This window comes from Cupressus sempervirens, chromosome 7 (genome assembly GCF_028749045.1).
Source record: "Cupressus sempervirens isolate cs-2001-9-10 chromosome 7, ASM2874904v1, whole genome shotgun sequence".
Classification (NCBI taxonomy): Eukaryota; Viridiplantae; Streptophyta; class Pinopsida; order Cupressales; family Cupressaceae; genus Cupressus; species Cupressus sempervirens.
The window spans coordinates 56,139,981-56,212,069 of NC_143124.1; the positions used below are offsets into that span (position 1 = coordinate 56,139,981).

Consider the following 72,089-nt stretch of genomic DNA (forward strand, 5'->3'; position numbering starts at 1 on the left):
TAAACCATTGTTATGGCTGACATATGATGAATCTCGAAGGATCTAAGTGATAAGATTGAATCTTTTGTATTTCCTATGCAATCTGCATGCAGCCAATAAGAAAAATGGAGAAGGCATGCAACCAATAATAAAAGTGCAAGGAATGAGTGGGAAATAAAGATTCAATATGGATCGTGGATCCATACCTAACATTAAGTCTTTGAAAGTCTTTATAAGGAAGATGAAATCTCATTGTGAATATGGAAAAAGAAGTGTATGGGGAAACTATAGTGAAATTCAAAGTGAAGAGTGAAAAGACTTAGAGGAAGAGAGAAACAATTAGATATTCAGTTGATCAGAACAAAGCAAGGGATACAAATAGATATCAAATCTCAAAGAATCAAGATCAGACAGAGAAGATCAAGTGCTTGAATTCAGCAATCAAGGATTGTAAGCTATCAGGTTTATTATACCTAATACTCTCTAGCAATTGTATTAGAAAGGAAATCCTATGTTGATAGGTTAGCTTAATAGATGGGTTGTAGATCCTTTGAAGATGTGATTAAATCCTTTAACATGGTGACACTTAATGAAAAATGTTTGTAAATCCTTTAACCAAGACACTATTGATACAGTGTAAAGCCTTTAACAGGGTAGGCCTTTCCCAAGGAAGACCATCAGAAGTGGTCAAAACAATTATTGCTACAGTGATTTTGTGGGTGTCATCCCCACCCCAGTTTTACCTTCTTATTACTGGAGCATTTCTAGGTTACCAAAATCTAGTGTCATATGTTTTTGATGCATGTGTCTACTTCATGTTTATTTCATATGTTTACATGCATGCAATTTACTTTCATTTAAAAGTAAATCCTAATACTCTCTAGCAATTGTATTAGAAAGGAAATCCTATGTTGATAGGTTAGCTTAATAGATGGGTTGTAGATCCTTTGAAGATGTGATTAAATCCTTTAACATGGTGACACTTAATGAAAAATGTTTGTAAATCCTTTAACCAAGACACTATTGATACAGTGTAAAGCCTTTAATAGGGTAGGCCTTTCCCAAGGAAGACCATCAGAAGTGGTCAAAACAATTATTGCTACAGTGATTTTGTGGGTGTCATCCCCACCCCAGTTTTACCTTCTTATTACTGGAGCATTTCTAGGTTACCAAAATCTAGTGTCATATGTTTTTGATGCATGTGTCTACTTCATGTTTATTTCATATGTTTACATGCATCCAATTTACTTTCAGTTAAAAGTTTTAATGGATAAAGTGTAATACTTCTGATTCACCACCCCCCCCCCCCCCCCCCCCACCCTCTCATAAGAATTCTTCCCATTTGAATATTCCAACAATTGGTATTAGAGCCTAGGTTCTCACAAGGAGAAGCCTAACAACTTGGAGAAAAAGATTAGAAGATGGAGGTCTTCAAACTTGGGAAGATAATAGGAAATCAAGTGATTAATGTTCAACTCGCTCTACACATATTGGAGGAAGCCAAAGAAGAATTACAAAAATCCTTGAAAAGAAAGAAGGATATAGCCATAGCTGAAAATGATATAAACTACAGGGAGATTGATACCACAAAAGTGTTTGCCAATGGTGATACTAAAGAGTTTGATGCAGCAATAGCAGAACTAATGGAAATGAATAGATCTTAAGTAGAAGAAATCAGAACCTTGAAGATTGAACAAGAATCACAAGCCATAATGCTTTGTGAAGTGACTAAACAAAAGAAAAGGGATATTGAAGAAAAAGCCATGATAAAATATAACAAGATAAATCTTAAAAATAGATTGGAGGAAAAAACAATTGAGTTTGAAAGAATCTCAAACATGCAGCTAGAAACCTTAAGCTAGATGATGAATGCACATCATGAGCTAAATATGACGGACATTGAGATCTCTACATTGAAGATGCAAAATGACTTGAGAAGAGAAAAAGAAATTTTAGAGAGCTTCAACAAACCTAATGAAGCCATCAAGTATTTTGAGCAGTTACTAAAATCCCCAAGGTCTAGCAATGACACTCAAGGATTAGGATATACCAGCACTGAAGAAAGAGAATCAGCCAAGACTATAGAAGAAAGGAACAAAAAAGGTAAGAACACCAAACCTACCTATATTTTTTGTGGTAAGAGAGGACACACTTCTAATGTGTGTAGGAGCAATAATTCCCATTACCATGATAACCCTAATAGTGCAAGCTATTTTCATAAGTTCAAGAAGCAAGGACATCAAGCACATGAATGCAAAACTAGGACTATCAAGACACCAAGATTTGAAGGTCACTGCTACAATTGCAAGAAGTATGGAAATAGAGCCTTTGAATGTAGATCAAAGCCCATGTGGACATCAAATCAACCAATAAATACAAAAGGCAATGGAAATCACTACTATTGGGATTATAACACCAGGTATAGCTGTCATTACTATCAAGAATATGGACATGTTCTTGAAAATTGCATAAGGAAACATTTTAGAGGAAACCATAGTTGCTTGAAAATTGGTCATATCAGTAGGAATTTCCCAACAAGGTCTAAGGCACCAAGTTCTGAGTTCAACAAAGGGAAGGCAAAGGTAGGTGTTGAACACATCAGAGGAGAGATGAATAAGACATGGAAGAAGAAAAATGAGTGAAGCACATTGAGTGAAGGGATCACTTCACCCAATGGGTCAAGTGATCACACTTCATCAAACTAAGCATAAATAGTTGTATGGGACTGATATACAAATTTATATCATACATCAGTCCCAAGACAAATAAGTGCAAAGAAGAAATTGGCATAAGCAAAGATGCCAAGTCAAAATTTGAAGTTCTTGCAAATATTGTTGAGTCATCCTCAAATGCTAAGTAAAGCTCCAATGCATGTCAAGTTGCTAATAGCAACCGAGTTGATGGTTGATGCTGAGTTGAGAAATGCCCATTGAAGCTGAGTCATGTTGAAACCTTCAAGTACAGAGTTTACAACTGTACATGCACTAAGCATTTAATGCTATGTTTTGAAAGGTATAAGGTCAATTTTTGATCATTTCTCACCATTCAAATGTAGAGCAAAGATGAGAAGAGTGCAGGAGAGATCAAAGAACTACATCGAAGCCATTTGCATGGAATTCAATAGTGATTCAACATAAATTTCATTGATCAAAGGTACTTATCAAGTGCCGAGCTACGCAGTGTTAAAGTTTTTAATCTTTTAAAACCATAGATCCGTATAATACCTTCTAGTTCTAAGAACCCCAAGGGAAAAGAAGTTCATGAGGTTCAGCTGGTCAGTAATGAGGCTAAACAACCCAAATTTATGCCAATTCCAAAAGTCACCTACAAAAATGACCCTGCTGGCGCATTATCTATTATCCCATCCAAAGTAGTCATGGTGCAAGATGTAAGGAAGTGTTATAAATGAAAAATTGGTGCAATAGGTGATCTTGAAATATTCCAAGCATATGACAAGCTATGTGAGAACAAGATTGTGAAGGACGAATTCTAGATAGTTGAGAGAAAGGGTTTGACCAATGCCCTAGTTTACCCTATAGGATTAAAAACTGAATGGATATGGATTGTTTTAAGTAGAATTCTCAATGGATGTTTTTGGCTAGAAAAAGGTCCAGTAAAGATTATAAAAAGGATAGTACATAGGGTTATAGGTTTCTCAACCCTAGATTGGACTAAGACCTTGCTCAGTGATTCCAAAGAGATCATTGAAAAGAATACAAGTGCAAAATGGAATAAGAGGGGTGTGACTATTGATACTATCACTAATCCTCTTCTATATTTTTTTTTGAGAATAATATCCAAAAAATTATGTGCCATGCATAGCTGTTGATGTAGCCTACAAATTGGTAAAGAAAAATCACACATATGATGTGTCAGAACTTTTTTTGCAGCAGATAAATGAAAACCTAGGAGCAATAAGGAGATCAAAAGGTGCTCAATGCAAATTTGGTTCATTTCTTATGTGTATATTCTTTTATGTTATGGAAGAGTTTCCTTCTATAGGAAAGGTGAATTGGAATCCTAAAAAAACTACAATTACACAAATCAATGAGTTCATTGATCAGATGGGTGACAACTTTGAAGCCCATATAACAAGCTATTTTGAGGATTTCAAGAAATTCATGAAACAAAGGGTAAGAATACTAGTTTCCTTAGTGGAAAAACATATCAATAACATATGCTTCTTAGTTGATATTGATTTCGCCTATATCCAAGCAACAGTTCCAAGGGTGAGATGGCTAAGGCCATTAGATTATGAAGTAGATGTGGATGAAGCATCAACAACAATCACTACATTGCTTATAGAAGAAATAGACAAGTCTACCAAGCCTTTTGGCACAAATGATGTTGTTAAAACCAAAGTTGAAATAGAGTTGAATACTGCCTCTATAATTAAGAAGAAATATAAATTGGTGAAGAAAATAAAGAAGAAATTTGGTGAAGGAATTGAGGTGGTAGCAGAAGAAGAAGAAAAAGATGTTGATGATGATGATGAGGATGAAAAAGGGCAAGGCCCAATAAAATTGACTCAAGGCCTAGGTGAAGATAAGGAGGAAGGTGCCGAGGAAGAAGAAGCTGAGGAAGCACCAACCCAAGCTAAGCCAAAGAAAAGAAAGGAAACAGTACGACCTCCAACCTAGCCTAAAGCAAAGAAGGTTGCTAAGCCAACCCAAGCCAAGCCATAGATACCAGTCACAAGGGCTACCACAAGGGCATCTTCACAAAAGGCCAAGGAACAAATCAAAGAGAAGAAGAAGGCCATTGAATAGATTGGTGAAGTGCAGAAGAAAAGAAGCAAATATTTAGCACAACCAGATTTTGATTCGGAGGAGAGAATAGAGTCATAAGATAACAACCAATTCATAGTGGTAAGTCATCCTCCCAAATCAGCCATAGATAAAATTTGTGAAAATATTAAGAATGCAGATTTTACTGATTTGAAAAGTATTGATTTCAACAAGCTAAGTAGAGAAGAGCAAAACAAAATATAGGAATTAGTATATGCCATGATGGCTGAATTTAAGTATATACCTCTAGAGCTAGACAATACCATGCCTAGGGAATTATATGAGATAATTGAAAATAAATGGCATTATTGTCTAAAAATAGAAAAGGAGATAAGAGAATCTACCTTAGCAGAAGTGACGCCTGACCTAACAAGAGGTCAAATAACAAAGGCTAATAAGAAACATAGTGGAAAGTTCACACCAAAGTATAGAGCCTTTAGCATCCTACAAAACAAGATTGAAGATGTTGTCAGTAAGTCCACAAAAATATGGAAGGTACAATATGGTTTGACTACTGTCAAGGATGGAGAAGATGATCCTCTTGAGGGAAAAAACACTGAACAAGAAGATAAGGCAGAGCCTAGTGAAAAAGAGAAGGTAGGAGAAAAGGTTATAGAAAAAGGAGAAGAAGAGAAAAAGGAAGAAGAAAAGAAAGATGAAGAGGAGAAAGAAAAAGGTGAGGAGGAGGAGACACAAAAACAAGATGAAACAACAATGGCTAAGCAGAAGTAGCAACAAGACCAAAGTGTGCAAGACACACAATTGCCACACTATAACTGTAAAGGATGTTCCTGACACTTCTGCTCAAAACATCAATCCTTTAACTATAGAGGATCTCAAAAAGATCCTTGACCAATCCACACAATAAGAAAAATTATGTACAAATCCAATATTGGTCAGTGTGGATGAATTAAAAAAGGTAGTGGCTAACATAATTAGAGATAAGGTGAATCCACAAGAACCACCTTCCATCATCTCTATAGATACTAGTGGTCAACTTCAAATGCAAATAGTTGTTATATCAGGAATAATTGACACCATAGTGTAGAAGCAGGGTGTGGAAGGAAACAAAGATATAGAACAAACATGATAGACTGTTGCATCTTATTCTATAGCACAAACACAAGGTGCTACTCCTCACATTTTTATAATTGAATAAGGTAGCAGACAAGAGGAGAAGGAAGTAGAGAAAACCCCTAAAGAGCAGGAGGCAATACAAACATTGATAAATTTGCCTACCTCAGGGACTCCTCCAAAATAGCCAAGCAATGATGCAATGCCACTGCAAATGTCAGCACTAGGATCAAGTACTACAAAAGTTGCAAGGGTGCCTCACTATGGAGACCCTGAATTAGATGAGGAGATAGTCATACCTAGTTATGACTCAAAAACAATAAGCATTGATCAAATCAATGAGATGCAGGCAGCATTGAATAGAAGAAAGAGGAAAGAGATACTCAGGAAGGAGTATAAACAAAAGCAAGCATTACATGAGATTAAGGACATCTTTATGGATGCCTTCAACTTGCAATCACCAGATGAGACAAAGCATATAATGGAACAATTGTCAGATATTGTTGACTAGGTGACAAATGAAGACCAAGAAACTAATGTAAAACTTATGGAATGGTCTGAAAGGAAATTCCAAGGGAAAGTAAATGAGAAAATATCTAGTGAAATTGCATTTTCCTAGGCTTAATTGGCAAAGATGATTGAGAAAGTGAAAAAGGTACTTGAGAATATATTTTCATTGTACAAAAAGTTGTGTGACTTTTCATACTTCACACAGGAGACAAGCCAAAGAATAATGAGCCTGGAGAGGAATCTGAAGATTTCAAGCATGAAACTACCAAAAGATCCAGCTCAAAGTGAGGAGCACTTTAATCAAATGCTTCACTCCTAGAAGGAAGTAGTTGTGTTGATAGTAGAAGAGGCCACCATCAAGACCAAACTGATGCAGCTCCAATCTTCCATTACCCCACATTTTGAAGTACTCCATAAAGAACAAGCCTATGCTAAAACTATTCTCAAGAAATATCTTAATCTTTCTACTTTAGATGGACTTTTTCACCTTGCTGTAGAGATTGCCATCGAGCACAAGTCATTGGAAATTGCTTTGCATAATTGGGATGCAGCTCTCAAGATGATTACAGAGGTAAATAGTGCACTTTTAGGTGAAATATGGTCTTAACCCTTAGTATCCTTTGACGTTTGTGTCAAAAAGGGGGAGATAAATGAAAAGGGGGATATATAATAAGGAAGATATAAAAAAGGGGGAGATACATTGTATAACACAGGTATAAAGTACAGAAATAGGGCATAGCTAAAGAGTATCAAATATTTCAGAATTTTGGTTATAGGAATGGATGGTACAATTAGCTCAGGGGGATTTATAAGAATTTTAAGGAATACAGTTCCTTGCAAAAATTAGGAACAGGTTTTTGAGATTTTGTAAATACACTGAACAAAATGAATGATGTACTCATAAGGTTAGATAAATAATTCTTAGTTAAGTGTTTTTGACACTCAATTCAAAGGGGGAGATTGTTAGTCTGAGAATGGTTCTGACATTTGGGTGCCAACATACTTAACTACTTTCTACATTGAAGCCAAGTACACTATGTATGTCAAGCCACAACATGTGCCAAATTAGAATTCCAACAAGTGCCAAGAAATCTTTAGGTGTCGAGTGAAGATCAAGTGCCAAGTAATATATAGGTGTTGAGTCATAGATGATGCCAAGCAGCATAGAATCACTATAGGATCCGAGTAAGCTAGTTTTCTTATATGTGTCGAGCATCAAGAATTAGAAAGTGCCAAGTAACACAGAATGCACATATGAGTTTGAAAATGCACAAACTCAGATGTAAACCATTTTTATGGCTGACATATGATGAATCGTGAAGGATCTAAGTGATAAGATTGAATCTTTTCTACTTCCTATGCAATCTGGATGCAGCCAGAAAGAAAAATGGAGAAGGCATGCAACCAATAATAAAAGTGCAAGGAATGAGTGAGAAATAAAGATTCAATATGGATCATGGATCCATACCTAACCTTAATTCTTAGAAAGTTTTTATAAGGAAGACAAACTCTCATTGTGAATATGGTAAAAGAAGTGTATGGGGAAACTATAGTGAAATTCAGAGTGAAGAGTGAAAAGACTTAGAGGATAAGAGCAGCAATTAGATATTCAATTGATTAGAAAAAAGCAAGGGATATGAATAGATATTAGATCTCAGAGAATCAAGATTAGAGAGAGCAGATCAAGTGCCTGAATTCAACAATCAAGGGTTGTAAGCTATCAGGTTTATTATACCTAATACTCTCTAGCAATTATATTAGAAAGGAAATCCTATGTTGATAGGTTAGCTTAATAGCTAGGTTGTAGATCCTTTGAAGAGGTGATTAAATCCTTTAACAGGGCGACACTTAATGAAAAGTGTTTGTAAATCATTTAACCTGGTCACTATTGATACAGTGTAAGGTTCAGACTCCTTCCAATCTTGCAACAGGAGCAAAAGTTTCCCCATAATCTATGCCTTCTTCTTGAGAGTATCCTTTGCATACCAATCTAGCTTTATTTTTGGATACCTTACCATCTTCAGTCAACTTGTTTCTGAATACCCACTTGGTTCCAATTATATTTTTATCTTTAGGCCTGGGTACAAGAGTCCATGTCTTGTTCTTCTCTATCTGTTCTATTTCTTCATTCATTTCCTCAATCCAACTATCATTTGCCAATGCGTCTTTAATACTTCTCGGTTCAAAATCAGCAAGTAAACAAGTAGTTTTCAACTTACTTCTTGTCAGGGTTCCTTCGTATTTGTCTCCAATGATCTGATCTAGTGTATGATGTCTTCTAACATATTTAGCTAATACAGGTTCTTTACCTCTTGAATGAGTTTCATTGATATCTGCTTGTTCTTCAATTTCATATTTAGGATGTTCTAGCTCGATTGCTTCAGACTCAGTACACACTTTCTCGGTAGTGTCTGAATGTTGCTGTGGCTCACTTTGAACTATTTGCAACTCGGTTACTAAAGACTCAGGAGTTGAGGATTCTTGAGTGAATGGTATACTTGGTATAGCATCAGGTTCAATGTAAACAAATCTCTTGTAGTCTTTAGGTATCTTTTTACATTCTTCTTCTGATTTGTCTGCAAACTCATCAACTTTCACAAGTGCATTTTCTATGACTTTGTGAGTGGATAGATTTAAACATCTATATGCTTTGCTTTTGCAAGAATAACTCAAAAATATTCCTTCGTCACCTTTTACATCAAATTTTCCTCTTCTAGATTGTTTCAAAATATAACATTTGCTTCCAAATATTTTCAGATAACTTACATTGGGTTTGTATCCATACCATAATTCATAGGGAGTCCTGAGTGAATCCTTCTTCAACTATACTCAATTTGAGGTATGAACTGCAGTGCTGATGGCTTCCTTCCAGTATTTGATAGCAATGTTTTTTTCTATCATCAGGGTTCTTGCACAATCCATAATGGATCTATTTCTTCTTTCAGCTATTCCATTTTGTTCTGGAGTTCCTGGTGCTGAAACCTGACTTTTAATACCTCTTTCAATGCAGAAGTTATTGAATTCATGTGAAATGAATTCACCACCTCTGTCTGACCTTAAACATTTCAGCTTTTTCCCTGTTTCTTTTTCAACTCTTGCCAAATACCATTTGAATTTCTCAAATGCTTCTGATTTATTCCTTAGATACATGACAGTCATCATTCTTGAATAGTCATCAACAAAAAGAATGAAAAACTTTTCTCTAGTATAGCTTTCTATTCCAATGGGTCCACATAAATCAGTATACACAATTTCTAATATATCTTTAGACTGATATTTCTTACCTTTAAAACTAGTTTTTCCCATTTTACCAATCTGACAATTCCTTCATAGACCAACCACAGGTTTCTTGATGTTAGGAATGCCTCTTACTTTCTTGAATTGGCTTATTTTTACCAAATTATCAAAATTGACATGACACAACCTTTTATGCCATAACCAACTTTCTTCAATTTGAGCAATAAAACATGAGCATTCACCAAGTTCTAGATAGAAAAAGTTACCTTTAGTTTGAGTGCCAGATCCTATCAGTTTTCCTTGCTCATTCAACAGTCTCGCCTTTCCATGCATGAATTCTACCTTGAATCAAGTATTTAGTAACTGTGCCACACTTAGAAAATTATGTTTGAGACCTTCAACCCAGTAGGCATTATTACATATGAGTTCTTTGGATAGTCAGGTTATTCCTCTTCCTTTTATGAAACGAGGCTCATCATTACCAAACCTCACACTGCCACCATCATAGTCTTCAAATTGATCAAACTTAGTTTTATCACCAGTCATATGATGTGAGCAACCGCTGTCTATAATCCATGTATCATTCTTACTTACATGAGAGATAAGAGCCATTTTATCTTTGTCATCACTATCGGAGTTATCTTTAACAGCAATATAAACAATTTTATCCTCACTATTATTGGAATCCTTAGAATTTTCAGCCATGAAACATGATTTCTTACCTTTGTTCTTGGATGATTTAAAGTCTTTCGTGCCATTCCATTTGTGATCTTTATTTTCATCATTGTTTTTCTTGTTTGGGCACCTTGCTGCAATATGACCAATTTCATCACAAGAAAAACATATTAGAGGAACTTTACCTTTGTATTTTCCTCTGCCTCTAGAATATTTCCTGGCTAGTAGAGTCTCAATCACTTCGAGATCACTGTCTGAACTTTGGCTTGATTCATTTTCACTTTTTGACTATGATTCTATCTTCTTTTTTCTTTTCTCTTTGAGTGAGAGATTGGCTTGAAATGCTGATTCAATGTTTTTGGCGGCTGGAACATAGTTGTCAAAGTTATCTAGTTCAAATGCAATTAGTCTTCCGATTATGGCCTCAAGATTTATCTTATGATTTGCTTCACACCTTCTTTCATGTATTGCAGAGAATCTAATTGCATAAATGGGAAGCAAGGTTCTGAGAACTTTGCTTACAACTGTTTCTCCTTTGATGTCACCTCCATCTACCCTGATTGCACTTACACATGCTTTAACTCTTTCAACATACTTTGCAATGTTTTCATCCTCTCTCATCTTCATTTAATCAAATTGTCCTCTTAGACTTTCTGCTTTTGCTCTTCTCACATTATCATCCCCTCCATAGATCTCCTTTAGCTTGTTCCACATGTTAAAGGCAGTTTTGCAGTCCTTAATGTCATCAAATTCTTCATAGTTGAGAGCGGATGCTATGTCTATCATCATATTTTTGTGAGTCTTCTTTTCAGCAATATCATTAACTGACAATGTGCCAAAAGGTTCTTCATATTTTTCTTCAAGGTATTTCAGTCCAATATCACCAACAGTAGCCAGATGATGTTTTATCAACTCTTGCCATGTTGAGAAGTTATCTCTGTTAAGTTTTGGAATTTCTCTTCTATAAGACATCTTGATCTTTGGATTAGAACCTTGAAATCCTTTACTGCAAGCACCAAAAACTCTGATACCAATTGTTGGAAATGAGAATGGAGTAACTGAGAGGGGGAGGGGGTGAATCAGTTACCACAAAAACATTTCACAATTCCTTAGATGTCTAAATTCTTTATCTTAGTTACAGATTACTGAAACTTGATAATGCAACAAATACTAATAATTATTAAGAACTGATAACCAAAACAATTCAGCAATGATGAACACTAGAGACACCATATTTAACATGGAAACCTAATGTGGGAAAAACCACTAATGTAACTAGTTACTATTTTTCACTCATCTAAAGTGAGCCCTGTTAGGAGCCAACCCTGTTAAAAGTTACAAATCACATTGTTAGGTGTGACCCTGTTAGAGGATTTATCACCCTGTTAGGAGTGGCCTTGCTAGAGGTCTTTAGAACAATTCAACTGAACTGCCACCTTGTTAGAGGATTTACAATAGGGCTGTTAAACCCACTCTGTTAAGAGATTTTAAGTTCACTGTTACAATGGTTAGAAAGCAACAATGAAGTGACCTGATATAATGCGCACCTTATCTTTGCTGATTGTAGATCTCTGTTATGCTTGACTGGATCCTTACTGATCACATACAACTTTGCAGCTCCTTCAACACATCTGATCCTTCATCACACTTCTTTAACATTTGCTCATATGTTCAATATTTGCTCATTCCATATCCATACATTCGCACTCTTATGCATCCAAACTCTTACAACTTATGAATTCACAACTTGATCTTTCATATATACCTTACAGATTATCTTAGTCGACTACAAATAATTAAAATTCCAAACTAACAAATCCCTTTACTGGCCGACACTGCTTGGTTAATATTGTTTAGAAAATAATTCCTGTGTTAACTGACTGACCTCGGTTAATACAGAAAACTCCGTGACATCCCTTCAATCATCGGGAGAACTCGGTAAGTATAGATGATCGAGTGAGCTCCGTAGAAACTGTCTTTGCCAAATTCCCTTTGGACACCGAGTGAACTCGGTAAACACTGACTTTCCTTTGCTTACCTTCCCAGTTCGGTAAACACTACATTTTCTTCAGTTACCTTTCCAGCTCAGTTAACACTAACTTTTCTTCGCTTACCTTCCCAGCTCGGTAAAGACTCTGTCATAGTTTCCTTCGATCATCGAGGGAGCTCGGTAAGTACTGAACTTCTTTCATTAACCAAGTTAGCTAGGTAGGAGCTATTTTTACAGTGTAATATACAGCAATGCTCGGTAGAGTCTGTAAACTACTATGCTTACCTTCTGAGCTCGGTAGACTCTGTCTGATGACTGATATGACATTTGTGTAACATTAAAGACAACACTCAATTAACCAATTGTATCCAACAATCTCCCTCTTTGGCATTGATGGCAACACAACATGTCATAGCAGAATGGAATTTGAAAACAAGTCCTTCTCTTAGTGCAGCACTATATGTCAACATAATACTTCTCCCTCTTAGAGAGAAGCTTCTCCCTTTTTTAGTAATCTCCCTCTATGAAGGAATTGTATAACAAAAAGATATGACAGTTTTATTCTCCCTTTACAAATGCTTACAAATTTTAGAATAGGTATTACAGTTTTACTCTCCCTCTTTGACAACACATGCCAAAGACAATACAACATAGTAAAAGCTCTTTTCGTATGCCAAAAGTACTTCTCAACTGGATTACAGTGTACCTTATGTACAGATTCATATGCAATGACTTTAATACTCTGCTGCATCAACTTGATAGATTTTCATCTTGTCATAGGTTGATGCATCACTTAAAACTTTATTTTAGTGAATTTCAGATAGGGGAGTGACCCCTATCTTACCTCTGATATACAAGAATGTATCCTTAGGTAATGGATTTGTGATTATGTCAGCAATTTGTTCCTTTGTATGGACATATTCCAGTCTGATCTCCTTATCCTACACAAATTTTTTGACAAAATGATATTTTATTGCTATGTGCTTGGTCTTGGAATGCATCACTGGATTCTTGGATATGTTGATTGCACTAGTATTGTCATAGAACATAACAACTGGTTCTTTGATTTGCATCTTCATTCCTTGTAATAATTGCTTAAACCAAACAATGTTCGAACAGTTTACTGCTGCAGCAACATACTCTGCCTCTGTTGTAGATTGGGATGTACAATTCTACTTTTTGCTTGTCCAAGAAACCAATCTCTTTCCAAGAAAGAATGCTCCTCCACTTGTGCTTTTTCTTTCATCAAGATTCCCTACCCAATCAGCATCAGTAAAAACTTTCAAATCCAAATTACCTCCAAGTTTGTACCATAGTCCATAATCTTTAGTTCCTTTCAAATATCTCATTATTCTTTTGATTGCCATTAGGTGAGTGTCTCTTGGTTTTGCTGAAAATCTTGCAACAATACCAACTGCAAGAGCAATATCTGGTCTGGTATGAACTACATATTGTAACTTTCCAATCATAGATCTATACAATGTTTGGTCTACTTCTTTGGATTCATCATCTTTGGTAAGTTTCAATCTAGTACACATAGGAGTTCCAACAGGTTTCCAGTCCTCCATACCAGACTTTTTCAATATTTCCTTGATGTATTTTGATTGAGTAATGAAGATGCCATTCTTATTTTGTTGAATTTGAAGACCAACAAAGAATTTTATTTCACCGAACATAGACATTTCAAATTCCTTGTTCATTTGTTTTGAAAATTCTTTGCAAAGATCATCATTCCCTGTGAAAACAGTATCATCTACAAATATTTCTGCCAAGACAATCTTATTATCTAATCCTTCCTTTATATACAAGCTGCTATTATCATTAGTTCTTTGAAAACCAATCTGAATAAGATAGTTATACAATCTTTCATACCATGCTCTACGGGCTTGTTTCAGACCATACAGTACCTTGTGTAATTTGCAAACCATGTTCCTTTTCTCTGGATCAACAAAACCTTCAGGTTGTTCAATGTAAAACTCTTCATCCAGTATTCCATTAAGGAATGCTGACTTGACATCCATCTGATAAACTTTGAATCCTTTGTGAGCAGCATATGCAAGTAAGGTTCGGACCCCTTCCAATCTTGCAACAGGAGAAAAAGTTTCCCCATAATCTATGCCTTCTTCTTGAGAGTATCCTTTGCATACCAATCTAGCTTTGTTTCTGGATACCTTACCATCTTCAGTCAACTTGTTTTTGAATAAAGACTTGGTTCCAATTATATTTCTATCTTTTGGCCTAGGTACAAGAGTCCATGTCTTGTTCTTCTCTATCTATTCTATTTCTTCATTCATTGCCTCAATCCAACTATCATTTGCCAATGCAACTTTAATACTTCTAGGTTCAAAATCAGCAAGCAAACAAGTAGTTTTCAACTTACTTCTTGTCAGGGTTCCTTCATATTTGTCTCCAATGATCTGATCTAGTGTATGATGTCTTCTGGCATATTTAGCTAATACAGGTTCTTTACCTCTTGAATGAGTTTCATTGATATCTGCTTGTGCTTCAATTTTATATTCAGGATGTTCTAGCTCGGTTGCTTCAGACTCAGTAGACACTTGCTCGGTAGTGTCTGAATGTTGTTGTGGCTCGGTTTGAACTATTTGCAACTCGGTTACTGAAGACTCGAGAGTTGAGGATTCTTGAGTGAATGGTATACTTGGTATAGTATCAGGTTTAATGTAAACAAATCTCTTGTAGTCTTCAAGTATCTTTTTGCATTCTTCTTCTGATTTTTCTGCAAACTCATCAACTTTCACATGTGCACTTTTAATGACTTTGTGAGTGGATAGATTTAAACATCTATATGCTTTGCTTTTGCAAGAATAACCCAAAAATATTCCTTCATCACCTTTTACATCAAATTTTCCTTTTCTAGATTCTTTCAAAATATAACATTTGCTTCCAAATATTTTCAGATAACTTACATTGGGTTTTTATCCATACCATAATTCATAGGGAGTCTTGAATGAATCCTTCTTCAACTATACTCGATTTAAGGTATGAACTGCAGTGTTGATGGCTTCCTTCCAGTATTTGATAGCAATGTTTTTTTCTATCATCAGGGTCCTTGCACAATCCATAATGGATCTGTTTCTTCTTTCAGCTATTCCATTTTGTTCTTGAGTTCTTGGTGCTGAAACCTGTCTTTTAATACCTCTTTCAATGTAGAAGTTATTGAATTCATGTGAAATGAATTCACCACCTCTGTCTGACCTTAAACATTTCAGCTTTTTCTCTATTTCTTTTCAACTCTTGCCAAATACCATTTGAATTTCTCAAATGCTTCTGATTTATTCCTTAGATACATGACAGTCATCATTCTTGAATAGTCATCAACAAAAAGAATGAAAAACTTTTCTCTACTATAGCTTTCTATTCCAATGGGTCCACGTAAATCAGGATGCACAATTTCTAATATATCTTCAGACTGATATTTTTTACCTTTAAAACTAGTTTTTCCCATTTTACCAATTTGACAATTCTTGCATAGACCAACCTCGGGTTTCTTGATGTTAGGAATGCCTCTTACTTTCTTGAATTTGCTTATTTTTACCAAATTATCAAAATTGACATGACACAACCTTTTATGCCATAACCAACTTTCTTCAATTTGAGCAATAAAACATGAGCATTCACCAAGTTCTAGATAGAACAAGTTACCTTTAGTTTGAGTGCCAAATAATATCAATTTTCCTTGCTCATTCAACAGCCTCGCCTTTCCATGCATGAATTCTACCTTGAATCTAGTATTTAGTAACTGTGCCACACTTAGCAAATTATGTTTGAGACCTTCAACCTAGTAGGCATTATTACATATGAGTTCTTTGGATAGACAGATTCTTCCTCTTCCTTTTATGAAATGAGGTTCATCATTACCAAACCTCACACTACCACCATTATAGTCTTCAAATTGATCAAACTTAGTTTTATCACCAGTCATATGATGTGAGCAACCGCTATCTATAATCCATGTATCATTCTTACTTACATGAGAGATAAGAGCCATTTTATCTTTGTCATCACTATCAGAGTTATCTTTAACAGCAATATAAACAATTTCATCCTCACTATTATCGAAATCCTTAGAATTTTCAGCCATGAAACATGATTTCTTACCTTTGTTCTTGGATGATTTAAAGTCTTTCTTGCCATTCCATTTGTAATCTTTCTGTTCATCATTGTTTTGCTTGTTTGGGCACCTTGCTACAATATGACCAATTTCATCACAAGAAAAATAGATTAGAGGAACTTTACCTTTGTATTTTCCTCTACCTCTAAAATATTTCCTTGCTAGTAGAGCTTCAATCACTTCGAGATCACTGTCTGAACTTTGGCTTGATTCATTTTCACTTTCTGACTATGATTCTATCTTGTTTTTTCTTTTCTCTTTGAGTGAGAGCTTGGATTGAAATGCTGATTCAATGTTTTTGACGGCTAGAACATAGTTGTCAAATTTATCTAGTTCAAATGTAGTTAGTCTTCCGACTATAGCCTCAAGATTTATCTTATGATTTTCTTCACACCTTCTTTCCTGTATTGCAGAGACTCTAATTGCATAAACGGGAAGCAAGGTTCTGAGAACTTTGCTTACAACTGTTTCTCCTTTGATTTCACCTCCAGCTGCCATGATTGCACTTACACATGCTTTAACTCTTTCAACATACTTTGCAATGATTTCATCCTCTCTCATCTTCATTTGATCAAATTGTCCTCTTAGACTTTCTGCTTTTTCTCTTCTCACATTATCATCCCCTCCATAGATCTCCTTTAGCTTGTTCCACATGTCAAAGACAATTTTGCAGTTCTTAATGTCATCAAATTCTTCATAGCTGAGAGCGGATGCTATGTCTATCATCATATTGTTGTGAGTCTTCTTTTCAGCAATATCATTAACTAACAATGTGCCAAAAGGTTCTTCATATTTTTCTTCAAGGTATTTCAGTCCAGTATCACCAACAGTAGCCAGATGAAGTTTCATCAACTCTTGCCCTGTTGAGAAGTTATCTCTGTTAAGTTTTGGAATTTCTCTTCTGTAAGACATGTTGATCTTTGGCTTAGAACCTTTAAATCCTTTCCTGCAAGCACCAAAAACTCTAATACCAATTGTTGGAAATGAGAATGGAGTAACTGAGAGGGGGAGGGGGTGAATCAATTACCACAAAAACATTTCACAGTCCCTTAGATGTCTAAAATCTTCATCTTAGTTACAGATTACTGAAACTTAATAATGTAGCAAATACTAATAATTATTAAGAACTGATAACCAAAACAATTCAGCAATCATGAACACTAGAGACACCATATTTAACGTGGAAACCCAATATGGGAAAAACCACCAATGTAACTAGTTACTATTTTTCACTCTTCTGAAGTGAGCCCTGTTAGGAGCCAACCTTGTTAAAGGTTACAAAACACACTATTAGGTGTGACCCTGTTAGAGGATTTATCACCCTGTTAGGAGTGGCCTTGCTAGAGGTCTTTAGAACAATTCAACTGAATTGCCACCTTGTTAGAGGATTTACAATAGGGCTGTTAAACCCACTCTGTTAAGAGATTTTGAGTTCACTGTTACAATGGTTAGAAAGCAACAATGAAGTGACCTGATATAATGTGCAACTTATCTTTGTTGATTGTAAATCTCTGTTATGCTTGACTGGATCCTTACTAATCACATACAACTTTGCAGCTCCTTCAACACATCTGATCCTTCATCACACTTCTTTAACATTCTCTAATATGTTCAATATTCACTTATTCCATATCCATACATTCGCACTCTTATGCATCCAAACTCTTATATCGTACGAATTCACAACTTGATCTTTCATATATACCTTACAGATTATCTTAGTCGGCTAGAAATAATTAAAATTACAAACTAACAAATCCCTTTACTGGCCGACACTGCTTGGTTAATATTGTTCAGAAAATAATTCCTGCGTTAACCGACTGAGCTCGGTTAATACAGCGAACTCCATGACATCCCTTCAATCGCTGGGAGAACTCGGTAAGTATAGATGATCGAGTGAGCTCCATAGAAACTATCTTTGCCAAATTCCCTTTGGACACCGAGTGAACTCGCTAAACACTGACTTTCGTTTGCTTACCTTCCCAGCTCGGTAAACACTAACTTTTCTTCGGTTACCTTTCCAACTCGGTTAACACTAACTTTTCTCCACTTACCTTCCCAGCTCGATAAAAACTTTGTCACAGTTTCCTTTGATCACCGAGGGAGCTCGATAAGTACTAAACTTCCTTCGTTAACCAAGTTAGCTCGGTAGAAGCTATCTTTACAGTGTAATATACAGCAATGCTCGGTAGACTCTGTAAACTACTATGCTTACCTTATGAGCTCGGTAGACTCTGTCTGATGACTGATATGACATTTGTGTAACATCAAAGACGACAATCAATTAACCAATTGTATCCAACAATCTCCCTCTTTGGCATTGATGGCAACACAACATGTCATAGCAGAATGGAATTTGAAAACAAGTCCTTCTCTTAGTGCAGCACTATATGTCAACATAATACTTCTCCCTCTTAGATAGAAGCTTCTCCCTCTTTTAGTAATCTCCCTCTGTGCAGGAATTGTATAACAGAAAGATATGACAATTTTATTCTGCCTTTACAAATGCTTACAAATTTTAGAATAGGTATTACAGTTTTACTCTCCCTCTTTGACAACACATGCCAAAGACAATACAACACAATAAAAGCTCTTTTCGTATGCCAAAAGTACTTCTCAACTAGATTACAGTGTACCTTATGTACAGATTCATATGCAATGACTTTAATACTCTGCTGCTTCCACTTGATAGATTTTCAACTTGTCATAGGTTGATGCATCGCTTAAAACTTTATTTTAGTGAACTTCAGATAGGGGAGTGACCCCTAACTTACCTCTGAGATACAAGAATATATCCTTAGGTAATGGCTTTGTGAATATGTCAGCAATTTGTTCCTTTGTATACACATATTCCAGTCTGATCTCCTTGTCCTACACCAATTTTCTCATAAAATGATATTTTATTGCTATGTGCTTGGTCTTGGAATGCATCACTGGATTCTTGGATATGTTGATTGCACTAGTATTGTCACATAACATAACAACTAGTTCTTTGATTTCCATCTTCATTCCTTGTAATAACTGCTTAAACCAAACAATGTTGGAACAATTTATTGCTAGAGCAACATACTCTGCCTCTGTTGTAGATTGGGATGTACAATTCTTCTTTTTGCTTGTCCAAGAAACCAATCTCTTTCCAAGAAAGAATGCTTATACACTTGTTCTTTTTCTGTCATCAAGATTCTCTGCCCAATCAGCATCAGTAAAAACTTTCAAATTCAAATTACCTCCAAGTTTGTACCATAGTCCATAATCTTTAGTTCCTTTCAAATATCTCATTATTCTTTTGATTTCCATTAGGTGAGTGTCTCTTGGTTTTGCTGAAAATCTTGCAACAATACCAACTGCAAGAGCAATATCTGGTCTGGTATGAACTACATATTGTAACTTTCCAATCACAGATCTATACAATGTTTGGTCTACTTCTTTGGATTCATCATCTTTGGTAAATTTCAATCTAGTACACATAGGAGTTCCAATAGGTTTCCAGTCCTCCATACCAAACTTTTTCAATATCTCCTTGATGTATTTTGATTGAGTAATGAAGATGCCATTCTTATTTTGTTGAATTTGAAGACCAACAAAGAATTTTATTTCACCAAACATAGACATTTCAAATTCCTTATTCATTTGTTCTGAAAATTCTTTGCAAAGATCATCATTCCCTATGAAAACAGTATCATCTACAAATATTTCTACCAAGATAATCTTATTATCTAATCCTTCCTTTATATACAAGCTACTATTATCATTAGTTCTTTGAAAACCAATCTGAATAAGATAGTTATGCAATCTTTCATACCATGCTCTAGGGGCTTGTTTCAGACCATACAGTGCCTTGTGTAATTTGCAGACCATGTTCCTTTTCTCTGGATCAACATAACCTTCAAGTTGTTCAATGTAAACCTCTTCATCCAGTATTCCATTGAGGAATGCTGACTTGACATCCATCTAATAAACTTTGAATCCTTTGTGAGCAACATACGCAAGTAAGGTTCGGACTCCTTCCAATCTTGCAACAGGAGCAAAAGTTTCCCCATAATCTATGCCTTCTTCTTGAGAGTATCCTTTGCATACCTATTTAGCTTTGTTTCTGGATACCTTACCATCTTCAATCAACTTGTTTCAGAATACCCACTTGGTTCAAATTATATTTTTATCTTTTGGCTTGGGTACAAGAGTCCATGTCTTGTTCTTCTCTATCTGTTCTATTTTCTCATTCATTGCCTCAATCCAACTATCATTTGCCAATGCGTCTTTAATACTTCTAGGTTCAAAATCAGCAAGTAAACAAGTAGTTTTCAACTTACTTCTTGTCAGGGTTCCTTCATATTTGTCTCCAATGATCTGATCTAGTGTATGATGTCTTCTGGCATATTTAGCTAATACAGGTTCTTTACCTCTTGAATGAGTTTCATTGATATCTTCTTGTGCTTCAATTTTATATTCAGGATGTTCTAGCTTGGTTGCTTCAGACTCATAGACACTTGCTCGGTAGTGTCTGAATGTTGTTGTGGCTCAGTTTGAACTATTTGCAACTCGGTTACTGAAGACTCGAGAGTTGAGGATTCTTGAGTGAATGGTATACTTGGTATAGTATCAGGTTCAATGTAAACAAATCTCTTGTAGTCTTCAGGTATCTTTTTGCATTCTTCTTCTGATTTGTCTACAAACTCATCAACTTTCACATGTGCACTTTCTATGACTTTGTGAGTGGATAGACTTAAACATCTATATGCTTTGCTTTTGCAAAAATAAACCAAAAATATTCCTTCATCACCTTTTACATCAAATTTTTCTTTTCTAGATTCTTTCAAAATATAACATTTTCTTCCAAATATTTTTAGATAACTTACATTGGGTTTGTATCCATACCATAATTCATAGGGGGTCTTTAATGAATCCTTCTTTAACTGTACTCGATTTAAGGTATGAACTGCAGTGCTGATGGCTTCCTTCCACTATTTGATAGCAATGTTTTTTTCTATCATCAGGGTTCTTGCACAACCCATAATGGATCTGTTTCTTCTTTCAGCTATTCCATTTTGTTCTGGAGTTCCTGGTGCTGAAACCTATCTTTTAATACCTCTTTCAATGCAGAAGTTATTGAATTCATGTGAAATGAATTTACCACCTCTGTCTGACCTTAAACATTTCAGCTTTTTTCCTGTTTCTTTTCAACTCTTGCCAAATACCATTTGAATTTCTCAAGTGCTTCTGATTTATTCCTTAGATACATGACAGTCATCATTCTTGAATAGTCATCAACAAAAAGAATGAAAAACTTTTCTCTACTATAGCTTTCTATTCCAATGGGTCCACGTAAATCAGTATGCACAATTTCTAATATATCTTCAGACATATTTTTTACCTTTAAAACTAATTTTTACCATTTTACCAATCTGACAATTCTTGCATAGACCAACCTCAGGTTTCTTGATGTTAGGAATGCCTCTTACTTTCTTGAATTTGCTTATTTTTACCAAATTATCAAAATTGACATGACACAACCTTTTATGCCATAACCAACTTTCTTCAATTTGAGCAATAAAACATGAGCATTCACCAAGTTCTAGATAGAACAAGTTACCTTTAGTTTGAGTGCCAAATCCTATTAGTTTTCCTTGCTCATTCAACAACCTTACCTTTCCATGCATGAATTCTACCTTGAATCCAGTATTTAGTAACTGTGCCACACTTAGCAAATTATGCTTGAGACCTTCAACCTAGTAGGCATTATTACATATGAGTTCTTTGGATAGACAGATTCTTCCTCTTCCTTTTATGAAATGAGGTTCATCATTACCAAACCTCACACTGCCACCATCGTAGTCTTCAAATTGATCAAACTTAGTTTTATCACCAGTCATATGATGTGAGCAACCGTTGTCTATAATCCATGTATCATTCTTACTTACATGAGAGATAAGAGCCATTTTATCTTCGTCATCACTATCGGAGTTATCTTTAACAGCAATATAAACAATTTCATCCTCACTATTATCGAAATCCTTAGAATTTTCAGCCATGAAACATGATTTCTTACCTTTTTTCTTGGATGATTTAAAATCTTTCTTGCCACTGCGTTTGTGATCTTTCTTTTCATCATTGTTTTGCTTGTTTGGGCACCTTGCTACAATATGATCAATTTCATCACAAGAAAAATAGATTAGAGGAACTTTACCTTTGTATTTTCCTCTACCTCTAAAATATTTCTTGGCTAGTAGAGCTTCAATCACTTCGAGATCACTGTCTGAACTTTGGCTTGATTCATTTTCACTTTCTGACTGTGATTCTATCTTCTTTTTGCTTTTCTCTTTAAGTGAGAGCTTGGCTTGAAATGTTGATTCAATGTTTTTGGCGGCTGGAACATAGTTGTCAAAGTTATCTAGTTCAAATGTAGTTAGTCTTCCGACTATGGCCTCAAGATTTATGTTATGATTTGCTTCACACCTTCTTTCCTATATTGCAGAGACTCTAATTGCATAAACGAGAAGCAAGGTTCTAAGAACTTTGCTTACAATTGTTTCTCCTTTGATGTCACCTCCAGCTGCACTGATTGCACTTACACATGCTTTAACTCTTTCAACATACTTTGCAATGTTTTCATCCTATCTCATCTTCATTTGATCAAATTTTCCTCTTAGACTTTCTACTTTTTCTCTTCTCACATTATCATCCCCTCCATAGATCTCCTTTACCTTGTTCCACATGTCAAAGGCAGTTTTGCAGTCCTTAATGTCATCAAATTCTTCATAGCTGAGAGCAGATGCTATGGCTATCATCATATTGTTGTGAGTCTTCTTTTCAGCAATATCATTAACTGACAATGTGCCAGAAGGTTCTTCATATTTTTCTTCAAGGTATTTCAGTCCAGTATCACCAACAGTAGCCAGATGAAGTTTCATCAACTCTTTCCATGCTGAGAAGTTATCTCTGTTAAGTTTTGGAATTTCTCTTCTGTAAGACATCTTGATCTTTGGCTTAGAACCTTGAAATCCTTTCTTGCAAGCACCAAAAGCTCTTATACCAATTGTTGGAAATGAGAATGGAGTAACTGAGAGGGGGAGGGGGTGAATTAGTTACCACAAAAATATTTCACAGTCCCTTAGATGTCTAAAATCTTGATCTTAGTTACAGATTACTGGAACTTGATAATGCAACAAATACTAATAATTATTAAGAACTAATAACCAAAACAATTCAGCAATCATGAACACTAGAGATACCAGATTTAACGTGGAAACCCAATATGGGAAAAACCACCAATGTAACTAGTTACTGTTTTTCACTCTTCTGAAGTGAGCCCTGTTAGGAGCCAACCCTGTTAAAGGTTACAAAACACACTATTAGGTGTGACCCTGTTAGAGGATTTATCACCCTGTTAGGAGTGGCCTTGCTAGAGGTCTTTAGAACAATTCAACTAAACTATCACCTTGTTAGAGGATTTACAATAGGGCTGTTAAACTCACTCTGTTAAGAGATTTTGAGTTCACTGTTACAATGGTTAGAAAGCAACAATGAAGTGACCTGATATAATGTGCAACTTATCTTTGCTGATTGCAGATCTCTGTTATGCTTGACTGGATCTTTACTGATCACATACAACTTTGCAACTCCTTCAATGCATCTGATCCTTCATCACACTTCTTCAACATTTTCTCATATGTTCAATATTCACTCATTCCATATCCATACATTCAGACTCTTATACATCCAAACTCTTACATCTTACGAATTCACAACTTGATCTTTCATATATACCTTACAGATTATCTTAGTCGGCTAGAAATAATTAAAATTAAAAACTAACAAATCCCTTTACTGGATGACACTAATTGGTTAATATTGTTCAAAAAAAATTCCCGTGTTAACCGACTGAGCTCAGTTAATACAGCGAACTCTGTGACATCCCTTCAATCGTCGGGAGAACTCGGTAAGTATAGATGACCGAGTGAGCTCCGTAGAAACTGTCTTTGTCAAATTCCCTTTGGACACCGAGTGAACTCGATAAACACTAACTTTCCTTTGCTTACCTTCCCAGCTCGGTAAACACTAACTTTTCTTCGGTTACCTTCCCAGCTTGGTTAACACTAACTTTTCTTCGCTTACCTTCCTAGCTTGGTAAACACTTTGTCACAGTTTCCTTCGATCACCGAGGGAGCTCAGTAAGTACTGAACTTCCTTCGTTAACCAAGTTAGCTCAGTAGAAGCTATCTTTACAGTGTAATATACATCAATGCTCGGTAGACTCTGTAAACTACTATGCTTACCTTTTGAGCTCAGTAGACTCTGTCTGATGACTGATATGACATTTGTGTAACATCAAAGACAACACTCAATTAACCAATTGTATCCAACACCTTTAACCATATTACGCACTCAATATCCCATAGAAAGGTCTCCAAACTAGATCTTGATAGTTTCACTATTAAAATCAAATTTTCTCCTACACTGGTATTATTGTCTTACTAGACATTATGTTTGGTTCAGCCTCATTCCTACTGAAAGAACATATAGGATTTTGTGTTAAATTCATATTTTGCATCATTGATACACATTTGTGGTGTTCATCTTTTTTTTGGTACTAGAACTTCTGCATGAAGTTGGAATCACTTGTTGGATCCTCTAGTAAAAAGACAATAGATTGTATCCAGATAAAACTTTTGATCACTATAAACTAGGATAAGGTTACTAGTGGATTTATGCCCACTTACCTATGGAGGAAATTGCATTTTGTTACCATTTGATCTAGCATTAAAAAGTGAGAAATTCAAATTTTAATTGCACTATTTTATTGCATGGGTTACATTTGGGTCTATGTCTCCATCATTTGGATATTCCAAATCTTCAATGCCCTTTTTGCCACTTGCCTGAAAATTTCATTCATCTTTTATTGTTATTTTGTAGGCAACAAAATTATTGAGTTTGGATTTATAGTATTTTCTCCTATTTTTTTCCAACTATTTTTACCTTGTTATTTATTCCTCTTGGAGACAAGCCGAAATTTCCAATTTTGTTTCTGCAATAGTGGCACACATTCAGAATGAATATTTTATTTGTTATTTGGAAATACAAAATTTTAGTGCTTTTTTCTAGCACTATCATTGACAATAATGTATCTTTATTTTCCAAGGCATATATGTGTAATAATTTTATGTTGTCAATCGAGGTGTAGATAGAAAATATTTCACTTGAAGTCTATTATTTCCAAGAGCTTCTTCACTACTAGCCTAATTCTCGTTGCATTATGGCTAGAGTTCCTCCAAATGACTCCACCTTTATTGTCCATTCCACTTCATGCTATCATTTTCAAGGCCAAAGAAGCTCCAACAAGCAGAGTGGCACACATTCTTGGCCCCAATGACAACACTCTCCCTCTTGTCAATCACCATAGGGATCTTTTGTTCCTCCTCACCTTAAAAGATATCCCTCTAGATACACCTTTGGTTAGCCTTTGTCTTCCAAACGCTTCTCTTAGATGACACTGACAATCTCTCCACATAGAGAGAAAAAGGAGAATTGGGACTATATTGATTGTTGGACACTTCCTAATCCAAAGCCCACCAAGGAATCTACCTAGGGATATAAAGGAGATGACAAACACGCTTTGCCTCTATCTTCCATGTCTATGGTGGCTTAAGGGTGTTCCTTATTCGATTTGTGGCTCTTTCTATTGTCAACTCACTGGTTATGATTTAATTTATTTAGTGATCATTTTTTATGGGTGTTGCTCATGTGACTTTAGTTTTGTAATTAAATATTAAATTTCTATCTTTTCCTCTCAATCTTCAGACGTTCTTTAGAATAGTTTTAGTTAAATGTAATTTGATATAGCTTTTTCATTAAAAAAATGCCTAAAGAAATATTTCATAACTTAAATATTAACCATCCAATTAATTCTTGCTAAAATACTACAAAAATAAATGCTCACCTAACATCTTTATAAATTAAACCAATGCAACAAAATATTACATGAATATAATAAGTATAAATTTATCCAAAGCAAAAAGAGATTACATAAATAAAAATAGTGTATTACCAACAATATAATAGTCTAAGACAGTTATAGAATTGAGAAACCTCATTATAAGGAGTAGTCTAAGACTCAAAAAGATATCATATGAAATTGCCCAACAAAAGAAACTCCATTGTAGTGCAGCTAAGACTAAAAATAATAAATTTAGAACCTCATTACAAGAAACAAGCTTAGGCTAGTATGTTTTTTTAGAGAACATGACCTAAACAAGGAGGTGCATAAAATCATTACAATAAAACAACCTTAAAGGTTTGATCACATACCTACAATACTTATGTAAAAGATGGACTAATTTGTTCACGAACTGATACTTCAAAACTTGCCTTTTGATTTACTGAGACTGATCCATAGCTTTACTATTTTTCTTATCCAAAGCAAAGAGAGATTGTATAAATAAAAATAGTGTATTACCAATAATATAATAGTCTAAGACAATTATATAAGGAACAATCTAAGACTCAAAAACATATCATACTAAATTGACCAATAAAAGGAACTCCACTGCAATGCAGATAAGACTAAAAATAATAAATTAAGAACATCATTACGAGAAGCAAGCTTAGGCTAGTATGTTTTTCAGAGAACATGACCTAAACAAGGAGGCACATAAAATCGTTACAATAAAACAATCTTAAAGGTTTGATCACATGCATACAATACTTATTTAAAGGATGGACTAGTTTGTCGACAAACTGATACTTCAAAACTTGCCCTTTGATTTACTGAGACTGATCCATAACTTCACTATTTTTCTTATGTAGAACTGTGTCGCCCCTCCATTATTTTACTGGTTGAAATGATCTTCAAGCTGTTACTATCTTGATCGTCTACCTGGTCTACTAGGACCTTTAAATACCTTGGAATTTGTGCCACAGGAGCATCTGTCGTTCCTTTCAACATATTTACCACTTCCCCCATTGTCGGCCTCGTCTTTTCATTGTCTTGAATGCACAACATCGCCACCATAGCGACTCTTCGTACTTCTTCAGTGTCCGCCTCATTTGCTATCCTTGTATCCACAATCTCTAATATGCTCCCCCCCCGAATTTGAGACGATGCCCAAGTGGGGAAGTAGAACCTGCTCTCCTCCACATTCATGTCCAGATTTCTCCTCCCGGATATAATCTCCAGCAAAGTCATGCCAAAGCTGAATACATCCGCTTTGGGAGTGATAGGAAGACCGGATAACCACTCGGGAGCCAAATACCCTCGAGTTCCTCTTGTAGTCGTCAGTACGCGGCTGAAATCTCTGCCCACCAGTTTCGCCAGCCCAAAATCTGCCACCTTCGGGCTAAAGTCATCATCCAACAGAATGTTTTCAGGCTTGATATCGCAGTGGATGATGTGATCCCTACATTCCTCATGGAGGTAAAGTAATCCTCGAGCAATGCCCAGTGCGATCTCAAATCGAGTCTTCCAATCCAACACCTTCGTTTCTTCTTCTTTCTCCTCTTCTTTACAAAAGAGGCACGAGTTTAACGAGCCATTAGGCATGTAGGCATATACCAGAAGCCTTTTAGAGCCTTGTACGCAGAATCCCCAGAGCCTTACCAGATTCACATGCTGTATACTTCCGATGGTGCTTATTTCTGCACGGAATTGCTTTTCTGCTTGTCCGGAACCCTCTAATCTCTTTACCGCCACAAGCGTGTCGTCCGGCAGAACTCCTTTGAACACAGAGCCAAACGCTCCGCTCCCCAGCTTATGCTTGAAATTCTGGGTTGCAATTTGCAACTCCCTGTAAGAGAACGTTCTGAGTGAAGTTGGTACTTCACTTTCCATTTTTTTCTTCACACGCCTTCCACGTCTCCACAGAAAAAATCCAGCCACGAGGAAACCGAAAACAACAGCTATGGCAGCGAAGCTTGCTGGAACAAACGTGTCAAGATGGCGGTGTTTGCTTCTTCCCATCGTTGTCGAGTGCCCTAACTCAGAGTCAGCTAGCCTAATGAAGACAGATTGATTTTTAGATGTAACCCGGAGTTTGAATAGATCCCCAAACCACAGTGTACAGACTGGTGGATCAGAGATAACAAAAGCGAACGCTGTGCAGGAGCAATTGTTTAGGCAAGCTGTTCTGCAGCCTTCCTGTACTGTTGGTTCTCTGTATACGACAGCTCCTTTCTCGGACAAGTATTGGTTCTTGGCTTCCAAGAATCCATCGGTTGTGCCGTCTGTGATAGAGCACTGCAGAGGTCTTTGCCGACTACACCCATTTAACCACCAACCCTGACTGTCATTCTTGTTGGGTGTGAAACCCTGTACACATGTACACACACCATCAGCATTGCAGAGTCCATAGGCCCCGCAGATATCATAGTCATTGCATTGACCTTGAAATGATGACCATCCTTGGCTCCAAGTACCATCATCCATCCAGTAGTAAAGCTTTAGTTCACCTTTCTCGCTTATAAGGATCCTCCCCGTGAGGGCATGGTCTGCAATGATCACGTTAAAAGTATAGTATATTCTTGAAGGAGAAATCCTGACGCAGGACATCTGGAATCTCCTGGGAGCATACACCTCCGGAACGTTGGTCAAATAATTCCCAAGCCACTCTCCAGTGGACCAATATGGAACACTGTTGTTATAACTCAGCACCAACTGGGTCTTTCCCGGAGACATATCCATTTCTAAGGAGAAGAGCCCACTTGAAGGATCCATAGAACTCTTCCACGAACTCCCCCTCATTCCTTTCCACAACTTCATGCCAGGCAGCCATGTATCTGTCGGATGCGCGAAACTTTCCCACACAATCTCAGACTTGTTGTGGGCGTCCAGCATGACGAAATTGCCACTGTCCATCATCACTGCCCGCGATCCTCTCAGACCGATATCAGTTGACCAAACTGACATACCCGTTCCATCAAACAATCTGAGGCCACCGTCGCTCGACATTTGAAAAACTGATCTGGCCATCCTTTTGACAGGGCTTTCTCTGTTAGCCACCCAAACTATGGCCTTCTCAGGGATCTGTGCATACCAGATGCCAATATAACAATTCTTCATCCCTCTCGGGCTGAAAAACCCCAATTCAAATGTCCCGTTCTTTGAGATTAGGGTCTGATTGGCACTGAGGGAAGCCCCGAGCAAAAGCGTATCTCCAACGCTCGCTGCTAAAGAAGTGCAATAATACGCTGCAATAATCATGGTTATTGCTAGGTTGAAAAACTTCATCGCCATTTCAATAATCTTAGCGCTTGTATATTTCTTAACAATGGCTTGTATGTAGCGTGGAGCTTGTCCTATCCTTCTGGTTCACTTTCGAATTTAAATAGAAAGCTTTCAAATGGTTAGTCCTCGCAATGACCAGATCTTATGCTTAAGGTTTATTAATTATGGTCAATGTAGTGGCGTGGAGGTACTGGCTATACAGCCAGTGGCGTGGATGCCGCGTGAATGTTCCACTAACATGTTGTCCAAAAATGTTAACATCATCCAATACAATAAATATAATTTTGAACTTATTCGCACCTTGTTTCTCAACTTTAACTTCACGTAAGGTTTCTTCCAAATTGGGTCAATATAACTCAAACAATCTCAAAAGTGCAGTATGGATGCTCGGGCAAATACCATGTTTTTGAAAGTTGTAGCACGCCCACTTTCCAAGATTTAACAATGCGCAGACCCGATTTTGTAGGGCGCGCAATTTTAGTCTTCCTTATTCTTCTCAAATTATCGAATATTAAAAAATGGTCAAATATGGTTGAAATAACTTTTAGTCACTCTTTTGTCTACTTCGAGTACGTGACGGTCAAGTCCGCGTAGACGATAGGTGTTTTAGCCAGTGGATCGGTTTTTCCTCGGTGGGATAGAACAATTTTTTAATACACACGAAACACACAGTCTTTTTTGTGCCGACAAAAAGGGACCATTCCCACGAAATACCAAGAAGAACATTTGTATGTTTTGATGAAATATGATTCCTCATTTCCTGTTTTTGATAATACGCATTTAATGTTTTACTCCAACACACAATAAATTAAATGGGTATCATTTTAAAAATATCATGAGCGGGAAGAGGAGTAGCATGAACGGGAAGAGGAGTGCCATGGAAATTTGAATCCTATGAAGGAGCAAGGGAAAATGTTGATGATGACAATGATTCGGAAGACCAAAGGCGGTTTGAGGATGCTTGGCTTTGTTCTCTGTTTGATGATAGTATTAGAATATTTGGATGGGGTTTCTTGCCCCTTGGTCTATGTTCTTTGACTACCCTCCTAGTTTTGGGAAGTTTGCCCCTTCCTTGAATGTAACTTGATGTATCTCTTGTTGTGTGCTCATTAAGGAGATACATTTGGTCATATATTTGTGGGGTATTTTCCCACAATTGAGGTCGTTCATTACAGTTGTGAGGATGAAGGTGAGGTTTTGCTTTACTTGGTGTTAGTTGAAGGATTTTTCTCTTAGAGCCTTGCAAATGCTTCGCTGACTGTGGAAGATGACGATTACATACTTCTTGTTTGGGTAGATTTGAATGCTAAGGGCTCTCTGTTTGCTATCAAAGCTTTTGCTCTGGTGCAAGATTATGGGTTAAAATTTGGTTGTTGTTGCTTATAGAGGAGGCAGCATTTCTCTTCTTTGTGACTTCCAGCCCCATTGTTGGTTTTGTTGGGTCTATGTTGTGTCCTAATTTTTATTACTTTGGGGCTTCTCCAGATGTTATTTTTTTGTTGGTTTTTCTTGGGATGGTTTCTAGAGAAGTTATGGTTCAGAAATGCTTTGAGTTTTTTGCCCCTTTCCTTGTGTGGATAGTTCTTTTGTTCTCAACTAGTGTGTTGGGTATGAAACTGACTCAAATGGCTAGATGGGTGGCTACTTCCCTCATCTTAGCTTGGTATCACATTGTTGTTGTTTGTTGTTATAGTGATATGGAAAGCCTTTTAGAGATGACCTTGACTTTTTTTGTTTGGTTTGGCCATGACCCTACCTAGCACAGGGGTGGGTTACAACTATTTGGTGATGCTACCTCTTCCTTGGTTTGTCCCCACTCCTCACAGGAGCTAAGCATGGTAATTTTTGGTATGATGCCAATCCTACTACTTCTTGGTTCCCTTGTTTGGGTCCTCTAGACCCAAATAGGGATGAATAAGGAATGGTCATAGTGGGTTTGGTACATTTGGATGGCTTCCTCTTTCACAAATCCTATGGAGGTGGATGAGTCCCCTATTGAGGTGGTGGCTTCTTATATGAAGCAAGAGGCTTTCATCTCTCTTATTGAGGTGGAGTTTTTTGGTGTAGGCCCTCTTGAGCTTCAACAATTGGAGATTTTTTGGGCTCTCTATTATGAGATGGTTGATGGTTGGTGGTTTCATGGGTTCTCTATGGTGTTGTTTGATTTGTTTGTTGTTCCTATCAAGGTTGACCCCTTTTCTATTGAGGTGAGAAGGGAGACTCTAGTTGGCCCTTGGAACAACAACAAGGTTATTGTTGTGTACAAGAAAATCTTTGTTAGGCATGCCCTCTCCACAGGTTTTTTTAATTTTTCTTTTGTGGGTAGCTACCAATATGTTGTTGTTTCCTCACATTTAACTATAATGATGGTATCTTTTAGTTTATTTTCTCTCTATGAGTAGGTGATTGGTTGAAGTTTCCAAGGGCTCAGTTTGGTCCCTCGTTTGTGCCTTTGGTTAAAGATTGTAGCTTTTGAGGGTGCTTGTCCCATGATGATCTTTGATAATGTTGACAATGTAATGTGGTTTGGTTGCTTCAAGACTTTTATTTTTGACAAAGGTAGTTTTGAGTATTGTTTCATCTACTCTTGTGGTATTAGTCATTGTTAACATGTTGATTAATATGTTGTTAATGCATTGTTAAACTGTGTCTAGTATTGGCTTGATGGGTCTATTCTCTTATTGTTCAACGGGCCAACACCATCTTGTTGCTACTTTAATAAAAAAAAAAAAAAAAATTAATATAGAGTAGATGGAGTAGTCAATATTATTCACAAAGTGAATCACTTTAGATCTTTTTGATGATCATTATAACTTAATGTACTAAGTAGTACTTTTATGAATAATAAATAAGCATCAAATATGTTTTTTGGCTTTGTTCTCTACTTGCAAATGTCATTGAACAATGAATGTGTTGGCGAAGATATTAAATAGAAATTTTTTATTGGAGGAGGAAATTAAATAAATTGCGATGGAGATTTTTTTAGCAATTTTTTATGAGCATGAAATCATTTTCATATTTTGATCTAATTCAAGATGCTCAAATACCATTAATGTAACAAAGTTAAAAAAATCATTAGTATAGTTCATAATGGGCTTAACTTTCAAAAAATATATAATTTTCATAATTTCTCTCCTCTTTGAATATTTTTACAATACAATTTTAATTAATATTTAAAACAAATTGTCAATATTGAACAATATTAATAAAATAGTTGGAAACATCTCTAGTTTGTGTCTTAGATTGGGGAATAGCATGGTAAAAAAAAATAATGGTTTAGAGTCCACTTTCAAGAAACTATTTTATTCGCAAACAAACTAATAGCAACCAAGACAAAAAAAATTTTTTTTAATATTGAGCAATAATATCATACAAACTACAAATGCTACAATGTCAAGTCATAATGGTAGGATCCATTATCTATAGTCTTATCATAATCCAAATAATTAATCAAACTTGACAACTTAAAATGTTATTTGTAAAAAATAAAATATCACTATTGTAAATTGAAACATAATTTTTAGGAAGGTTTTTACTAAGGATAGACATGTAATATTAAATTACAAAGTAGAAGACACAAGAGGTACATGATTATAGATTCAAAAGAAATTGATAACTATGTACTTTTATTGTAGGTATAAACTTGTAACAACAAATAAATTATAAACTAAAGGTTATAATTTATTGAAATTAGAATGTTTTAATTATAATGAGATGTGTTAGTCTCAAAGAGTTTGGTTAGAATATAGAAGTGAAGTAAATAAGTATTAATGAAAGAGGATGAAGAAGGTAATTCAAGGATTACAATAGTCTTTTTATATAGTAAAATAAAAATACTTATTTGAACAATACTTATGAAAAGGTAATAAGACTAAAACAAATGAAGTGGATTTGAAACTAATCAATAATATACATTGAATTATAAAAAGGTTATCTTCTACAAGCATTATGACATATTAAAATCTATTTATGAATATTATGAGGAAAATATATTATGTTATTTCAAAGGAGAGTAACTACATATGTATCATTAAATTGAGATACTTGGTAAAGAAGATAACAATTTTTTATTAAAATATTGTTAATTAAAAAATTGTTTAGCATTTTAGTGGTACACGAAGAAAATAATGTCTAAAAACCTGGTAATTATAGGTAATAAAAGGAAAGTAAATTAAGAGCTAGTAAAAGAAAGAGAATCTATAAAATTATTCATTATTAATAGAGTATCTAAAACTATTGATTATTAATTTTATTATTTAAAATATTTAAACTAATAACGGATGAGGAAATAAATTAAATATTTACTATAGATCATAATAAAAAAAATGGAAAACTAGTGATAGAAGCAAATGATGTAGCTAAGATAAAGACTTTGGTAGTCTAATGTTTTATTGTGAAATGGATGTAGTTAAGAAAGATATCCTATAAAAAGTGGAGATTTAAAAGAGAGTCAAAAACTAAAGAAATGTAAAGAAGTGATTAAGATCACATAAATGAAAAATAAGTAAATTTTTGAAAACTAACCATGACACCTTAGAACATGTTTTCATGCTATTGGCTAGCAGTGGCTGCTCAACTTTTTTAGGAAATAATAGTGGAGCTAGTGACCCATGAATATATATTTTGCTGCTTAAAAATAAGTAGGAATTTTGAAATGTAAATTAATTAATTGAATAATAATTTAACATACAAACAATAGAAATAAAATCTTAAAAAATAAAAGGGAAATGAGTTTGTGGAGCCACGTGGCATTTTTGGCAATAAGCAACCACTACTTATTTTTAGCCCCTCCTCTTTTCCTCTAGCTTAATTTCAGTCACTAAAGCATCGCTGCTCCACCAAAATAGCTAAAGATTCTAAATTATCCTTTTTAGACAATTTAAAATGTCCATGGGAACACTTGATGCTTAAATTTAAGCACAAAACCCACTTAAGCATCCACATGAGAACACAAGATTAGAGTGCCACAAGTATGCAAAAGTGATATAGAAGGTGAACTTTTTACACACAGAAAATTCTTTAATTGTAAGAAATATTGGATACCAAAATAAAACTCTGCCTATAGTAGAAAGTTAAACTCTTATCCAAACACTAACCCTAGTAAAGCTTAAATTGTAACTATAAATTATGACTTTTAATCATAACCATAATAAAATTATGATTTATACCTTAACTTTAACCACAATCCTAATTGATATTATTATTATTACTATATTTTATTAAATAGACTTCATTTGATATTATTACTATATTATATAGAATAGACTTCATTTGAAAAATGCTATATGTAAGATATACATTCAAATTAGATCACACTGTTTTTTAATGATTTATATTATTGTAAGTAGCGCGGAGATGGTCCTGTCCTTCCGGTTGAGTTTCGTATTTTAATAGAAAGGATTCAAATACTTAGTCTACGCACTGACAGATTTCTCTGATCCAATAATTACAAAACATAAGAGTGTGGAAACCAGATCATATGTTTAAGGTTTATTAATAATGGTCAATGTAGTGGCGTGGATTCCGCGTGAATGATTTCCTTGATCCAGTAACAACATCGAAAAATGCAAACAACATCCAATATACTAAATAGAATTTTAAACTTATACGTGTGTTTCGTCATTACCTTCAATTATTTCCACGTTTCTTCCAAATCGAGGCAATTTTACTCTAACAATTCCAAAAGTCCAGTGTGGATGCTTGGACAAATACCATGTATTTGCAAGTTGCAGGACGCGCAATTTCGAAGAATTAACAGCGCGCAGACCCAGTTTTGTAGGGCCTGCAAGTTTAGTCTTCATTATTCTTTAGTCGCTCGTTTTGTCTACGACATAAATGTCTTATAGTCAAGTCGCCTAGGCAATAATTTACAAAAGGAAATTATAAATAAAGTAATATTAGATTCAAATTTCGAAAAAAAAAATCAAAAAAAGTCTTTGATATGATTTAAAAATTATTAATTGCAAATAAAATAAAAATTTAAAATAGAAAAGGATCATTGATTTATTTTTTAAATGGTATATTTTTCATTTTTATTTAATGGTTGTCATGATCTACCTATTAGACAAAGAGATTTATTGACTTGTAGTAGAATTGTCATGTTTTCTATCATGCACATCTTTAATTTTCTAAACTAATAAAATAACATATTTAAAATTTTAAAATAATAAATAGGAATCATCTTTATATCAACTCAAAACTTTATTGAATTATTTTACAATTATTTTATTTCCATATTTATTTGTTGTTTTGATCTACTCATCTAGAAATGAGGTTTATTGACTTGTTTTAGGATTGATATGTTTTCCTTTTCCATCTTCGAAAAAATTGTCTACTTTTTTGGATTATTTGGGTTTGCCTCAAAAACAAGGGATGCATCTCTTCCTTTGCTCAACCATCCCCTTTTTTTTTTTTTTAAGACTATAGGAATCGGTGCAACACGGCCCCCCTATAAAGTGTAGTGCGCCTAGTAAACTTTTTAATGTGACCGGTAGCACTGGCGCGACACACCCACCGGTACCACGAGGACAGGGGAGACTAGAACCCGTGACCAACCCCCTGCAACAGGGAAGATTTAGCCAACCGAGCTAGGGCCCCTGCCCCTAAAAGGGTTTGTGGTAACCTAGTGTGACTCGAACCGGAGTTGATGTGTAGCATCAGGATCATTAGCCTAACAATACGCGTCACGACTCGTTTTCACACCAACTCGGCTATTCACTCACCCTTAAAAGGGTTTGTGGTAACCTAGTGTGACTCGAACCGGAGTTGATGTGTAGCCTGGGATCATTAGCCTAACACTACGCCTCACGACTCGCCTTCACACCAACTCGGCTATTCACTCACCCTTTCAACCATCCCTTGTAAACACATTCACAAAGTATTTAAAAGGACCAATAATATGAGAATGAATCATGTATTTAAAAGTATTTGGCATACTCATTTGGTTCAAATTTGATCTTCATTGTTTTGTTTGAGTCATTGTTTATTATCTTTAGTGTAAAGTGTCAACTATTGATTTAATCTACTAACTAAACTATTCATTTAATTATACTCACTATTATCTTTTTCTTTTATAGAAATAGTTTCCTATTTTGGTTTCAAAGTCCTAGAGGTATAAAATGGTCACACATGGAGAGGTGTACATTCATCATTATATCTTCACTTTAAATTGTTTTTCTTGCGCTATGCCTTTAATATTGGTGTATATAGGGTTATGAATAGTCAACTTGTGGCTATCTTAATCCTTCATTAAGTCATGTTATCATTATTATATTATAATTTAAGTTGGTAGGTAGGCCTAGGTGTAGGGGGAAGTAATGAAGAGGTTATTAGAAAAGGAAAATATAAGAAATTCCTCATCAGAATATAAATAAAAATTAAAACATACAATAATTCAACTTGACTAAAATCAACAATCATATAAATCAATATAGTTGATTTGATTGATGAAAGAAACTACCTGATAAATTAAATTTAGACTCTATAATGTTTCCAACAACTTATCTTTCAAATTATCCAACTATCTTATAAGTTCTTTTTTTTTGGTCAAAATTTAAGTTATTCTTTGGCCCATGTCATATAAAACTTAGCTTTTCTCTTATACAAGTTTTCCAAGGTCCCTAAAAAAACTTGTTGGCTACCTTTTGAAAAATATATTATTTACATTATTATTGCAATATGAATGATTATATATGTATATATCATTTGAGACATGAAATGTCTTTTATAAATTATAGGCTTTGAAGTTGATGAAAGTTCAACCCCACAGCTCCCAAGAATCACTTGCATGCAAACGCTTGTCACAAAAAGAGAGAAGAAAAAGCTATGGAGGTTGAAATTTAGAAATCCACAAATAAGACATTCTTGATGTGCAAAAAAGAATTGCAAATTGTATTGAATAAATAAATTATTACAAAGAAATCAATCCTTGTAAAGGAGATCAAAACCCTAAAAGGTAAAAACCAAGTTGCATGATAATAATTAATAAGATAATTAATTATTATATGCCTAAAGTTTAGCTTAAGTAAAACTAGAGATAATAAGAGACTTAATAATTAAATCAATATACTTTAATTAATAAAGAGATGAAAATAATGCTAAAAAGAACTAGTGAAGGATTGAAGAAAGCTCTAAACTAGAGAATACCTTAGAAGATAGGAACAAAAGATGATCATGAAGAACACTATTGAAGCATGAAGCTACAAACACTACCAAACTATTGATCTAAAGAACCTCCACTGTATAGAAAATGACTAGGTAGATAAGCCTAACTCTAAAGAGATGATCAATTGAAGTGGAAGGTATCTTCATGACCTCAAAAAATAGGAATGAAAGAATTTCTATATGGTAAATAGTCCATCTAACTTAAATGCATAGGTATTTACCCACTGCAATTTCTTAGTACACAAGATCAAATATTGAATACATAGCTCACTCCATCAAACCAAGAAAGCAATAAAACTAACATCACCCCCTATAATACTGAGAGGTAAAATATGAACAATAAAATTGATTGCAATATCTCTAATAGAAAGAAGAATTAGGAACACCAAGAGTGGAAAAAAATATAAACAAATATAATGACATGTGTTGTTGGCACATCATAAGGCTGATGTCATGTAAGGAACACTCCCTTGACAAAGGAAGATGGAAAATATGGCCAACATGAAACCCCCCAAGGCACTTGATAATGTAGTATGAGTACAAAAAAACACAAAGATGCACAAGATCTAGAAATGCAATAGAGTAGCACTTTATCTCACTCTATTTGCAAAAAAACTTAAAAAGGATGTCAAAAAATATAAAAATACATATAAGGTTGATACAAAAAATGGTACAACTTAGGAGGATGAGTGTAATGCTTCCCCTATCGCCGAGCCTATTTGGGCACTCTTTGATACCATTGAGTTGCAACCCATCCTAGAGATGAAAATTGAGGCAATTGCATATAGAAAGATCTGATGGATCCATTCCCCCGTCTAGCTCACACTTTGCTTGAATAGTTTTCTAAAGAGAATGTGTAATCTTCCACCAAAGATGCATAACACCAATTCAAACATCTTGAAAGATCCATTGATTCCTCTCCAGCAAGATATGCCAAAGAATTAATGATAGGCCACCAATCCAAGCAACATGGAGAGGAGAAGCTTTGGAGGAAGCTCTCTCGGAGTGGGCCTAGGTCTCGCAAAGAGGAAGCTTGCCAACAAGAGAAACTCCAACCACTCCATCAAAGATGTCATAACTGAGTAGAAAAGGATCGATGGAAGAATAGATGGGAGGAAAATTCCTCCCTATTACCACACAAAACATAAATTGAGGGGCCTTGAAATCCACATTTACAAAGATTATCCCATGTAAGACAATGATTGTGAGCCACTAGCCACATAAAAAAATGCACTTGGACCAAGAAAATTGATTTCAAATTTATTTCCACCAAGGGACCTCAGCATCCCCTAATAGTTGTCTAGCTATCTCCTGATACCTAGTAGAGGTAGAATATTTACTAGACAAGGTACCTCCCCAAGCCAAAACATCTGGTCATAACATTGAGCAACATGTCCTAGAGGTTAAAATCTCAGAAAGTTCTTGAAGATTCACCTCTGTGCCTTCAGAAGGCCAATCTAAAGAGTTCTTCCATGTATAACAAACAATAGGTCCCAACTAATAAGGAGACTTTTAATGAGCCACTTTATCCCATCTAGGAGAAAGACAAGAATCACAAAGAGTCTGAAGATGAGGGTACAAGGATAGGATGGAGGGGAATCCATCCCAAGAATTAGACCAAGAATAAGCCTTTGAGCCTCCCTTAGACATCTAGGAAATAACCCTCTTTACTAAATGTGCACTAGTTTTGAGGGTATGCCATACCATAGAGCCACAACCTTCAAGAGGAAGTGCAAAAATAGAGCAAGGATCAACACCTCTATCTCATCTTAAGAACTTCAAACTCTTTCCTATGTATTTCTCAACTCTAGCCAAATACCACTTAAACATTTGAAATACATCAAATGTGTCTTTAAGAAACATCACAATTATCATTCTAGAAAAGTCATCAACAAAATAAATGAAATATTTGTCACCAAAATAGCTTTACACTCCAATAGGACCACACAAGTTAGTATGAACTAACTCCAAAATATTGTGAGAAGAATAGGTCTTCCTCTTGAAACTAGTTGCCATTTATCCCATTTGACATTTTTTACACAATACTTTATCACGTTTGTTTAATCTTGGTAACCCTCTAACTCTTTTCATCTTACTAATGCTTACCAAATTAAAAAATTTCACATGAAAAAACCTCTTATGCAATTAGAAAATATCTTCAAATTATCCAAATAGACAAGTATCTTCAGACAGGTCTAGTTCACCAGAAGCATCATAGATCTTTGCCTTGTTGTTTTGAAAGTCAATTCTGTAACACAAACTAATCAAGTATGCCACACTCAAAAAATTATATTTTAAACCATCAACCTAATATGCATTATCACATTTGATCTTATGATTCATTTTAATTGATCATTTACCTTTCACATAACATGGTTCATCATTACAAAACTTAACACTACTTGTTGGTTTAAAGAATAATTTTAACAGCTGAGTGTCAATACACTTAATCATTTTTCACTATGCATGCCGAGAAAAGAGTAGGTGCCGAGTAATATGAAGCGTCGAACTATATCAAGTGCCTAGCTATATCAAGTGCTGAGTGATATGAAGTGCCGAGCTATATCAAGTGTCGAGTGATATGAAGTGCCGAGCTATATCAAGTGCCGAGTGATATGAAGTGCTGAGCTATATCAAGTGCTGAGAGATATGAAGTGTCGAGTAATATCAAGTGCCAAGTGATATGAGGTTCCAAGTGATACAGTTTTGTTTCAGTGCCAAGCTATCTAAGAAATAGCATGTGTCGAGCATCAGTAATGCTTCAGGAGCCGAGTAACTCAGGATATCAACATAAGAGTTTGTAATTGCACAAACTATGATATAAACTATTTTTGTAGCCGACATAAGATAAATCTCAAAAGATATAGAGATAAGAACAAATCTTTTACATTTCCTATGCAATCTGCATGCAGCCAATTGGAAAATTGGAAAGGCATGCGACCAATTAGCAAAAGGCAAGTATTGAGCGGGAAATTAAGTTTCAATGTGGATCGTAGATCCATATCTAACCCTAAGTCTTCAAAGTCTTTTTAAGGAAGAAAAAAGTTTCATTGAATCAAGAGATGAGAGAAGGTGAACAATGTTAAGGGAAAAACATAATGGAATTCAGTGAAAGGACACATAGAGAGTAAGAGCAGCAATTCAAAATTCAGTTGATCAGAACAAAGCAAAGTAGACAAATAGAAATCAGATCCCAGAGGATCAAAATGAGAGAAAGGGCCAGAACAAGTGCCTGCATTCAGCAATCAAAGATTGCAAACTATAAGGTTTATGATACCTAATACTCTCTTACCATTGTATTAGCAAGGAAATCCTATGTAGATAGGTTGGCTTAACAGCTATCTATAGATCCTTATCAAAAGGTGATTAAATCCTTTAACAAGGTGACACTTCATGTTAAGTGTTTGCAAATCCTTTAACTAGGTCACTATTGACATAGTGTAAAGCCTTTAATAGGGCAAGCCTTTAACAGGGTAGACCATCAGAAGTGGTTGAACAATATTACTATAGTGATTTTTGTGGGTATCATCCCCACCCCAGTTTTGCCTTCTTGTTTCTAGAGGGTTTCTGGGTTACCAAATTCTAGTGTTATGCGTTGTTGATGCATGTCTTAGTTTCATGTTTTCTTGATGTATTTAAATGCATGCAATTTACTTTCAGTTACAAGTTTTATTGGTTAAAGTTTAATACTTTTGATTCAACAACACCCCCCCCCTCTCATAAGTATTCTTTCCATATTTGAATATTCCAACAATTGATATCAGAGCAGATTAGGTTCTCACAAGAAAAAGCCTAATAGCTTGGAGGAAAAGATCTAAAGATGGAAGTTTTCAAAGTAGGAAAGATCATTGAAAACTAGGTGATAGATGTGCAACTTGCTGTGCATAACTTGGAGGAATCTAGAGATAAGTTGAGAAACTCATTGAAAAGAAGGAAGGATTTAGCCATAACCGAAAATGAGATAAACTACAAGGAGATTGATATCACAAATATATTTTCCAATGGAGATACTAAAGAGTTTGATGCAGCAATTGCAGAACTGATGGAGAAAAACAAAGTTCAAGCAGATGAGATAAGATCTCTCAAGATGGAACATGAATCATAGGCCATAATGTTATGTGAAATCACTGAACAAAAGAAAAGAGTAGTTGAAGATAAATTCATAATGGAAAATGACAAAAGAAATCTTGCAAACAGACTTGAAGAAAAATGTATTGAAATGACAAGGATCTCAAACATGCAGATGGACACACTTGCCCAAATGATGAACCTTCATCATGAACTTAATGTGAAAGAAATTAACATCTCTACACTAAGGATGCAGAACGAACAATTGCAGAATGACTTAAGGAGAGAAAAGGAAATTTCAGAAAGCTTCAACAAACGCAATGAAGCCATCAAGTATTTTGAGCAATTACTGAAATCCCCAAGGTCAACCCATGATACATCAGGACTTGGATACAACAACACTAAAGTTGGAGAATCATCAAAGAGTGTAGAAGAAAGAAGCGACAAAGGTAAAAATGTCAAACCTACATGTCATTTCTGTGGAAAGAAAGGACATACATCTAATGTATGTAGAAGCAAGAATGCCCATCAACATGATAAGCCTAAGAATGTAAAGTATTGTCATAAGTGCAAGAAGCAAGATCATCAAGCATATGAATGTAGAACCAAGACTATTAAGACATCGAGATTTGAGGGTCACTGTCATAATTGCAAGAAATATGGACATAGAGCTTTTGAATGCAGATCAAAGCCTATGTGGACATCAAACCAACCAGCAAGGACATCAAACCATGAATTTTGGGATTACAACACTAGGTACAGTTGTCACTATTGTCAAGAATATGGACATACACCCTAGAATTGCATAAGAACACATTTAAGGGAAAACTATAAAAGATGGTTGAGTCAAACCACATGTTTCAGTTGCTTAAAAACTGGTCATGTCAGCAAGAATTGCCCAACAAGGTCAAAGGCACCAAGTTTTGAGTTCAACAATGGAAAGGCAAAGATAAATGTTGAACACATCAGAAGTGAGATGAATAAGACATGGAAGAAGAAAGATGAGTGCAGCACATCAAGTGTAGAGATCACTTCACCTAATAGGTCAAGTGATCACACTTCATCAAATTAAGCAAGAATAGGTGTGTGGGATTGATGAACTAAGTTACATCATACATCAGTCCCAAGAAATAGAAGAACTGCAAAGAAGAAATTAGCATAGCAAAGATACTAAGTCAAAATTAAGAATCTTGGAAAATCTGCCAAAATTGTCTTCAAGTGTCGAGTTGCTAACAACGACCAAGTTGATAGATGATGCCGAGCTATGAAATACTAATGGGAGCCAAGCGAAGTGAAACACAATGGGTGCCGAGTCATGATGAAATCCTTCAAGTGCTGAGTAGACAGTTGTCAGTGCACTAAGCATTAATTACTCTATTTTGAAGGGTACTGTTAGTGCTCGATATGATCACAGTTTCAAAACTTCAAGTTCAAAGTTTTTGAACCACTTTGAATTGAAGTTAAAAGTAGTTCAAAGTAGTTGAATGGTTTAGAGGTCCAAGTTGGTTTGTTGGTTCAACATGCAGACTTAGATAAGACTTAAGGTTGTAAAGTTCAATGATTTAGAGCAAAGGTATAAGGATCATTTAATCCAAGTTCAGAGGACTTCACAAGAAGTTTCATAGTTTCAGAATTTAGTTTTAGATATTAAACCCCTTTGAACCACTTTGAATTGAAGTTCAAAGTAGTTCGAAGTAGTTCAAACTAGTTCAAAGCAATTCAATGGTCCAGCTGACTCATCCTGCAGGTTCAATACAAATCAAAGTTTAGACTCTGGGTTCAAAATGTAGATTCGTTAATTCAGAAAAGTTCAAAGATCAGCCCTAGTCCATGATTCAAGGTTCCTTAATTCAGAAGTTCGAAGTGGTTCAGTAGTTCAAAGAAATTTTTTTTGCAGGTTCATGGTCATCCTGTGAGGGTCACATATGCAATTCAATGGCGAGGGTTTGGTGATTCAGTACAAGAGTATGAAGAACATAGATTTGGTCTTCACGGGAAAACTTCATCAAAATTATCAAGATCTTTTTTTGGCCATATCAATTCAAAGTATTTAGAGATACATGGAAAATCACAAGGTTTGAATATGACTAGATAGGAAGAATGTTCTAAATGCTAGCTAGATTATCTGTCAAACCAATGTGTGATGTTGAATAGCTCAATGGAATGCTGATGTCATGGTGGCTATCCATTCAGCGGGATGCTTAATTTCATCTAAGTTGCAAATCTGTATGCACGACACTGGAACTAACCAAAATTTGGTCACATCTAATCCTAAGGAAGGCTGCATTCACTCCAAAGGGATAATGCTAATGAAACATATGACTTCTAGGGTGCCGTGGGAATCAATTTTTGAAGAACACATTTTATTGAGCCCACAATATGGTTGTCGGTTTTTGGTCCCTCAAGTGGCTGCCATGATCATGCTACAACTGTATGCATGGAGGGCACAGAGCAAATGCATCCATTTGTCATGGTACAACAATAAAGAAGAGGTGCATGTGAATTATTTTATCTATGGCTTCCCCATGGGCTTGGGGACAAAATGATCTATAAAACATGACCAACAATGGATGTGAGCCATAGTCATAAATGGAATAAAGATGGGTTGTATTTGAATTAGAAAAAAATATATATATCAAGATTTATTGAAATCGGATGCTTGTTGTTCCAGAAAATCAGTCTCAGTGCGGTAGGCATAACTTCCAATTGCACCGTTGGATTTAGCTCAGCTTTGGATATGTTGTTTAGAAGCACGTTACGCATGATCTGACTGGAGTGATCTTTAAAATTATTCTTGGTTTACGAGTTACAGCTAACTGAGTAGAGCATTGTCAAAAGTGTCAATGATAGTTTTGAAAATTATGACAGAGCCACATCACTAGCAAATGCCACTTGTCAAGTTAGGGCCACATGTCACTTTAAAATATTTTGGACTTAATAGTCTTGGAAATGAAATTTATCCCAAGAAAGAGACTGAAAGCATAAGAGTGACGCTTCATTTTCTTAACCAAGAATGACACAAAAATTTGGAAATTTTTTTTTTTAAAACTTTGGAAGTGCCCAGAGTGAAAGGGGATTTTCAAGATTCAGTTACGAAACTGAAAAGGTTACAGGAAAAGAAAGTTTAAATAAGTCAGTGGCAGAGACAACAGGGGTCCCACTTTTTCTTCCGACAGCTATAGACTGTGTGCTATCAGCAAGGGGAGATTTTTCAGTTCTGAGGGAAAAGAATGCAGACTTTGGAGCTGTAGCAGAATAGAGCTTTACTTGCTAGACTTTGTGTTAGTGATTAAAGAGGAATTTGATTTTGAAATGTAATGTAGGGGAGATGATTTTCATTTTCTGATACATGTGTAATAGGATCTGTGTAGTCTTTTACATCTTAAAGGAGGGAGGTTTGAAACTGCAAATTAGAACTTTGAGTCTATGTAGTTTTCTTTCCACCGATGGTTATGTTGCTGTAACTTTTAGTTTTCTTCAAGTGCATTAGATGTGCTATTTTTTGAATGCATTCGATATCAGGATCTTTTGGAAGCTTTGATTCATCTTTTCTTAGGAGAATGGAAATTATTCTTTTGACCTTTGTCCTTTGTAATGTAGCGTTCAGTAAATGAACTTTGTGTCATCTGCTGTTCTTTGCTTTTTTTTCATGCTGTAGTATAGATTTCCGCATCTACGTTGTATTTACAGGTAGATGTTTGATATTCTTTTGTGCTTTCTGGTTAAAAGCATCCACATTTGATTCATTGAGTATCTTATACGGGAGCTATACCCGATAAAAATTCAGAGGAAGCTTATCAATCCATGATAACCTATCCAACTATTGGTGTTAGTTTGTCCTCTCACTTGGGAATTTAGGGTTAAATTTGCACGTATTTCTTCAAAGGACAATCTATTATCTAATAGGTACATAGTTTGATTTTTCAATCACTTCCCACCATTCAAATGCGAAGCAAAGCTGAGAAGAACAGAGAAGATCAAGGTCACCTTAGAAGTAATTTGCAAAAGATTTCCACAATGATTCAGCAGAAGTGTCATCGATTTGAGGTATTTTACTTAAGTACTGAGCTACGTAGTGTTTATAATCTTGTTTAAACTATAAACCCTGGTTTGGAAAACAATGGCATCTAGGTCTGGAACCACTAAGGGTAAAGAGAGTCATGAAACACAGTTGGTTAGTAATGAAGTTAAGCAACTAGAATTCAAGCCTATTCTAGAAGTTGCATACAAGAACGATCCCATAGGTGCATTATCAGTTATTCTTGATAAAGTTGTTATGGTCTAAGATGTTTGTAGATGCTATAACTGCAAAATTGGAGCCATAGGAGATTTAGAAATTTACAATACATATGACAAGCTATGTGAGAACAAAATCATGAAAGAAGAGTTCTCAATAGTAGAGAGAAAAGGATTAACCAAACCCTAGAATTTCTGATTGTTTTCAAAATTGAATGAGTACGCATAGTTTTAAGTAGAATACATGATGGAGCCTTTTGGTTAGAATCAGGGCCAATGAAATTCACCAAGAGAACTATTCATAGGGTTACTGGTATTCCAACCCTAGATTGGCCAAAGACCCTGCGTAGTGACAAAAAGGAAGCAATAGAGAAAAACACGGGTGCTAAATGGAATAATAGAGGAATGACTATTGATACAGTCACAGATCCCATACTAGATTTTTTTGTGAGAATCATTTCACACAAATTCTATCAGTCAAGCAGGTTAAACAGTGTGCCTTGTATAGCAGTTGATGTTGCATACAAGATAATTAAAAAGGATCATACCTATGATCTAGCAGAGCTCATGTTTCAACAGATTAATGAGAATCTGGGAGCTATAAGGAAGAGCAAGGGAGCTCAGTGCAAATTTGGATTAGTTTTGGTGTGCATGTTTTTCTATCTGATGAAAGAATTCCCTTTTGTGGGTAAGGTGAGATGGAGTCCAGAAAAAATAGTTGTTGAACAAATCAATGGATATATTGAATAGATGGGTGATAATTTTGATGCCTAAATGACTAGTTACTTTGAGGACTTTAAACAATCCATGAAACAAAGAATGAGGATTCCAACCTCATTGACTGAGAAATATGAAAAAGACATTTGTTTTCTTGTAGATATTGATTATACCTATATACAAGCAGTCATACCTAGAGTAAGATGACCTAGGCCACTAGGCTATGAACTCGACATTGATCAAGCCTCTGGAGCAATAACAGCCCTCCTTGTAGAAGAAGTTGATAAGAATGCAAAAGCCTTTGCACCCTATGATGTTCTAAAATCAAGGGTGATAACAGATTTGAAGACTGCCTCAGCTGTAAAGAAGAAAGAAAAATTAGTGAGGCAAATCAAACGAAATTTTGGTGTTGAAAGAGAAGGGACAAAAGAAGAGGAAGAAGAAGATATTGAAAATGAAGGAGATGAACCACAAGGTCTGACTCAAGGGTTAGGAGAAGATAAAGAGGAAAGTGCTAAGGAAGAAGAAGCCGAGGAAGCACAAGTTGAAACCAAGGTCACAGAAAGAAAGGCCACAACTCCTCCTACTCCTCAACCCAAGGGAAAGAAAGTAGTTGCTCCTACACCAAAGAGACCTACTACAAGGGCTATATCACAAAAATCCCAAGAGGAGGTAAAAGAGAAGAAGACAACTTCAAAGAATATTGTTTTCGAGCCAAAGAAAAAAAGAATATTTTTTGCCCAGCCTCAAATAGATGAGGAGAAGACTGAGTCAGAGGACAACATCCAATTTCAAGTGGTAAGGCACAAACCTCAGACTACTATTGATAAATTATGTTCAAAGATTATGAATGATGATTTGAAAGGTTTAAAGAACCTAATTTTTTCTAAGCTCACCAAAGAAGAACAAAATAAATTAGAGGAATCTGTGTATGCTATGATGGTTGAGTATAAGCACACACCTCTAGAATTAGATGAATCAATGCCTAAAGAATTGTACAAAATTGTAGAGGATAAATGGCATTTTTGTTTACAAATGGAAAGGGAGATAAGGGAATCAAAATTAGCAAGATTGTTGCCTAATTTAACTAAGGATAAAATAATGAATGCAGTCAAAAGGCATAACAATAGATTCACTCCCAAACATAGAGCTTTCAGCATTTTACAGAACAAAATTGAGGAGGTAGTTACAAAATCCACAAGATTGTGGAAGATAGTTTACAAGAAAATAGAAGATGTGTATAATGAAGAATATAAGGCAGAGGCAAGTGCCAAGATAAAGGAGATGAAGGTGTCAGGAATCAAGAAAAAAGAGAAGGAACAAGTGGAAAATAAGGTTGAAGAAGAAAAGGAAGAAAAGGCACATACAGAGGAGAAAGAGGAAGAGAAAGATACAGCTGAGCCACAAGATCAAAGTGTGCAAGACACACATGTATCCCTTCCTAGTCCTCCTCATGCCACCATCACACCTGCAAAGATTATCAAAATCAAGGATGTTACAGACACTTTTAGTCCAAACATCAATCCATTAACTGCAGAAGATTTAGAAATCCTTGACCAATCAACACTAGTAGCAAAATTATGTTCAAATCCAGTATTGGTCAGTGTTGATGAATTGCAAAATCTAGTAGTCAAAACAAAAGTAGTCAAGGTGAAAACACAAGAACCACCTTCGACCATACAACCTACTAGTATTCTATTCCTTCCACCACCACCTCCACTAAGTGTAGTCATTGACACACTTTAGATGCCGAGTACAGTAGTAGCGGAAGTTAAAGAAATTTCTGAACAAGCAGCAAGTTTAACCCCACCTAGTGATCATCAAAAGGATATACAAGTTGAAGAAAATGATGAGAAAAAAAAGGAGTCTACAATACAAACATTGGTTGCATTACCAAAATTTGGTACTCCAACACAGACTCTTCAGCAGCCGAGTACTGACAGGTTACAATTACAAATCAGGACACCAAGCTCGAGCTCATCAAAGGCAGTCAAGAAACTTCACTATGGAGTTCCTGAGCTTGATGAAGAAATAAAGATTCCATATTATGAATCCAACACTCTCACTGAAGAGAAGATCAATGAAATTTAGAGTGCATTGGATAGAAGAAGGAGACAAGAAGCACTAAGAAGAGAACATAAGCACAAGCTTACCTTGAATGAAATCAAAGACATATTCACAGAAGCTTTCTGCTTACAGTCTCTAGATGAGTCAAGGCCAATTATAGAGAAATTATTTGATATAGTTGACTAGGTGACTAGTGAAGATCAGGAAACAAATGCCAAATTACTGGAAGCAAATGCCAAATTACTGGAATGGTCAAAAATAAAATTCCAAGGCAAGGTAAATAAGAAAATATCTAGTGATATAGCACTATCACAAGTGGAACTGCCTAAGAAACTTGAGACATTCAAAATTGTACTTGGAAACATATTTTCCCTGTACAACAAGTTGTGTGATTTTTCCACATTCACATAAGACACTAGCCAAAAGATACTGAGCTTGGAGAGAAATCTGAAGATTTCTAGCATGTAACTCCCTACAAATCTAGCTTAGAGTGAGAAGCATTTTTCCCAATCACTTCACACACAAAGAGAGTTAGCTATCTTAGCAGCAGAGGAGGAAACCACAAAAGCTAAATTGATGCAAATTCAATCCTTTATTACTCCTCATTTGGAAATACTTCACAAGGAGGAAATGAATGCAGAGACAGTCCTCAAGAGAGACCCCAACCTTTCTACATCTGATGGACTTGTACACCTAGCAGCAGAGATTGCCATCCAGCATAAGTCATTGGATGTTGCACTAGAAAATTGGGATGCAGCTCTGAAGGTACTCCTTGAAGTAAATAGTGCATTTTTGGCCAAGTATGGCATTTCCTTATAGAACCCTTGACATAAGTGTCAAAAAGGGGGAGAATATGTATGGGGGAGTGTTAAATAGAGCATTTTAAAACACTTTTGACAAATTATTAAGTATGGGGGAGTTAAGTACAAAATGAAATGGTAAGTATGATGAAAGGGGGAAATAGAGAATTTTGACAAATTTTGATATAATATATTGGTCAAAATGTAGAAATAGGATAGAAGTCACTGAGTGTACAAAGGCATAATCAACTCATAGGGAGTCATAAGGTATATTTTTATTTGTTCCTAAAATTTTTGAAGCAAATAAGAAGATACATGAAATAATGTCAAAGATCACAGGATCTTAGTTAAGTGTTTTTTCCACTCATGTCAAAGGGGGAGATTGTTGGTTTAAAGAATAATTTTGATAGCTGAGTGTCAATAAACTTAATCATTTTTCACTATACATGTCGAGCAAAGAGTAGGTGCCGAGTAATATGAAGTGCCGAGCTATATCAAGTGCCGTGCTATATCAAGTGCCGAGTGATATGAAGTGCCGAGCTATATTAAGTGTTGAGTGATATGAAGTGCCAAGCTATATCAAGTACCGAGTGATATGAAGTGCCGAGCTATATCAAGTGCCAAGTGATATGAAGTGCCGAGTAATATCAAGTGCCGAGTGATATGAGGTGCCAAGTGATACAGTTTTGTTTAGGTGCCGAGCTATCCAAGAAACATCATGTGCTGAGCATCAGTAATGCTTCACCTGAGCTGAGTAAATCAAGATATCAGCATACGAGTTTTTAATTGCACAAACCATGATGTAAACCATTTTTGTAGCCGACATAAGATAAATCTCGAAAGATATAGAGATAAGAACGAATCTTTTACATTTCCTATGCAATCTGCATGCAGCCAATTGGAAAATTGGAAAGGCATGCAACCAATCAGCAAAAGGAAAGTATTGAGTGGGAAATTAAGATTCAATGTGGATTGTAGATCCATATCTAATCCTAAGTCTTTGAAGTCTTTTTAAGGAAGATGAAAGTTTCATTGAATCAAGAGATGAGAGAAGGTGAACAGTGTTAAGGGAAAAAAATAATGGAATTCAGTGAAAGGAGACATAGAGAGTAAGAGCAGCAATTCAAAATTTAGTTGATCAGAACAAAGAAAAGTAGACAAACAAATTTCAAATCTTAGAGGATCGAAATGAGAGAAAGAGCCAAAACAAGTGCCTGCATTCAGCAATCAAGGATTGCAAACTATCAAGTTTATGATACCTAATACTCTCTTACCATTGTATTAGCAAGGAAATCCTCTATAGATAGGTTGGCTTAACAGCTATTTGTAGATCCTTATCAAAAGGTGATTAAATCCTTTAACAGGGTGACACTTCATGTTAAGTGTTCACAAATCCTTTAACCAGGTCACTATTGACATAGTGTAAAGCCTTTAATAGGGTAGACCATCAGAAGTGGTTGAACAATATTAGTGCAGTGATTTTTGTGGGTATCATCCCCACCCTTGTTTTGCCTTCTTATTTCTGGAGGGTTTCTGGGTTACCAAATTCCAGTGTTATGTGTTGTTGATGCATGTCTTAGTTTCATATTTTGTTGATGTATTTACATGCATGCAATTTACTTTCAGTTACAAGTTTTATTGGTTAAAGTGTAATACTTCTAATTCACCCCCCCCCCTCCTCATAAGTATTCTTTCCATATTTGAATATTCCAACACTACTTCCATTATAATATTCTAACTTCTCAAACTTGCTTGAATCACTAATCATATGATGTGCGAAACCACTATCTATTATCCATCTATCATTCTTACTCACATGTTAAATAAATGCATATTTCTCATCTTCATTCAACTCATATTTCATTACAACATAAATAACTTCTTCATCATGATCATCATAGTTACTATCAAAACCATCTTCTTTAGCAATGTAATATCTTACCTTTATCCTTGTAATTTTTGTGATCTTTCTTACCTTGGTTGTCCATCTCTCCTTCCTCCATACTTGGAACCTTTCCTTTTCTCTTTTTCATCTCTATCAAGAAATCTTGCTACAATATGAATAACTTTTTTACATGTAAAATAGATTAAAGGGAGCTTACCTTTGTATTTTCCTTTTCCTCTTAGTAGTCTTCTGGCTAAAAATTCTTCAAGTTCATCAAGATCATCATTTGATTTGCTATCACTTTGTAGATAATTTCTCTTCTTCTTATTTTTACATCCATCAAGGCTTAGTTGTTGCTTATATGCATATTCAACACTTGTAGGGGAATATTTATCAAAATTTGAAAATTCAAATGTAGTGACTCTACCAATTAGACTATCCAAGGTCGAATTATTTCTAAGTGTACATCTTAGTTCTTAAATTGAAAATACTCTAATTGCACATGTAGCAAGTAAATTCCTCAATACCTTACTTATTATAGTCTCATCATATATAGCATTCACCACTTCTTTGATTCAACCATAATACTATGCAATAGTTTCATCTTCTTTCATTCTCATGTCATCCAACTTAATTCTCAACATTTATACATTGGATATCAATGCATTTATGCCTCCTACATGGATTTGTGGTATCTTCTCTATATTTTCTTTGTAGTAGTACAATCTTTCTCATCGCCAAATTTTGCATTACTAAGGGCTACTGCCAGTCAAATCATCATTTGGTTGTCCTCTTGTTTCTCTTTTATTTTTTAAATCATAGGTCTTGTTACCTCAATATACTCATTTTCAATGTACTATAATGTGGAATCAATACAAGATAAGTGTAGTCTCATTAGTCTTTTCAAAATTAGGAAGTTCTCCTTCTTCAACTTTGGCATTTCTCTCTTGTACATCTTGATCTTTGACTTGAGCTTCTTCAAAATTTAATTAAAAGCACCACAACTCTAATACCAATTGTTATAATGATTTACAAAAACTTGGGGATTGACTCAATTATCCTTAGGTCTAAATGTAATAGTTAAACTTTTAAGAGATTTAAACAACCTAACTAATCTCACAAAATAGCTTGGTCCATATAACATATCACCAGTGATTTAACATTCTTCAACTCTCTATTTTGTCTATGTGTCTGTCAGCTAATAGGGTAAAAGCAAAAACCTAGATTACCTTGTTGTAAAAGAAAAGACTAACAAAATTATAATCATTCAACTTCAATGCCATAGAACTGGTATTATTATTTGGAATTTGAAAATGAATTAAACTAATGAAATGTGTAGAAATGGTTAAAGTTTAAGATTATAATTTTTTATAATTATTCAGAACAATAAATGATAAATTTTCCTTATTTTCATAGACAATTTTTTAGTTGCTAAAAAATGTTGAAAAATAGGGGTTTAGTTCCAAGTGCAAAATTATATGGGAATAAATTTATTTCCTTTTGAACTCAGACTATGTTATAGACAACCCATATAGCTAGAACAATCAAAAATAAAAATTGATTTTAGACCTCTATTTTCTGTTTTATAGTGATTCAAATTTCAACTAATCTAAAATTGATAGTTTTCATCTCCTACCACATTTTTCAAAAAAAATCTACTCTAACTAGAAGAAAAATTATACATTCTAAAAGAGGACTCTCTCCTTTAGAACGCCATATAATTTTAATTTTTTTTTGATATGATTTAATATTTATTTGTTTCTCAAAATTGCCATATTTCCTAGTGTTAAAATACATGCTTTCAGAAATTTTTAAGTACAATATACTATATCTAATTAAAACACTATAAACTTTATATGAAAATAGTCTTGACTTTGAGCTCTATAAAATGGTATTTATATTTTACTAAAATAATATCATATAAAATAGTAAGATTTGTTGAAATGTGAATTTTATGAAATAATTTTATTTCTTTAGTAATTGGATACAAACTAGTGTAAAACATGCATTTAATAGACATTTCCAATTCAAAAATTGTGAGACAATATATAGCTTAATGAGAATGAATTTATCTAGATCATATGATTGAGAAAATTTGATTTTTGGATAGAAATACTCAAATTCAGTCATTGTGATAAGTCAGGCTGAAAGATGACACAACTTTGTACTTTTACCCAATAGTCAAATAAACATCTATAAAAATAGAATGCATAAAGTAATATCCACACATATAAATAACACTTTGTCACCATGATTAAATGTGGAAACTCAATTTGGAAAAAACCACCGAGTAACATGCTACCAATTTTCCACTCTTCTAAAGTGATATTTGTTAAAAGCCAACCCTATTAGAGGTTATACAACATGTTGTTGAATGTGACCTTGTTGAAGGAATTTATCACCCTGTTAGGGGTCACCTTGTTAGATGAATTTGGATCATTCCATTAGAATATCACCTTTTCTAAAGGATTTAAGAAATGATTACCAAATGAACCTTGATTAAAGGATTTTGACTACCACAATGGTTAGATTGTAATAGTAGCTTTTATTTGTAAAGTACAACTCACTTAAAAAATTAAGATCTCCACTTTCTCATTTGTTGGTTCATTAAATAGCATCCATTATCATCTTCATCACTAATCTACTTGGCATCCATTCACGAAATCACACTCACCAAACACTTCACATTTCTCCTCTACTACAATACTCATTATAGCTTCTTATTATGATCAACAATCAATAATAAACCAACCATGGAAAGAATCTCTTATGCCTCCTTAAATAAGTAATTTTGATCTCTTTCCACATAAACATCACCATAGATCATAGGATTTAGCCAGATTCACTGAATCATTGCATCATTTTCTTTTCCTTCTTCGTCTAGAAACTTTTGATCAAACCCTTTCCTTTGATTGCATAAAAAACTCTTTGCCTACAATAAATAACACATCTCATCAATTCTTATTATCCATGCACTACAACTAATCTAAAACTCCAACTATGTGTAAGGAAGCAAAGGCACGTGGAATCGCTTCCTACACTTCTTGAGAAGATGAATATGCAAATTCAACTATCTATTGCAGAGAGCTCAAGACATGCATAACAACATAATCAAAATAATAATGAATGCATAACATAATGATTGTCATGGAGAAACCCTTTCAAGAGAAAAACTACACCCTCCAAAACTTGTACATTGTATTCTAAAATAAAGAAGATTACAATACACTTGCAATGCAAGTTCTTACAAGAATGCATCACCACAACTTAAACTTAGACTTGGATTCAGAGAGACTCCTTCTAGCACCCAATCTTGCAAATAGAAATCGATGATCCAAACACCTCCCCAAGCCCTCCTTTTATAGTGATTTACAACTTGGAAACCATTTGCGGTGTTACAAAACCATGGGCCAAAATCATGGGCAAAAGAAACATGCCACATGTTACCCACTTCTCATTTGTAACTCCAAGAATAACATTTTCGTCCATATTTTTGTCCTCTAGTTTAGACCCCCATAAAAGCCATATAATGAGTTGTTTATAATCTAAAAATAGCCCTCCTATATTGTACTAGGAATAAGACATATTTTAACAACTTGTACACCTTTTTCAAACTCATAAACATGTGGAAAACTACCACAAACAAATTCTTAAATTTTTTGGAAAAAGCTTGCAAGGTTGGGACACAATTATCAACATTCTCCCACTTATCAAAAAACATGCAAGAGTTAGTGGATCCAAAGTGTCATGGACTTAATTTATAGGGGCGGAGAGGCCCATAGACTCTGAACAACATCTAAATTTCTCTATGCTTGTGGGCTTAGTTAATGCATCAACAACATTCACCAAAGTTTCTACCTTCTCTACCTTCACTTTGTTGTCCTTGACCATAGCTCTCATAAAATGATATTGTACATCAATGTGCTTGGTCCTAGTATAAAATATTGGGTTCTTTCCTAGGAAGATTACACTTTGACTGTCACTGTACCGTATTTGAACTCTATATCTGAACATAGTCTCTTAATCTAGACAACTTCTTTGCAGGCGTGAGTAGCCGCCATATAGCCTACCTTTCTAGTGGACAAAGTGATGATATCTTTTTGCTTTCTCATCCAACTGATTGCACCACCGAATAATGTAAAAAAAATGCACTGGTGGATCTTCATCTATCAACATCACTAGCCTAGTCTAAATCCACATAGCCTTGAATATCCAAGGAATGCTCATTTTCTATTTCATGGAAACATATAGAGTACTCTAAGGTACCCTGCAAGTATCTAAAAAAAAATTTTACTACATTCAAATGTGGTCTTCATTGATTAGACATGTAACCGGGAAGTACTCACACTTCTTGGGAAATGTATGGTCTCGCACAAACCATAGCATACATTAAACTTCCAACAACAATTGTATACGGTGCTCAACTCATCTCTTCCATTTCCAATGGGGATGAAGGACACTGTGAGCTACCAAGTTGTGTTTCCATAGTAACATGAACACTCAATGGTCTGGAATCCTACATATTGAGTCTTCTTAGAATATTACCAACATAATTACTCTAGCCTAGCCAAATACTTTTGTTTTTCCTATCTCTTATAATCTCCATTTCCAAAATGTACCTTGCCAGGCATCAAGATGGTTCATTTTAAACTTTTCTGAGAGGTAAGATTTTAATTTTGCAATCAAACCTTTTCTTTTTCTAATAAACATGTCATCAACATATAAGACAATAACCAAGAAATAATCACCATTAGACTTGTAATATATACAGTGATCAGATTTGGATCACACAAATCCCAAACTCAATACATATATATCAAACTTTTGGTACCACATCCTAGGACTTTGTTTTAAACCATACAAGGATTTCTTCAATTTATAAACCAAATGACTCTTACCTTTGACCACAAAGTGCTCTAGTTGTATTATACAAATCTCTTCCTCTAAATCTCCATGAAGGAAAGTTATTTTCATATCCATATGCTCAACTTCTAGATCATAAGCTCTTGCAATAGAAACTAAAATTTAAATGGATGTCATTTTTGCTATAGGAGAAAAAATTTCACCATAATAAATTCCTACAACCTGGGAGTATCCTTTTACAACCAATCATGCTTTATGCTTCTCAATGCTTCCATCTAAACTTATCTTCCTTTTGAACACCCATTTAAAACCAATAGGCTTCTATCCTTAAGGCAATGGAACAAGGTCCCATGTGTCATTCCTCTTAAGAGTTGTCATCTATTCTTCCATGGCTATTTTCTAGGACTTTGAATCATTCATAGCAAGAGCCTCTTCTACAGATTTTGGTTCATCAATATTAGCATTCAAAGTAAATATACACCTCCACTCATTAGGAGACTATCTATACCTTTCTAGTGCTTTCCTCTATCTACTAAAATTTTGAACAAGATCCAGTTTAAGAGTTTAGATTCATGGACAGGTTCTTTCTCTTCCTTTGATGATTTAGAACTCATAGAGCTCTCTTCAACATATTGTCTCTCTAAGGGTCTTGATTCAACTTTCTTAGGTGTAGTAGGAAGTTGAATTACATTTTTCTTTTCTTCCATCTATTCTAGTTGCACTGTAATAGAAGAAGGCTTAGTTTCTCTAAAAATAACACTTTTGGAATAAAATATCTTTTGTGCCACAAGATCCCAAATCTTGTATCCTTTCACACCATAACTATATCTGAAAAAGATACATTTGACAATTTTATTGTTCAATTTTTGCCACTTCACCTTTGGCACATGAGCATATGATCACAACCAAAAACTCTCAAATGTCTAAGTGAAGACTTGTGTCTTGACTATGCCTTAATTGGTGTCTTATCAATAATAGCTGATGTAGGAGACCTATTAATTAGGTAGCAGGTAGTGGCTACAACTTTAGCCCATAAATTTTGTTCCAGTCCAGCTCCACTTAGCATACTCCTAGCCTTCTCCATCAACATCCTATTCATTATTTCTATAGCTCCATTGTGTTGTAGACAATACAAAGTTGTCTTCTCTATTTTAATACCACAATATTTACAAAATGTGTCTAAGTCATTAGAGAAATTTCCAGTACCATTATCAGTTCTCAAATGATTTATCATCTTTCTAGTCTACAACTCAACCATTGCTTTAAATTATTTGAAATGATTGAAAACTTCATCTTTACTCCTACCCAAATAAACCCATGTTCTTCTACTAAAATCATCTATGAAAGAAACATAATAAATTGATCTACCAATAGAAGGAACATAAACTGGACTAAATACATCCAAATGGATTAGCTCTAAAATACATGAGGACTTATGAGAACTTGAGTAAAATTGAATGTGCTTTTGTTTACCACAGATACAATGCTCACAAAAATGAAACTCAAGATTTTAGACATTCAACCCATTAACAAGGATTTTATTTTCTAAGGTTTGTAGACCCTTCTCACCTATGTGGTCAAGTCTCTAGTGCCATAACATAGTCTTCTCTATAGGAAACTCTGATTTAGTAGATAGAGCACCCTTGGGTAACCAAAAACCATGACCATATTTTGAAAGATAAACCCTCTCCTTCTTCAACAAAGTATTCCTATTCACAATCTTATCAAAAGTACTATTGCACTCAACCATGCATGCATCAAGCTGGTACAATGTACCCAATTTTCTTCCTCTTGATATTACCATAGCACCTCTCACCATTTTCATAGCTACTTCAGAAAACTATACATGCACACCTACATTTATTAGTTTTCTAACAAATAAAAAATTCCTTGCAAGTCTTAAGATATGTAGGACACCATCAAATATTTTAATTCTTCTATTAGAAAATTTCATACAAATACTTCCATGACCAACAATATCAAGAACCAAATTATCAACCAAATACACCTTACCACCATAAAATTTTTCATAATTACCTAACTAATTTCTATTGGGAATCATCTGAAAGTTTCACTTGATATTATAAACCATGCATTGTCACCTACATGAGTGGCCAAGGTAGAAATGAAAGCATCTCCATCTTCCTTCTCAGACGTAGAATCAAAATCTTGCTTCTTCTTCTTTTTCTTCTTCTCCTCATTGTAGTCCCTTCAAAAGTGTCTAGGCTTTCCATAATTCCAACAGATCATCTTTGATCCCCCCTATTCTTGGACTTAGAATGACCATGTTTTTTTTTGTTCTTACCTCTTTCTTTTGGTCTTCCTCAAACAATCAAAGCCTCTTTGGCATTCAGAGAGATCTTCCTTCTCATCTCCTCAAAAAGTAGAGAACCAACAATGTCCTCCATCTTCAAGACAACTAAAGTGCTCCCTATGTCCATGACAAGGCTATCCCATGAGTCTAGTAATGAACATAGAAATATTTGGTACCTTTCTTCTTCATCCATTGACAACCAAACTGAGGTTAGCTGAGTCACCAACATATTACACCTTTTGAGAAACTTAGAAATTCGTCCACCTTCTTAAATTGTCAAGGAATACAATTTCTTCCTCAAGAAAATATGATTCACAAGTGATTTTGCCTGATAGATCTCACTTAGCTTCTTCCAAAGCATGATTTTGGTAGGGTCTTCATGGAAATTGATCAGAATTGAGTCTACAAGATGCAATCTAATGAGACCTTTAGCTTTTCTATCTATCACATCATATTGTGTGGCTGAAGTCAAATCTTCTGGCCTCTACTACTTATTCTCATCAATTGTATCCCATAGATCTTGATCAATCAATAGATCTTCCATATTGAACTTCCACATCTCAAATTTTGTGCCAAAAAACTTCTTTACATCAATCCTCCCTAATATACTTTCCATCTTCACAATCTTGCAACATAGAAATAAAAACCTTTGCATAAGCTCCCACTCAAACCTTGATTAGCTCAAAAAAACTTGTACCCAAAAAATTGAACCAAAATTGGCCAGACTCTAATACCACTTGTAAGGAATTAAAGGTGTGTGGAATCACTTCCTACACTAATCTTAAGAGGATGATTATGCAAATTCAACTAACTATTGCAGAGATCTCAAGAAATGCATAATAACATAATCAAAATAACAATGAATGGATTACATAATCATTACTATGGGGAAACCCTTCTAGGAGAAAAATCCCACCCTTTAAAACTCATGTAATGTATTCTCAAATCATGAAGACTACAATACACTTGCAATGTAAGTTCTTATAGGAGCACACCACCATAACTTAAAATCAAACTCAGAATCAGAGAGACTCCTTCTAGCACCTACTCTTGCAAATAGAACTTGATGATCCAAATGCTTCCCCAAGCCCCCCTTTTATAGTGATTTACAACTTGGAAACCATTTGTGGTCTTACAAAACCATGGGCCAAAACCATAGGCACAACAACCATGCCACATATTAGCCACTTGTTATTTGTAACTCCAAGAGTAGCATTTTCGTCCATAATTTTATCCTCTAGTTTAGACCCCCATAAAATTCATATAATGAGTTGTTTATACTCTAAAAATAGCCCTCCTATATTATACTAGGGACAAGACACATTTCTTCATTTATTGATCAATACTAATACTTTCTCTATCTTAGATTTTAACTCAACTCTTGTCATTTTTTTCATACTTCAATTCACTTAGACTCTTCACTTCATGTAATGATTAAACAAAACAAAATCTTGTAAAGGACTAACTTATCAAGTTCCCATTGTAATTCCATAGTACTTAACTTCAGATCACTCAACAACACTAGCTCACCTTGATATTTCTTCTTTTCAAATCCTCTTCATGAATCAAATGATATGGAACTCTACACAATTAGTAAATGCCTCTCCAATAGGTTTGACACTATCTTACCATCAAGTTTGACATCAATGACAACATGAAAATTGTTGCAGCTGTAGTTTTCAACAAATTATCCCAATAAATTCTCTATTCAATAATGTTCCCACATGCTATGCTCCTCCCAACATGCTTTCTAATTTATCATACCATTTTAATCACTTATCACCGGAGCCCACATTATAAATTTTTTGAACCTTCAACTTAGTCCCACTCAATTAATAGGTTTTTTTTCTAAGTGGATTACTCATATCAGCTAAGCTACTTTTTTTCTATGCCTTATGATGAAATGGATGACCCCTTTCATCTTCATGTACACATATTCTAGAAACACCCATGATTTGCATGAAATAGTTCTAATTGTGGTAGTTCATCATTTCTCAATAAAATTGTAGTTAAAGATGTAGAATTTCATAATGCAAAATAGATTTCTAACAAGTTAATTCTAGTAGAGGAGATTAACTAAAGACGCATTTCCATTTTTTAAATGTGGAATATTATTTTACTAAATATTCCTTCAAATAGATACACCCCTTACATTATAAGTCTAGGATTAAAAGGATTAGAGATGGTAGTTTAGTGCTCTTGAATCTTCTAGATGCTCTATAATATTTTTTTATTTAGTAAAAATATGTGTGTACTAATAATGATCCCAATCTAGCCTCTTAAAAGTCTCTCCAAGAGTCTTTAGCCTATATCCCTCATCATATTTCCAACCTCCAAAAAATTTTTTGTAACCAAACTTTGTCACTTCAAGGTCATAAGGAGGTAATTATTTTCAATGGTTGGTGACCAATCCTAGGGATATGATAATTTTATGTATGAATTTTATAAATCCTTTTTTCATTACATACAAAATGATATTTACAATGCTTATTTATGGTTTCTTCATACTCTCACATTAGGGATAGAAATAAATAAAGAAAATATTAAATTCATCCATAAAGCTAGTGACCCTAAGGATATTTACGATTGGCATCCCATCACCTTGATTAATAATTTCTACAAAAAAAATTAAGACTTTTTCTTCGAAAATATTCCAACTACTTCCCAAACTATTAAAGTCAAACAAATAGGATTTATTCAATACCGATCGATCCTTGATAATATCATTGTTTTGTAGGGGGTTATGGAATAGTCTCATCAACTTGGCCAACTAGCTATATTTTTTATAATTGATTTTTGTGAAACCCTATGCTCATATTGAATGGTTCTTTATCCTTTCTTGGTCCTTCTTTTTAGGTTTTAATCCTCTTTTTTCTTCTATTCAAATGCTTTTTCAAGATATGAATCATTGCAGTAAAATAAGTGATAATAATTTTTCCACCTTTGGTTTTCATAGACTAGTATACCAAGGTTATCCTCTAGCCTATGCCTCATAAATCTTAGGTGCTAAGAGTTTAAATTGCTTTCTTATGGTTTCCATTTTAGCTAGACATGTCTATGGGATTTATTTTTCCAATTCATCTTAGAAGCTTATTTATGGAAAAAAAATTTATGATTAATTTTATTCTCTTATAGAGGATAAAGATAATATGCAATGAGGACTTTAATACTTTGAAAGTTTATATTTGGCATCTAGCTCTCTTATTTAATAATAAAAGAGCATTCTCTATTGCTAATATTTTCTTCCACCACCCCAATGTATTTTGAAATATAATTACAAATGATACAAGAGATGGTACAACCTAGGAGGATGAGTGCAATGCCCCTCCCGATTCACCCTTCCATTCCCCTATCGCAAAGCCTATTTGGGCACTCTTTGATACCATTGAATTCTAGCCCCATCCTAGAGATGAAAATTGAGGCGATTGCATATAGAAAGATCAGATGGATCTATTCCCCCATCTAGCTCACACTTTACTTGAATAGTTTCCTGAAGAGAATGTGTGATCTTCCACCAAAGATGCATAACACCAATTGGACATCTTGAAATATTTGTTGATTCCTCTCCAACAAGGTATGCCAAAGAATGAATGATGGGCCACTAGTCCAAGTAGCATGGAGAGGAGAAGAATTGGAGGGATGTCTTCCCAAGTGGACCTAGGTCTAGCAAAGAGGAAGCATGCGAACAAGAGAAACCCAAGCACTCCACCAAAGGCATCATAACTAAGTAGAAAAGGAGTAATGGAAGAATAGATGGGAAGCAAATTCTTCCCCATTAGCACACAAAACACAAAATGAGGGGCCCTAAAAATCCATGTTAATAGAGATTAATCAATGTAAGACAATGGTTGTGAACTACTAGCCACATGAAAAAATTGCATTTGGACCAAGAAAATTTATTCCAAATTTGTTTCCACAAAGGGACCTCAACATCCCCGAATAGTTGTCTAGCTATCTCCTGATACCCAACAAAGGTAGAATATTTACTAGATAAGGTACCTCCCCAAGCCAAAACATCTGGTCCTAAGAATGAGAAGTAGAATGTAACCATAAATTTTAACATGCATCTGATTAGAAGAAACATGCAACCATAAATTATGACATGCAAAATCTGGGTAGTTGTCAAAACTGACATGCAAGATCTGGGTAGTTGTCAAAACTGACCTGCAACTTCTACAAACCCTCAGGCTGGCAAGATCATGGCTCTGATACCACTGAAATGTCCCATTTCTAATTTTGTATGATATTTCCAATCTTTAATCAGATCTTTAAGATCAAACAACTAATATCACAAAGATCCTCCAAATTTCTCAAGAAACCCCAAATCGGGTATGCCAGAAATGGTGCCAAAAGCTTCACAGCTTCACCTATTATTAATAAATCTGAAAATGGACATTTTTACAGATTTTTCAGCAGCATAACAGCCTACAAAATTAAATTTCTAGATCTATATAGCCTTTACACAACAACTCACAAATGTAGGACAAAAACTATGCTCATCGGGCTCCCGAAATTAACACAAAAATGCCCGAAAATACCACAAAAACACTAATAAACTATCTCAGAATTTTAATCATGTCTCAATACATATATTCAAGTCTATTTTAATAGCTTAAAGTCTGAAATACAGCAGCAACCAAAACTGATATGAAATGCTAAACTGAAAACACTAAACTCATGCAAAAAACACACCCAAAAACCCACAAATCTACACTGTTCAACACAAAGGCAAACTCTGTATGAGCATGCACATGGAATGGCTTCAAACTCCCGTCCTTAGCCTTCTTAGAAACCTACAAACTCCCATTCTTGGGTCTCCCTGGAAACCTGCAAACTCATGTTCTTGGGTCTCCTTCTCCACAAGTTTGGCAGCCTCTGAAGAATAACAAAGAATGAGCAAAAATCAAGTTCTCCTCCTTGCCCAAAATTCCTCCAAACCCCTTAAAAGAGGCCATAACCGTAACTCACATCCAAGAGAGGTTAATGAAACATATTTTAATAATAATTTCATTTATTAGTCCAACGGTTTCCAAAGATTAACCCCCCTTTTTTCAAAACTTCACTTTCTTTGGCCTGCCTGTCTTAGCAAAGATTATTATTTTTTTTATTATTTGAAAAGGGGACATGACAAGTCCTCCCCTCCCCAAACATTGCTTGTCCTTAAGCAATGGTTGAACAATAAATCAATCAATCCACCTGGATGCCAAATGTAGTCATGAACTATACTGCTACCAATTAACACAGGCTCCTGCAATATCCTCTGCAATATGACCAAGAGGAATCCATAATCAAACTGACAATTATAGCTCAACCAAACTCCAAAATCACCACCACCATAGTCAAAAACCCATGAGACACAAACTCTTAGAACATTAGAACCCAAGTAAAGTGGAAAAATCAAACTGCCAACACAATAAATACCATCAACGCATCCCACTGGCCTATACGAAATGTACAATCCAACTCTGCAACAATGGTGAATGCTCTCATATGAAACTATACCAAGTATGGAGAATCCACACACTGTACAACTCCTGCAATCAACACAACTCTGTAGATCATCGGCCACTGTCTCATAACCATAACTCCCACGCACCCCTGATGGTGAAAAGCCATCACAAGATGAACAACAAGAAATGGAACCCAAACCAAATTTTCCTACCATCAACTCCTCAACACAAGGATCAATTGCTAATTGATGTACATACCCTACTGAAGCATCACTCCAAAACTCCTGCTCTAAGTCATGTATTATCAAGCTATCAATTGTAGGACCTATCACCATGTCATGCCCATCACAACTCTCATCCCGAGGCATCAAACTATTCCATAACTGATGATAAGCACTAGGAACCAAAGTACATCTCTGTATCATAATCTCATTAACATGGTCATCAAAGGTAAATTGATGAGCGTACCTCACAGTGTAATGCCAATCGAATGCGCCAATCTCAGTCAGTGGCTCAGATTGTAATCTAGATGAAACTAATTGCAATTGATCATTAACCATGTTGGAATTGACTACTATCTCTGAAGATATCACCAAGGGAGTAGTATTACTAGTAGGAACCATGCCAACTGTCGACTCACCAACATCACACATGCTCTTTGATACATCTCTAGTCTCTGTGCCATCAGTACTAGAGGCCACCACCATGTCAGGCATACAACAATCTGCTACAAAACCCAACTCAACTGAGCCTGACTCTAGTGAGAATGAACCTGATATGCCAATGTTAGTATCAAGGATGGATGCATCCCCATCTCCACTGTCTCTGAAAATCTTGGCCATGGACATCCTCGGATCACCAAACACCATAGCTTGTGACTATATAGAATTAGGTAAAGACTGTAGCCACTCTAACTCCATGGTCGCCTTAGCCAAATAAAACTATGACTCCTTGAAAGCCAACTGTGTACTCTCAAGAATCTCAGAAGTCACCTCAAGTTGCTCAGTAAGCTCACTCACCTCATCTTCCTTGGCCAACAATGCATCATATGCTGTACTGCCCCACTCCATAAGATAATCTCTATCAGCTACCAACTACATATAATTCTGTCTCAAAATTTGAATAGCCTCCCATAAAGAGTGGATCTCTATCAAGGAAAGATAACTACCTTCCTGCTCATCACTAGTAGGAGAACCCCATCCATAAACTGCTAACAACTGACAAGCAGCATCAAAATGCTGGCAAGTGATAGCAATGTCTCGGTCACTAACTCTTAACTGATTAGGCACATGATGGCACTGGCTTGACTGTCTCCTACAAACCTCCTCTGATGCACTATCTAAAGGAGTATCCTCAAAGTCACTAGTCTCTAGAGTATTACAATCCATACCCTATGAATTAAATCTAAAGCTCATATCAACATACGAAGTATCAAAAACATTAGCACTGCTGTCCAACTCCTCTGTACCCAAGGAAACTAAGTCTTCAAACTGCCCACTACATCCTCCTGGATGTCATCAATGCCAATATGATCCTGGGACTCATCTATACACACTGCCAAATATGAAATATCATCAACACATTCCAGCAAGTATGGTCGACTAGATATATGAACAAAGCCCAACACCGGTGTATAAAAACTAATGCAAACATCGGATAAGCTCCTGGCACAAGAAAAGACAACACCGTGCAATCTGCTAATCAAATCCATGGTAGCACCCAAAAAATCACTGCTACCAAAAAGTGTTAATGATTTACAGTCAACTGAACCCCAAATGCCAATATAAGAATCTCAAGTCCATATCTGTAAACTAGAATTAGCTAGTAACTCAAGCAAAATCCTGACTTGAGTAATATGACCAATACCAACTAACTCCACATACCTGTCATGATGAGATAATGTAGTGACAATACTGTCTTCACATACCTTCAGCTGGCGGGATAAATCATGTGAAGTACTACTAGCCTCAACCTAATGTGACGAAGCATCTAACTGTGCCTGGTACTCTCTCTCAAAAAAGTCATGAATGCTCAATGTCTGCTCATCTACACCAGGTATCTCACCATCATGCACAACAACATCCTCATAATCATCATCCTTGAGGTCAAATCTATCTATCACTCTTTGACTAAAATCATCAAATGTAGTTACCTGATCATGACCTTGAGTAGTCCTTCCATGATACCACCAATCATAGGCTGCATCTTCCAAGTGTAGACTTGCAATTTGAACAACATCACTCTCCTTCATGGGGTTAAGTGTGAAGAAGGTCTATAATTTTTGTAGCCATGCTCTAGCTGAAATTTTATTTGTTCCATCAAAATTAGGTGCTATAAACTTGCTTATTTTATTTTTGAGCTCTCTTCCACTTATGTCATGCTCCCTTCTATACTCTTTCTTGGGCATCAAAGTGTTCATCGTATCCACATATTCTCTAAAAGGAACTGAACTACGAAAGTCATCATCTAAGCCATTATAAGTAGCTCTTAATGTAATCAAGTTACCTGTAACCTCTTCCATAGGATTAATGGCTGGATTTGGTACTGGTGGCTCATCTGCAGGCAAGAAAATAGTTTTGGTTGATTTAGATGGTGTGGATTTCAGATTTCTTGGCTCCTCTAAAGTGCTCCCTTTCTCATTAATAGATGCAACTTCTTGTAGTTTTTCTGTCAATATTCGCAAAGCCTCTCTAGTTTCTGCCAAACTATCCACTGTTTGCTTCTGAGTATTTTGGATGTCTTGGAAGAATTTCTTTGCCATCTCATCTAGATCAGCCATACTTTTCCCTTCCTTGGATTTTGTACTTTTACTTTCAACTGGAGGTTTGATCAAAATTTCTTTATTCTTTTCTCGTTGCAAATATCTTTTTTCTCTTTCACTTAGTTGCATGCAACCATAAATTTTGACATGCAGCTGATTACAAGCAACACGCAACCACCAAATTCACCAAGAACTAACATGAATATGATTAGAAGTAGAATGCAACCATAAATTTTGACATGCAAGATTTGGGTAGTTATCAAAACTGACATGCAAGATCTGGGTAGTTGTCAAAACTAGCATGCAAGATCTGGGTAGTTGTCAAAACTGACATGCAAGATCTGGGTAGTTGTCAAAACTAACATGCAAACTTCTACAACCACCAAATTCACCAAGAACTAACATGAAAATTATTAGAAGTAGAATGTAACCATAAATTTTGACATGCATCTGATTAGAAGAAACATGCAACCATAAATTATGACATGCAAAATCTGGGTAGTTGTCAAAACTGACATGCAAGATCTGGGTAGTTGTCAAAACTGACCTGCAACTTCTACAAACCCTCAGGCTGGCAAGATCATGGCTCTGATACCACTGAAATGTCCCATTTCTAATTTTGTATGATATTTCCAAACTTTAATCAGATCTTTAAGATCAAACAACTAATATCACAAAGATCCTCCAAATTTCTCAAGAAACCCCAAATCGGATATGCCAGAAATGGTGCCAAAAGCTTCACAGCTTCACCTATTATTAATAAATCTGAAAATGGAAATTTTTACAGATTTTTCAGCAGCATAAAAGCCTAAAAAATGACATTTCCAGATCTATATAGCTTTTACACAACAGCTCACAAATGCAGGACAAAAACTATGCTCATCGGGCTCCCGAAATTAACACAAAAAATGCCCGGAAACACCACAAAAACACTAATAAACTATCTCAAAAGTTTAATCATGTCCCAATACATATATTCAACTCTATTTTAACAGCTTAAAGTCTGAAATACAGCATCAACCAAAACTGATATGAAATGCTCAACTAAAAACACCAAACTCGTGCAAAAAACACACCTAAAAACCCACAAATCTACACTATTCAGAACAAAGGCAAACTCTGTATGAACATGCACATGGAATGGCTTCAAACTCCTATCCTTAGGCTTCTTGGAAACCTACAAACTCCCATTCTTGGGTCTCCCTGGAAACCTGCAAACTCTCGTTCTTGGGTCTCCTTCTCCACAAGTTTGGCAGCCTCTGAAGAATAACAAAGAATGAGCAAAAATCAAGTTCTCCTCCCTGCCCAAAATGCCTCCAAACCCCTTAAAAGAGGCCATAACCATAAATCACATCCAAGAGAGGTTAATGAAACATATTTTAATAATAATTTCATTTATTAGTCCAACGGTTTCTAAAGATTAACCCCCCTTTTTCTGAAACTTCACTTTCTTGGGCCTGCCTGTCTTAGCAAAGATTTTTTTTTTTTTTATTATTTGGAAAGGGGACATGACAGGAAAATCCATTTAACTCTATCATAGGCCTTAGCCATATCTAGCTTAACAAACATAGATCACTCCCTTGAACTAGCCATAGAGTGAATAGCTTCAATAGCAATAACCACCCCATCCAAAAAAAACTTGTCCTACAACAAAACTGCCTTGCTCCTCTGAGATAATAATGGGGAGCCACTTTTTAATTTTCTTGGCAATCAACTTAGTAATGACTTTGTAAACCACATTACATAAAGCAATATATCTAAAAATCTCTAGTTGATTATCCCCCTCTCTTTTTGGAATAAGAGTCAAAAAGTAGAATCCAATGCCTAAAGCATCTGCTTTCTAGAATATGAATCTTTACCACCTCCAAAAAATCATAATTAATTTTATGTCCCAAAATTCTTGAAAGAATTCAATTGGATAGCCATAAGGATGAGGAGCTTTCCCCTTAGGCATGCCAAAGACCACTTCCTCCAACTCATACAAAGAGATCGGTCACATAAGATAATCATTCATGTCCTAGGTAATAAGGGAAGGAATACAAGAAAAAATAATATTCTCTTCATTATCAGTAGGAGGAAGGTCCTAAGAGAAGAGGGTAGCAAAGTATAAAGTAGCCTTCTGGAACAAAGCTAGCAAGGAAGATAGTTGAATACCTTCAAAAGTAACCAATGAATGAATATAGCTCTAATTCCAATGAGATTGCATAATTTTATAGAAAAAAGTAGTTTTCTTATCTCATTCTTGGAGCTAATCAACTCTAGCCTTTTTCTTCCAAAAAATTCTTCTCAAAGTTCCCATTCTTCTAGCACTCCAAAAGCAAGGGATTCAACCTTGCTAGGATCATTAGAAAGACCTCAATATTTAACCTACCTAGTTATGACTATTGGAAATATAAGGGGAGTAACTAAGAGGGGAGGGGTGAATTAGTTTACCACAAAAATATATCCTAGATCCCTTGGATGTCACTACAAAACATAAACTCTCTTGAGACTATTGTTATGTGCTTAACACATAGGCACTTAGTTAACACTAATAATATGTTGTAGCTTGATAAACACTGGAATAAAAAATGTTACTCAATAAATACTAAACATTGAAATATCAAGATATTAACTATGATTAACCTTAATTAACTTAGTTTCATACACATAAAAGAAATAACATGAACACAAGTGAAACCAATATTTAATGTGGAATGCAAATTTGGAAAAAATCACCAATTGCAACTAGTTACTATTTTTCACTCTTTTGAAGTGAACCCTATTAAGAGATAACCCTATTGAAGGTTACTAAACACACTATTAAGTGTGATCCTATTAGGGGATTTAACTCACACTATTAGGAGTGGCCTTGTTTGACATAGGCAAGAGGGTGAATAACTAGGGCTAAAGGCTCACCCAACTATCCACACCACCCTGCAAGAGTTAACACAATGGAAACAAATACAAAGAATAGCAACCAAAGGAGGAAGAAGAGTGAAACACTTTTATTGATTCATCAAAATATCTTCATACATGCCCAGTTGTAAGGCCTTCTAGGTTACGACCAGTTACAAATACATTCACATTCAAGGATCCAACTGCAAATTCACACTTTCAGTTCTGCTCTCTAATCTTCTTCCAAAAACTTCTTCCCTCAAAAAATTTCCTAAATCTAAGCCTAAATACTCTATATATACTTGCCAAAATGTCTTACCGAACATTCTAGAACATAGAGAAGCCACAAGTTAGCTCTCAACAAATATAACTACCTATACCAAAATTAAATAGGAGCAAAGTTGGCCCAAATAGGAACCAAACATAGATTACTCAGCAAAAGAAAGCATTCCAAAATTGGCACTTGACATACACTGGGTAACTTGGCACATGAAGAGTGCTACAGTAACTCGACACATGAAGGAATGCTATAGTAGCTCGGCACATGAAGAGTGCTACAGTAGCTCAGCACATGAAGAGTGCTATAGTAACTCAGCACATGAAGAGTGCTACAGTAACTTGGCACATGAAGAGTGCTATAGTAACTTGGTACATGAAGAGTGCTATAGTAACTCAGCACCAACTGTAGAATGAAACAAAAATGAGTAGAATAACAAGGCAACCTAGGATGCTCCTGCATCATTATTAGAGGTCTTTAAAAACTTCAATCAAGAAATTTCACCTTGTTAGAGGATTTGGAAAGTTTTTATTAAGCCAACTCTATTAAGAGGTTTGAGACACTACTACAATGGTTAGAAAGTAACAATGATATGACTTGATTGTTGATGTAACTTGATTATGATATTGCAAGATGAATGACACTCAGACTATCTATAAACTATTTTTATCCTATTGAGTATGTCCTATTTCTTCCAAGAATAACTAAATCCATATCATATCCTTAGCTACCTCTATAGAAATAACATACTCTACCTCTGTAGTGGATAAAGAATTAGCCTTCTGTAACCTAAAAACCTAGCTCACAGTTGCCCTACCAATAGTAAATATGTAACCTATCGTACTCTGCCTGGTATCAATATCCCCTACTAGATCGGAGTCAACATAGCCTTATAAAATAGTAGTAGAGCCACGAAAGTAAAAAAACTTATTGGATGTTCTTCTTAGATATCTAAGAATCTATTTAACTACATTCCAATGCTCAATTTCTGGATGACTCATATACCTCCTAATGACTCTCACTGCATGTGCAATATTTTTCCTAGTACATACTATAGCATACATCAAGCTTCCTACAACTAAAGTATATGGTACCTTGGACATCTTATCCTCCTCCCCTTTGACTTCCCTCTTGATTTTCCACAATGTCCAGAATTACTTCCTCTCTCAGTCATTCTATCTTGAGTTTGTGTCTTCAAAGCACTTCTACATGTAAATCCACCTAAAGTTTTCTAAAAAGTTTCCTCACTCAAAATAACACCAAGAAAATTACTCACAACCATTACCAAGCCATTCCAACTTTCAAGAAAAGAACACAAAATAAAGAGAGCCCTAAATTTCTTCATCAAAATTGATACCCACAGAAGATAACTAACTAGTAATAGTATTAAACTCATTTAAATGATCTGCAATAGATCCACCTTCTGCTATTTTCATATTAAATAAATGCTTAATGAGAAATACCATGTTTGAAGTGGAGTGATTTTCATATAGTTTTGCTAGGGTTTGCATCAACTCAAATGTTTCCAAGTGCCCTTCTATCTAAAAGATCTAAGTCATCATTTGACATAGATCCTTGATTCTTGTCTTTTTCTTCCAACAAATTCCATAAATCCTTCTAATAAAGATAGTATTCCATTTTTAACTTTCATAACTAAAAATTCTACCCATTAAACTTGTCAACCCTCAACTTACCCTTATCTACCATTGCTCCCACTCAACTATGAGACTCCTACTCAACCATGAGACTTTCCTATAGAGGATAACTAAAAAACAACCTCACTCTGATACCACTTGTTAGGATCAAACCATGGACAGAAACAACAATTACCTGCAAATATAAACAATATTAGAAAATAATAGATTACATAGAAAAGAACACAAGATACCAAGATATAGCATAGTTCACCCAATCCTTGGGCTACATCCACTAAACAACAAGTCTAATATTATTATGATCCAGTGATTACAATATAATTACAATTTGTAATCCCATATAGGTCAATATCACTACA

The 72,089-nt window shown here is 35.2% G+C and overlaps 1 pseudogene; it reads right to left on the minus strand.

Annotated features, from left to right (window-relative positions):
- Positions 1-27,176: 27,176 nt before the first annotated feature.
- Positions 27,177-29,609, minus strand: LOC149545459 (G-type lectin S-receptor-like serine/threonine-protein kinase At2g19130 pseudogene; annotated as a pseudogene).
- Positions 29,610-72,089: the final 42,480 nt, after the last annotated feature.